Source organism: Chenopodium quinoa, unplaced genomic scaffold, assembly GCF_001683475.1.
Source record: "Chenopodium quinoa cultivar QQ74 unplaced genomic scaffold, ASM168347v1, whole genome shotgun sequence".
NCBI classification, from domain to species: Eukaryota; Viridiplantae; Streptophyta; class Magnoliopsida; order Caryophyllales; family Amaranthaceae; genus Chenopodium; species Chenopodium quinoa.
Genome location: NW_018743518.1, coordinates 1,360,178 through 1,429,676, shown reverse-complemented (window position 1 = coordinate 1,429,676; position 69,499 = coordinate 1,360,178). Strand labels below are relative to the sequence as shown.

Sequence of the window (69,499 nt, the reverse complement as noted above, 5' to 3'; positions counted from 1 at the left end):
TATTTTCAACTTTATCAAACACTCCTTAGTGGTTTTCTTTAATCTCTATACACACACCCAAAAATAATAAAAATAAAATAATCTCTAGAAATAGCTTGACTACCTTTACAAAATAAAAGCTTGATACAAGCAAAATTAGTTGTTTACATCCTTAACATTTGATTTTACTCACCTTACTATACATCTATATGCTTATATAATGTCTGTATAACTATTATACTACAAACATTTAGATGCGGAGATTTCTTTACCTTGCTCCCCCCCTACTCTTAGTAGGCTTTACATGTAAGTTCAAATCATTTTAACCTATACAAGGTCCCGAATCGATCTAACCTCTCCCTCTACTCCTACAAGGTTTAACATGTGAGTTCGAGTCATTATAACCTATACAAAATCCCAAATCGATCTAACCTATAAAAGATTTAGAAGAAATCCTTAAAATCAAAAACATAAAGGAAATTTTAAAAAAAATATATTTCCTCGAATAATCTAATAATAGGTCAAAATTAGATAGTTTGAACAAGTTAGTAGGTATTAGCATTACAATTTATTACTCGTAAGCACTATAGTGTTAGACCTAGTAAAGGTGAGATGAAGAGAGGTGAAAAGAAAATCATGGGGATTTGGCGTGTAAAAGGGAAAAGACTTTTAACAAAAACCCTTTTACAGTATATTCAGATTTGTAGAAATGTAGTGTCGCTTTTACTGGAAAATTACTATTCATTATTACCAAAGTTTAATTATTCAAGTGGTCCCCATTTCACCTAAACACGTGAGTAAGCACACCACTCAATACCACCTTGATCTGATCAGACGTGATCAATTAGATTGCGATGAGAGAAACCAAAGAAATAAAAAGATTTCAGATTCTTCCTCTTATTTTTCAGATGCCATCATCACTGCCCCACGCCCACTTCATGTATTATCAACCTCTAGCTTTTCACCCCACTTGTTTTTACCTTGCACGGTAAAGTTAAGATGTGTTCTTTTTATCTTATCGAACTTAATAAGTCCTGATTTTACCTTGTTAGCTCTAAAGCTTAATTTCCATCCCTAATACAAGTGATTCTTATTTTTCACCCCGGTATTAATTTCATGGAGATTAGGGCTTTCATTCGACTATTACACGTTCCCACATAGCAAACATGAGTTTTTTACTAATCGGATTACAACTCTCGATCTCCTCCACAATGCTAGACGACCATAGAATTTGTCATGGACAAATTAATGATAACTTCAATGGGAGACACTGAGAGAGTGAAAGGATTGAAATGGTAACCTCTTCAAATCTTCAATAATTCCTTTGGGCAAGAAAAATCAATAGACCATAGAATAGTTCAGTTCATGGATTATTTTGTTTGTTTTAATTTAAGTTTGGTAAATCTATCTCTAGAACCGGCCCAATCATCAAACAATTCGTGTACATGGCCCAAAAGGTACTTTCCACTAACTAAGCCCAATTGCCTACTGGCCCAAAATCATTTGCGTTTTTTATTGCCAAAATTGGCGTTCACTCAAAAATGTGTACTTGCTATGAAGTTGTACGGCAAAGGCTCTCTAATTCTTATATTGGGTCAGATTATCAGCCACATCCGGCACAATGTATCAGGTCAGGTAAGAGTATAAGTTAAAAGTACGCCCAACCCCGGTCGAATCAAGTCATGCAGCCTGATTCAAACCAGGTAAGCCCAATATTGCTCAGACTTACAAAGGAGTGTTAACACCACCAAATACGGCAATGATTTTCAAGTAATGCTCTCAGACTTTCCGGTGATGCTGTGATGTATTAATAAACCAGAGAAGGATATCAAGGACTTGCCTTTAACTTTACCTCAGAATATTCTCAGGTCCATTAAAAGCATAAACTACCGAGGTTCTCCACAAAACCAATGGAATCACTGATATCTGCTGCTAGCACCTGTGTAAGGTTGTCAAAAACAAGCTTCAACGAAAAGCAAACCACAGTCGAGAATTGAGAACATTAATATAATCATCCTGGCCTTTAAAAGTAAAGATCAAAAGAGCTGATTAAAGGTGGGGCAACGTAACCAAGGACATCCACACCTTTCAGTAAGTTTGTAGTCTCCCCAAACTACGGAACCTCAGTTTGACAGGAAAGATCGAGTAAAGGTAATTAGATCAGCATAAATGAATCAGGCAACTATTGGATTCGTTCAGACTAAAGAAGTCAATTGCTTGAAGTCTCGAATCTGAAATGTGAACCTGTTATACAGCTTTTAAACCCTCTGCACTGCACACATAAGGAGGCAGAAGCAAGGAAATTTTTGACTAGTGACATTTTGTATGATGCCCACTTCAATGTTCTTTCTAGTCTTCAAATCTCAGACTTTACTAACCTCAAAAAGATAGAATCCCAATCTAAAACTTTGATAGAAAACTCCACATAACAACTCCAATTCATTTCATGCCGTAAAAAGAAGAAAGAATTCATCTCAGAATCCCAATCTTGATCTTCAACAGTCAAATCCATAGAATCAATCCAAAGCCCTCCCTAAGGTGATCAGACAAACCAATTTTTTAGAGCTTTATGCCATGAAAATTGATGATTACTCCAGTACAAAAACCCCGAAGTAGATGATTTGGACACCTTGGTAATGGTATCTGACAAGCAAATTACAAGCCAAGTTCTGCTAAGTTTACTTTGATATCCAGGCATTCATAATTGATAAGGATGATAGCACTTATAGGAGCTGGAGAGGCATTTGCCCCAAAAATTAGCAACAGATGAAGACTGGCAGACCTCTATCAATTATTTCCTAAAAGAATGGCAGGCACGAAGGAGCTACAATTATGACTGTATGGTAATTGATGACTTTCTTAGTACAATATAGCTAGGAAGAAATACATGATAATGGTTCTAATGGGTAGAAACATTGAATATCACCATCCTGCACGAGAACACACTTGTTGGTCAACAAACATACATTATCATTAGCTTCATCCCACTACACATGCATGTACACTGGAGGAACATTCAACAAAGTTGGAAGTCTAGGAATCCATTAACCAGATTTGGTTGTATAAACTTTAAAGCGGAGTCACATAGGAAAAATTGTAGAAGCATGAAAGCAGATGTGAAAGTACAAGTAATACCATGCAGAAGTGTAATAGTCAATATCAACTATCCTAGGGCAAAGGATCAATTTGGAGGGATTCATAAATCATGAGAACATGCTATTTGTACCAGTATAAATCCTTATTCCATGTCAATTAAAGAGAATCTATATTCTATAAGCATTTAGAATGAGTTTGCATGTCAATGCAGTTTACCTGCTAACCAATTACATGTGATCTGCATCTTCTCATCTACAATAACATGACATTCTGAAATAGAGTAACCCAAGAAAATGCAGTGCATCAATACATTAACTATTAGCATGACATACATGTTCACTACAGATAAACAAGCAAAGAAAAACTAGAACATGTTTATGAGAACGAAATCCACATAAGATTGGACACATCACATGAAAGAATTTGAAAAGATTTGAAAACACAAATCATATAATCAGAAATATATGGTACAAAACCATTAGCAGAACACAGTTGAACATTATTATAAACCTAAGACATGTTATAAATGAGGAACCCTAGGCCCAAAAAATAAAAGTCCATCCTGAGGGGTTCAATATTAACTTATGACATCCTAGGATTTTATCCAAAATGCTGCAGAGGAGAAATACACACATTGACTTATGGCTTGTGCTTAATCTGAAATCGCTAACTTAATTAGAGATCACGCAAAGATAAAGATCACTAGATCTGGACATGAAACACCACAAGACTTACTTCCAAACCAATAGATGCATAACAGTAAATTTCACATTTTTGATGAGAAACTCACCATCTTTACAGTGATGTGAAGGAAAGGGACATAGAGGTTGAGATGTGATGATTTAAAAAGGTAATCTTAAAGAGTATTCCAGACATACATTTCATCCTAATTGGTACGGAGCGTTATACTATGAAGCCTCAGAGCACCACAGAAATTGTGAGGTCAAATTCATATTAAGCCTAAAATAACACATCAAGATCAGTATATGAAAAGACAGGGCCACAAGGTGCCTTTTCTGAGGCAAAACTGCAGCAGGCATAAAATGGCATTGTTTATATGGTGCCTTGAGGAACATGCACTCTTGTTATTTTTTTTATTTATTCAATAAGGGATGAAACCATCAACTAAGAAGAATTTCCTAATGATTCAATCAAAGATCGTTTGAATTTTTACTGCAGAGCCAGTTTCATAAGTTAATATCTCAATTTGACAACCAGTTTCTAAATTTCAATTGCTTGTTCATACTCACATTTCAATCTAATAACACATAGGACCTACAAAAAGTTTCACCTTCCAACATCCAACATCAACACTCAATCAATTGTCTCCACAGTTTTTCTGCAAAATGAAAGTCCTTAAAATGTTCATACCTCACATTTTTACCGAGTAACAGCTCCCTGAACCCTCTTTTCCTTCGTTTCTCCCCACTCCAGTTCAAGATTCTGTTTTTGCTCCAGTTGAATACTCATTGCTAGCCATACATAAGCAAGAGTTAAACTACCTAAAAGAGGGGGGGATAAACTCAAAAACAAGATACTCGATTTATGCTCGTTAGATTTACAGCTTCATTTTATGTTATGGTACAGACTATACATTCATAAAGGCTCAAAATCAGTTGAAAATGACAGCAAACCAGAGAGCAAATATTTGTAGGTACATAAAACAAATCTAGTCATGATTAATATAATTGGATTATTCTATTTCTATAAACTGGTGAGGGAAATCCATAAGCATGCATATATTAGACAATAGTCAGAAGCCAGAGAGCTAATGCTCCACTATCTAGGCAAAGGGGAAATTTAAATTGGCAATAACAATCTTCTGATCACCTTGATCTTAATACCACACTGGAAAGTTAACAAATACTACAGGGAAGAAGTCAGCAGAAGGAAGAAAGGTTGGTAAACTGAGGTCTCAAGAAAATCATACTAGCTTTCAATTATTAAGTTTCTGAATTTTGCAGCTATATCCTAATTTGTTACTTTTGACTTTTGAGTTCAAAGGGTATACGAGTACTTCATCATGTGCAATACACTAACAACGTTCAATACAGATTTCAGATCATTATAGTTTGTACTTTGTAATGTATGGTGTTGGGTTATGGATGGATAGGGTAAAGCAAGGTAGTAGTAAGCGGTGCCAATTTGGACATGTTACTGAAGAAATTAGATAGCAATCATAGCATCATAATTACAGTTCTGGCTATGGAAATAGGCCAACATGAGAAGACATTGTGGTATTAAATAGGTCGTGGGAGTAGCAGCAGTGTTTCACTCATGGTTTCTGTTAGCCAAATCATGGTCATTGTACAACGAATCACCACGCCATTGCTTAGAGAATGTCATACATAATTTACTCTTAACATTCTGTTGGAATTTTTAGCATTCCTGAAAGAACCGAATATATAAACACACTTACCTTCAGAGCTATGACTACTGTCATAACCAGCTGGTATACTCCAGTTTCCAGTAGACAAGTGAAGCAGCCACTTGAATGATCACGTTCAAATGAAGGATGAAGTATGACTTGCTCTCCCTATCTACCATGACAAGGTTAATAAAGTACTGCTACGGGCACCCTGAATTTCATTTTTCCACAAGGAATAAGAGTCAGAACACTAGAGCCGAACAACAACAATTTACGGTGTCTTTTCGAAGCTGTTTCCAGCACTGACCTGAAAAGAGATTGATATTTCATATTGCATGATATGATGATGCATTATTAGTTTCTCCACCATCCCTTTTCACTTTTCCCGACTCCTTGAAGGAGGGTGACTGGGTGAGCAGAGATTCATGGAAAACCAGCACAATTAAAAGCACAAAACTACAAAATGATGGTTTATATACAGAAGAGTTTCAAGCTTTACCCTGCTTATCCCATAAATGTACCAAAATTAACATCAGGAAATTATTCATGACAGCAGGATAATCTACAGAGGAGGATTCTAACAACAAAAGAAAACTAGACCTGATGATCAAATCCCTGAAAATTACATACTAGATAATGGCAGCCAGGAAAAAGCTTTAAAGAAATCCTAGCTGCTCTACATACATCAAGACTAGCTACCTGCATACAAAAACTGCAAAAAGGAACAATCAGGGGCATCTGAATTGGAGTAGAGGCTCGGTCTTGCTAAGAAGGTTTAGCCTTTTCATCCCCGCCAACATTTAGTATGGGCAATGTACTTAGAAACTCATCAAGTCCCTCAAAAAATGCAATATTTTCGATCCCATCCTCTTCCCCATTTACTGCACTTACTGTTGGGGCATGCTCTTCACCATCATTGTTGAATTCCACATTCAGATCTAACCTCCCCACATCCTTCTTACTTCTCCTAGTCTGCTTCCTGGGTATAGAAGCAGTAACTGTCTTGCCTGTATCGGATCTATCAGCAGCCAAACCGATAACAACTTGCCCCTCAGAACCATCTTCCAGATGATCACCACCAACAGACACTCCACCTCCACTAGCTACATTTTGTTTCACTTGATTTAACACAGCTCCTCTGCGCGGTCTACCTCGCCTTCGTACCCCACTTCTCCCTCTCCTCTTCTTATTCTTAGTCTTATTCTTATTCTTTTCCTGATTATAAGTTCTCCAATCACCATCAGATGAATCCAAATCACTAGGTTCAGAAAGCTCAAGAATATCATCATCGTCTATATAAACCCGAGGAGTATTCTTCGTCACCACATTCTTCGGTCCAACATTGGCATTGCCATCATTATTGTCAAACCACTGGAAATCCTTACCCCCATCTTCAACCGGGCAAGTAAACATTGGCGAAAAGGGCACCCAATTCGACGCCCCATTCAAGTTCCCAACTTGATTTTGCTTCTTCCAAGCTGTCATCGAAAACCCTAATGGGAAAAAACCCCAACAGCAGAATGAATTATCCTTTCCTTTCTCCTTCTCCTTCTCCTCCCCACCACCAACACCACCAGCATTATTAGCAGGACTAATCGGAGGGGGATTCGGAATCTGTACAGCATGAAACCCCTTCCTACAATTCTGACACCTAAGAGTACACTCCTGATACACTTTTGGATACTCAAATATGTAAAAACAGTAAGGGCAAGCTGTCCAAAAACTTTCTACATCTTCTACAACATCATCATCATCATCATCATCCTCTTCTACAACATGTTCATGATTATTCTCATTATTAGCAGCAGCAGCATTTGTACCAGCACCATTAATATTACTATCATTATTAGTATCATTAATACTATTATTAATAACATTAGTACTAGTAGGAGCATTTCCAGCATTACCATCAACAATAGGAATCGCCGTTGGTACCGATACTCTCGCTGCCGATACAGACGGCAGTGGCGGCGATACTCGTGCTGCCGAAACAGGTGGAAGTGGCGGCGATGGCGGCCGGAATGGTGGAACTTGACGAGGTGTAGTTTGCGTCGGAATAATCGGAGATGCAGTAGTTGTTACTCTCGCACCAATTCCAATCCCATTCATAACCCCTTTATTTCTCTCTCCTCCTCCGCCTCCTCCGCCTCCACCTCCACCTCCGCCTTTGGAAGGAATTGGGTCTCGCATCTGCCACTGTGGCAGAAGTTGCTGCGGCTGCTGCTGCTGTTGCTGCTGCGGCGGTTGAATCGGAAGCGGCATAAACTCTCTCTGATTAATTTGCTGCTGCTGATGTTGCTGCTGTTGCTGCCACATCGGCTGCTGCTGATGATGATGCTGTTGATGATGTTGTTGCGGCTGCTGCTGCTGCTGCTGTGGTGGCTGCTGCGGCGGCAGCGGTTGGGGTTGAAAAAACTGAAAAGTACTCAACTGACTCCCAGCACTATTCCCACCACCACCACCCGCAGCAACAGCAACAGCAGCAGCACTACCCGAACCAGAACCCCCAACCGCTGCCGCCGTCACAGCACTAACAACAGGCTCGCCCTGCTGCAAATAAAGCGCGAGCTCGTTATCAAACAGCCATTTCTTCGTAGGATCCGACAACACAGACCACGCGTCCATCACCATCTGCAACGCGTAATCCGCAAACGGAAACCTATTCCTCTCCGGATTCAAACACAGCACAAGCCGTCGGTAATGGTCGGCGATCAACTCAGGGTCTCTAACAAGCCTCGGCAACTGAAGTACCGCATACCAGTCCGGTTGCTGGTTGCTGTTCACGCGCTTCTCGCCGGCGAGTACAGTATCAACGACGGCCAATATCTGGTCGGAAACAGCGTTGTTAGGGTCAGCTTCACGCGCTCGAATCGCGAATGTCTTACTCCCTAAAAAGTCACGCGCCGTCAGTAACTTTGCGGCAATCCCTAACCACCGCTCCGCCTCCGCCCTCTGAGTATGCGGATCCATTTTTGTCTTTTTCCTGCAACACCAATTTTTTTATTTTCTCTCTCTTAAAAATAAAAGGCTTGACTTTCTCTCTCTAAATTTTTTTGATATTTTTATTTTTGGAATTTTTTTTGTTTTTCAAGTGGCTAAAGGTTGAAGAGGAAGAAGGGTTTAAGGGGGGCTATGGATTGGGAAAAATTACAGGGGTTTTCATCTTATTAGTTGAGGAAATGGTGGGTGAATAGGGGTATTATTGTCATTTTATTATTTGATTGTTGTTTTTTATGAGTAAAATTTATAAATTTAAGTGTTGTTTGGTACTGAACTACTGGTACTAGTTTAGTGGACTACTTCAGTGTTTATTGGTTTGGATCATTAACAGGAGTAGGAGTGTTATTTACAGTTTATTTTTCCTATAAAAAGCAAAAATAAGCTCTAATATTATCACATGTTTTTTGTACGGTTGACCATATGGTTTGACTACTTATAAAAAAATAAAATAATTCCTATAATATTTATGTTAATATTATAGTTTTAAATAAACTCTAATATGGAGTAATATAGATTTTAGTAATATAAGTAAGTTGAATTGAATAAAGAATTACAAAATATTAATAAAACATAAAGAGTGCTTAATATATTTTTCTCATCTTATATTCTAATCTTAGTAATATTTACTTCATTTTTTTTAACTAAACTTATTTTTTCTTAAAATAATTGGAAATAGAGTGAAGGATAAGAGTTTGACTTGATTTTCCTTTTCCATACCAATATCAAATCCATGGATATGATACTTTCTCATTAAGTAACGGAATGAAAATTATAAGTTTTGTTAGTTAATATATATAAGGCTTCGGAATGAGAGTCTTTATGCTTTATTAGGGAAAAAAAAAGGATCATATTGTTTTATTAGTTATTTTTTCAAGGAAAAAATCTATTTGTTATGATAAAAAAAAAAAATTTAGACTATTGTCATCCATAATTACTTCTCTATGAAGTATTTGATGTAATATTCCTAAAAAAAAAAAAGAAAAAAAATAGTATATGATGTAATAAACTCACAATTCTCCCATAGATTTTACAATCTACATGATTGATATTAGCAAAACATTTATGTAAGATTGTCTTACTATTAAGAGCACTTTTGTTATTGAGATCATGAACAAATTCATGTTTGTGGGTAAAAATGTAATTTATTGTGGAGTATTAATTTGTTAGAGCACCTTATTATTTCAATAAGATTTTGTTATTTTATAAGTTACTTTTACATTACCCTTTTAAAAAAGTTATCTTTTAGTGGATATGCATTAAACCCTAGATTCACCCAAAGTCGCTGCATCCGCCATCCGTTAGAAGATTCGGTTCAGCATATTGTGAAGGTCTAAAGTGACGACCCCCATTTTTTTTGGAGCTCTAGTGACCTCGTTGAGGTCCCCTAGAAGCATTCATGGTATTGTATAAATAGATCGCAACAATATATTCCAACTATTAACATTACAAACTAAAGATGATGAACGAAATTAAAAGGCCATCCTACTATAATATTTCTTTCTTTCTTTCTTTTTTTTTTTTTTTTTTTTTTTTTGCGTCATATATTGTCCCCCCCCCCCCCCCCCCTCTCGAAATATTTCATTTGAATAGAGGAGAAAATTTGATCATGCTAATTCTTTATATTAGCATATATAACTATATAAGTAGAGTTAGTATCATTGATTTATTGTTCTTATATGAACCTTTAGGTAACATTTTATTATTAGTGTGGGCTGTGCAGGCTTAACTGCATGCCTAATTACTTTACAGTGCAATAATACCAGGCAAAGAATTAAGGATTGGAAATTTGAGTAAACATTTTGGTTTTTGTAATTATTTTTTATTTTATATATTTTTGAGGCAAGTAAACATAATTTAATTACAATAATTTACATGTGAGTTATAGTGGACCAATATATAGATGGGATAAGTATATTTATAATTTTATACAATGGCGTGATTGATCATTGGTTTGAATCATTTAATCATGCATTTAGATTGACAAAGACATTAGTTGAACGGTTGAACCCTTTAATTCGACTTCCTGAGTTTAATTTTTTATAATCAACGAAGAAGTACGATCTTTATATGCATGATTGAAAATTGTTGTTGGCAGCTCTAAGGCCTCTAGCTATCAAGCCTCTCTTATTGTCACATAACAAATATCTTCAAAGAGGCAATTTCAATTATTTAACCGATGTGTTGTTTATGATATTACTAAGATTGATAAATTTTAATCCGATCTGAAATCAACCTGAAAAATCAATCCGGTATAATGCACTCTTGAGCATGAAATTAAATTAGGATCCAAACTCCAAAAATAATCGAACTTGAAAGATTGATTATTAGTATGTCAAACTTGCCTTAACTCGAAATTGATCCATTCGATTATGTGACCAAACTTTATTCTAAAGTATTTAATTCCCCCCACCCCACCCAAAATATTATGTAGTACTTCATATAATATAATTGACATAGCTTGACATTTTGCACTATCCATACAATAATTTTGACTATAGTTTTTATTAATGTATTAAAAATAAATCATATCGTATAAACTGTTGTAAGATATAAGTATTAATATGCATTTTCAAAATATTAAATCCTTTGTAACTTAGACTAATGTCTAATTATATATCTTATTTGTTAAACTATTGCATTGACAACGATGTACTGTAGTTCATAGCTAAAGAGTTGGAGAGGAGATGATAATAAATCAAGAGACAAATAAAGAGTTGGAGAGGATGTAATAGAAGTTAGAAACTATAGGCTATTCTTATATTTGGGCTGAAAACCATCGGCCCAAAACTAATATCAGTGTAAATGGCCCAAATTAAGTACAATTAGATACTGAAATTAGTGAAATACACATGAAATTATGAAACATGTACAAACTACTCCGTACAAAATTACAAAGCAGTGAAAGACTGAAAGTACAATATAAATTCGATGGTCAAAAAAAGAAAAAAATAAAAATAAAAATAAATTCGTGTTAGATTTTGTAAATCTGTTTTAACTTTTAAGTACTCGTATCAGTCGTATGACGTATTTAAAAACGTGGGGAACAATCGAGGGTATATTGGTAATTTGGTATGGTATAGGTGTACTACAACGTGCCAGTCTTTGGAGGCTCTACCATGCCCCATTTTATTGTACGGCTTTCTACTGTACCAAAAGTTATAGATAGAGAAATTTATAAGGTTGGTGATAATTATGTTTGGATTTATAACAAAAAAAAAACGTAATTTAAAGTATATAGTTGAGGACTCAAAGTTTTCTTGACAAAAAAAGAAAAAAAAAAAAAAAGAGTTAATGTGCAAGTAGTGATAGAATTACTTAGTGGAACAACTAAAAGAAACGAGGAAAGTATAAAATGCATGGAGATATAATTATCAAATTACTTGTAAAATGGTTGATTTGAATTTGAACTTGTAATAAGTGATTATATAAGTATCACTTTTTCGAGTGATGATTATATTGAAAGTCAATCTTTTTTAACTAATAAGTTTTGTTTTTATTTTTCATACATAAAACTGAAATCATACTTAGAATACACTATTTTAACTTTAGAGTTTAGACACCAGGTAAAGTAACACTTGAGGCAAGAAGGACAAGCTTGCCGCAAGTAATGTGTAATTTTGTTCAACAACAGAGCTAACTAGAGAGAGAAACAATGATAGATCCCACTTAATAACTAAAACAATTTACCCCAATTAAACAACAAATTTTCATCGTATGTTGAACAAATGTAAAAATTTGGTATAGAATGGTATGTAAAATTTATGAATCTAAAAATTTGATTCACAAAAGAATGATGACCGAAAAGAAAAACAAAAAATTATGATAGAGTACACCATAAATCAGGATACAACCCGTTATTTGGACTTACCAATAGGTATTCTCCTTGTCATCTTTCATCCCTTGGCCCTTTCTTCCTCTAGGTCACTAGTAGTGTTTCGGGGTTTTCTGATGTCCTGCGGGAGAGTTACAATTCTGAGACTGGAACCGGACGCCTGTACCTGCAAAACAAATGGATGCTCCGGACGATTGAAGATCCGCCTCCGACGGTCAAATTAGTACTTGATTAAGGAGTAATTAATGCGGAAATAAAAGTAATTGGGTCTCTCTAGGTGAGAGTGTTAAATGTGCGTAATCTCCCTTAATGAGATTAATGGGCATATTTATATGCCTTGGGATGCGTGCCAGTACTAGGTTTAGGTTAAACCGAAGGCTGACTGGGCCTCCCACAATGATTGGGCCTTGTTGGCCGGTTTTCCCATTTGGCATGGGTGGACACGTGTCACATTGCAATTGGTCCAAGGAGGACGAATCTCTTGATGACACGTGGCAGGCTCCTATTGGCCTACATGAAGGACACGTGGCGAAACCTGGCTGGCCCACGTGTCGGATGCTAATTGGTGGATAAAAATCCCCTAATCATTTGCCCCTCACAGGTGGCACGTGACTGGTCACGTGTTACCTGTGACAGGTGTCGCACCGTGACAGGCGACGGCCTGCTACAGGTGTCACTCGGTGAAAGGCCGAGAGATTCTCCCGCCCAAATTTTGAATTTTGGAAGTGACCCTTCGCCTTCTCACTTTGCCTATATAAGGGTGTGTTGACTTCAGTCATTTTCACACTTGAGAACTTTTTAGAGAGAACATTCGGACCCCTGAACTTGCTCTGACATTCCGGACTCTTTCTGCCTACCGCCTGCTCTGACAAGCCGGCTACTCAGGATTTTCAGAACTCCGTCAACTTCACTCGTTCAGGTAACCGTCGGTTCTCTTACTCTTAATTTTCTCTTTATTTTATTCTTTTTTGAAATGGCACCACGGAAGCACACGACACGACCTAGGTTAGTGATCAGCCGGTCACCGGGGACGGCTGAATCTAGAACTAGGAGTGCCGCCTGCCCTTTTCCGGACCCATCTTTGCCCTTTATACAAAGTCCGACTGTCTCTGTGTCTATGCAGAACATGATGGCCAGAACAAAAAGAACTGCTAGGATCTCGAACTCAGACGGCTCCTCCCACAGGGTGCCGATTAGTGAAACATCTGACCAGGCGCCAGATGTGGAAGTGAACCAAGGCGGCTTGACAGCCGACAGTTCTGAGGGAGGGGTCAAGGTGACCCCTTCCCATTTTACAGTTGACATGTCTACATTCTCTCCTACTCCTTTTGAAGGATAGAAGGCGGGCCCCTCTGGGAGAGGGGAGGAGTCGTCCTCTTCGAACTCGTCAGAGGACGAATCCGAGTCTAGTTCTTCTGGTCATGCTTCTCTGGACACGGAAGAGAAAAACAACCGCCTACAAGAGGCGAGGCTTTCTCACGCAGTTGAGAAGGGGGACAATTGGGCGGAGCCATCCGCCTCTTACCGAGAGCAAAATACCCCTTACTACTGCACTGTCCCACGGGGCCGGATCACGGCCATGCAAGAGAGAGTGGGGAGCTTTATTGCGAACCACACAATGGGCCCCGGCTTTTTAGTTTTCGTGCCGGATCCAGAAGACACAGTCGTCTAGCCGGCTGGTACTAGTTATGATAGCGCCTGCATTGGCTGCTACGAGGCGGCCATCAGGGCTGGGCTGCGCTTCCCACTACATCCGGCTGTTCAGTGGATCTTGGATGGGTATGAGTTGGGGTTATAGCAGTTAGCCCCAAACTCCTGGGTCAACGTACTCGACTATGTGGCCGGGTGCGAACTGCACGGGGTGGAGCCAAACTTCGAGGCTTTCGCCCACATGAACTACCTCAGCCGGACCCCTAAGGCAGGCGGTACCGGCTGGTATCAATTGACGAGCCACAGAGGCTACCTCATGACAAGAGGTAAAGCAAACAAGTGGAAGGATTGGCGAAGCACCTTCCTTATCATTGAAAGTTCAGACACAGAGCTGAACAAGCGCTTCAACAGGTGGAACAGGAATCCGCCTCTTCTTGCAGGCGGTCGCAGCATGCCGCATGTTCCCCCCAAAGCCAAGAAAGAGATCCTGGATAAAGGACTCTTTAAATTAGAGTCGAGGGTCGACTCTACTACAGGGGTACGAGAGCAAGTACCCCTGCACTGCGTCCCGAGCTTCAAATGGCTCTATGACGAGTACTTTCTGGTCGCCTGTGGCCTTAGCAGTCGGTGTTCAAGAGGTAGAAGGCCTGTCGAATACTCTTTTTTGCCATGAGTTACTGTTTATCTTTTTATTAACTTGGTATCTTGTCTTTGTAGCGGACGCCATGAGCAAGATCACCGCTTCCAAGACTGCGGCGGCCATGTTGTGAGCCTCTATTATGCAATAATCCTCAACCGACTCCCTCAACAAGGGGGCGCCCTTGGTGAGCTTCGAACCTTTCACTCTCTTTTTGGAGTTGGGTTTATGCATATACTGACCGAGTGTTTTTTTTTTTTTTTTTTTTTCAGACGGGCACTCCAAGAACCTCTTCTTCCCAACAGCCGGACTCCAAGACCCGGAGGACGACTGTTGCGAGCTCTCCTGGTACTGCCAGGAAACATGCGGCGACTGAGAAACAGCCGTCCACTCCTTCTAAAACTCCAATCAGGCCGCCTAGAAGTATGAAGCTGTCCTTGTGAATTTAGACTTGCTCCCTTCTTTACTAGGTCTAACCCGTTTGTTTATGCTTGATGCAGCCGGCCCTCAGGAGCCAGACTTGGTCGAGGTGGCCAAGTCTATGATCAAAGCCGTCCCTCCGGCTGAGGGGGAGGCGGTCAGGGGTGTCGGCACCCTTGACCTAGACGGGATTGCAGGGATCCTTGCTGAGGTATACTTAGCATATTTTTGGTTATTTAAATTCCAGGACGCCTGTTTTTTGTTTGAAAACTGACGCCAGTTCCCTTTTACTTAGGCCCTGCTCCGAGTGAACGGCCTTCGCAAGCCGCTTGACAGGAAGAACAAAGAGGTAAAGGCTGCAAAAGCTATGGCCGCCTCTGACTGTGATAAGGCAATGTTTCAAATTGCCCAAAATGAGATTTTGACAACTGATATTCTTTATTATCAGGCGCAGGCTACTTCTGCTATCCGGGCTCAGTTAGAGGCGGCCCAGAAGAAAAATAATGAGCTGGAGGCGACCATCAACAATCTCAAGGCCGAGCTGAGACCTCTTCGCCAAAAAATGTCCTCATACGACACCTTGGAGAAATCCTTGGCACACGTTAAGGAACGCCTGGTGACCCAGGAGAAGAGTCTTACTCAGGAGCTCTCGGCAAAGGCCGAGCAAGAAAAGAAGGAGTTGGTCCGAGAGATGATGGAAGACTCTGCTCAGATCCAGCGCCTGACCTGGGGCCGCCTCTTCCCCAATGCCGACTTTTCCTCATGGGAAAAAACGTACCGCCAGTGTTCTGATAGATATAATCAAGAGATCCTGGCGGCTGCTGAGGACGAGGCGTTGGAGGAGGAGGAGCCGGTAGTGGCGCTTGTGCCGCTTGGGGTGGATGCATCGAAGAAGGATGCAGCTGAAGCCGAGTCCAGCAAAAAGAGTGCTGACCAGGCGGCAACTGCTATTATTGAAGATCTGCCCCCTTCTTAAGCTTTATGTGTTCTTTTTACGGCCTGCGTGCCGTTTGTTTCTGTTTACCCGGCCAGGGGGCCGGGGTTTTGAATATTTTGCCGGTCTTAATGACCGGCTTCTTTTTGTATCTTTTACCCGGCCAAGGGGCCGGGGGTATGAATATTTATGCCGGTCCTTCTGGCCGGCTGTTAATATAACTCAGGCGACCATTATTTCAGGTCGCCTTTTTGCCAAAATGTTTCGAATTTGTTTCGTTTCGAATTTGTTTCGACTTTGCTAAGTATCGAAACTCTGATATCCAATTGCATACTATACCGACTGTTTTGCATGGTCGATAGTTGTGGACAGGTACGAGGTAGTTAGTCACGCCACCTATGCCCCTGGACGACTCGTTGTCTGTTTCCAGGCTAAGCGATCAGTCGGCCACTTTAAAGACTGGATCCCCTTCAACCAAGTAGGAAGGTGGTTTCCTACCCGCCTTGTTTTTTTTTAGAGACTCTTAGTCGGTCCAGGCCGACTGTTCCCCGCCACATTTAATCTAGTGTGAACAGGCGTTGTATGAACACCTTTTTAGTTTCATACTAAATTTTTAAGGAGTGACCAAGTAAACATGATTGTTACCTAGTCGCCGAGTGACTGAGTAGTAGAGGTTTCAAGCGGTGGGTACCAGTTAATCCCCTTTATTCGCCAATGTTTGTTGGCTATTAACTCATAAGATACCGACTGTTCTTATCCCAAGTAGTTCAGTCGGTTGGTTGACACGGATGGTTACTGCGAACACTTGTTTGACTTGATTAGTCAGTTAAGTGAGAGGTATCCTTGTCCGGGAAACAGCTACGTGGTTGTCTTGGTTAGACAGTCGTATAGGTGTCGTGTAATGATTTTATAGAACAATGTTCCACCCAAAAGGGAGCTGCTCTCTGCGACGAATTTCATCCGGATGGATGCCGTCGGACGCCTGCTATAATGTTGGGACAGGTCGAATTAAACTTATATTTGGATCAGTTGGCTTGGCGCCTGGTCTGATCATTTCAGCCATGAGCCTTTGATAGTTCTTGGTGAACTGTGTTATGGGAGAGTAGCCGGTTGTGTGGAACAAGCGGCGTGCCCCTCTTAAGTAAGAATGAAAATTAAACATGGAGAGTAGCCGACTGTTTGTCAGTAGGCATGCCCCTCTTAGTACAAAATTGAATGAAACAGCAAACTTTTATTAAGTAGCCCTCGACTATTTACATCATTCAAAAGAAATATTTCTTAAGATTATCTACATTCCAGGTTCGAGGCAACGGTTGGCCGTCTGGTGTTTCCAGACGGTAGGTACCGTCCCTAACCTCTTCATAGATTCGGTAAGGTCCTTCCCAGTTGGGAGTTAATTTGCCAGACTCATTAGCCCTACCAACTGCTTCCATTTTTCTAAGTACAAAGTCCCCCACTTTGAGTGGACGCCTGTGTACTTTTTTGTTGTATGATCTGGTCATTCTCAGGCGGTAAATTTCATGACGCAAGACAGCATTGCCCCTCCTTTCTGGGAGTGAGTCTAATGCCAGGCGCATGGCTTCCCAGTTTGCCTCTTCGTCATATAGCATTACTCGAAGAGTCGGCTTGTAGTGTTCAATTGGAAGAACAGCTTCCGCACCATAAGTTAGGAGGAATGGAGTTTCTCCAGTCGCCCCTTTTTCAGTCGTCCTAATGGCCCAGAGAACATGTGGTAATTCATCCGCCCATAGGCCGCCTGCTCGTTCAATCTTTTTCTTGAGACCGTCTGAGATGGTTTTATTAAAGGCTTCTACCTGGCCGTTTGCTTGTGGATGGCCGACTGATGCAAAGTGGTGTGCAATTCCTTAGTCACCCAACCAGCTTTTGAGAACAGGCGTCTCAAATTGGGGACCATTATCAAAAACCATAGACATGGGAACCCCGAACCGAGTGATGACATTTTTCCAGATGAATGAAACTACATCCTTCGTCTTGATTCCCTTTACAGCCCCCGCCTCCACCCATTTAGTGAAGTAGTCGACTGCAATAAGTATGTACCTCCTTCCGCCTGTAGCAGGCGTATAGGGACCCATAATATTCATGCCCCACTTAGCAAACGGTAGTGGGCTATGAATGGTAGTGAGGTCAGTAGCCGGACGGTGAATTAGTTTGCCAAACCTTTGGCACTTGTCACATTTTTTCACCATCTCCATTGCATCTGCTTCTAAAGTAGGCCAAAAGTAGCCCTGCCGCCTTGTCCGTTGAGCAAGCGACCTACCGCCTATATAGGAAGCGCAGTAACCAGAGTGAAGATCGTCTAGTATCTCTCGTCCCTTTTATGGAGTAACACACTTTAAGTAGGGTTGAAGGTACCCTCTTTTGTGAAGTTCTCCCCTTATCATTTCAAAACTGGCTGCCCGTTTTTTTCAGCGCAACCGCCTGGTGATGATCATCCGGCAGGGTACCGTCTGTCAGATATGCCCTGATTGGATCCATCCAGGTTGAGCTTCTGTCTAGGATTCCAATAGGGTCTTCCTCGATGCTTCTCTTATCCATTACTTCCCAAAAAACAGTTCGATGAGTATCACAAGAGGCGGATGATGCTAATTTTGAAAGTGCATCCGCCTGGTTGTTTTCTGATCTCGGCACTTGAGTCAGATGAAAATCTTCAAGGGATCCGACTGCTTGTCGTACCGCCTGTAAATACTTGATCATGGCCGGATGGGTTGCTTCGTATTCGCCACTATACTGACTCACTATCAATTGTGAATCGGAACAGGCGTCTATCTTTCGTGCCCCTGCCGCCTTGCACATGCGGATTCCGGCTAGTAAAGCTTCATATTCTGCCTCATTGTTTGAGGCCTGAAAACTGAAGCGTAGAGCATACTCGTACCTATCGCCCTCTGGCGACTGACATATGACGCCTGCTCCACAACCATTTGAAGTAGAGCTTTCGTCCATATATACCTTCCAGACTTGGTCTGGATCTCGAGAATCAGGGGGACGAGTCATCTCAACAATAAAGTTAGCAAAGGCTTGCCCCTTCACTGCTTTTTCTAGGCTCGAAATTAACTTCGAGGCTCTGTATTTCTATGGCCCATTTGATCATCCGGCCTGACGACTCCATGGTGGTCAGTGGCCGCTTGATAGGTTGATTTGTATACACGACGACTGCATGTGCCAAAAAGTAGGGCTTCAATTTTTTAACAGCCATGAAGAGTGCAAGACCAAATTTCTCCACTAAGGGATACCTCAACTCGGCATTTTTCAGTACATGACTGACAAAGTAGACCGGGAGCTGACAGCCGTCTCTTTCAGCAAGAAGAACAGCGCTTAACGCATGATCAGAGACGACCAGGTACATGTAAAGTACTTCTTTGGGCAAAGGGCTGACCAGCCTCGGCAAGGAATGCAAGTGAACTTTCAATTTCTGGAAGGCCGCCTCAGCATCCGGCCCCCATTCAAACCTTGCCTTCTTCTTAATGGCCTGGAAGAAGTATAAGCATTTGTCGCCTGATCGGCGTAGAAATCTTCCCAAGGCCGCCAGACAACCTGTTAACTTCTGAACCTCTCGGACGGTACGAGGCGACTGCAGGTCGATGACCGCTTGCACCTTCTCAGGGTTCGCCTCTATTCCTCTCTGATTGATAAGGAATCCGAGAAATTTCCCAGACTCAACTCCAAATACACATTTCTTGGGATTGAGCATGACATGGTGCCGCCTGAGTGTGGCGAAAGTTTCTCGGAGGTCCGACAGATGATCTATCTGAAGCTTAGACTTGACAATCATATCATCAATGTATGCCTCGACGTTTCTCCCAATCTGATCAAAGAACACAGTGTTTATCATTCGCTGGAAGGTGGCCGGGGCATTCTTGAGACCAAACGGCATGACCGTGTAACAGTATAACCCTTGATCAGTGACGAAGGTCGTCTTCTCCTGATCTTTCTTCCATAAAGGAATTTGATGGAAACCAGAGTAGGCGTCCATAAAGCTCATCAAAGCATGGCCGGCTGTTGAGTCGACCAGGTTATCAATTTTAGGCAGAGGGTAACTGTCTTTGGGGCACGCCTTGTTTAAGTCTGTGTAGTCTACACACATTCGCCAGGTGCCATTCGGCTTTTTAACAAGCACCACATTTGCAACCCAGTCTGGGAAGTAACATTGCCGAATGAACCCTGCATCAAGTAATTTTTTAACTTCGGCGGCTGCCGCCTGACTTCTTTCTTCGCCATGGTTCCGCTTCTTCTGCCTTACCGGCTTCTTTTTCGAATCCACAGCCAGTTTATGTACCGCCAGGTCAGGACTAATGCCTGGCATTTCGTGGACTTCGAATGCAAAGATGTCCTTGTATTCTTTCAATAGTTTGTGAAAGTCGTCACCTAGGACTCTCAGAGCAGTCGTCCCAACTTTGACTGTTCGGTCAGGACGCGAGTCTTCTAAGATCAGGTCCGTATGCTCACCAGCCGGCTGAGGGAGGAATTCATCCGACCGCTCCTCTGCCAATGATTGCTATTTTCTGTCTTTTCTTGCGGCCCCCGTCTGGGCTGCCTTTCTCTTCTTGTCGCCTGCTTCTTGAACAGGCGCACTCTCCTTGACATTGTCAAGGTCTGTTTTTCCACCACTTGACCCAGCGGCCATAACAGTGGGCTTGATATCCGAGAGATAGCACTCTCGGGCCATCCTCTGATCTCCCCTTAGGGACCCGACTGTTCCATCATCCCTCTCAAACTTGAGCAACATAAGAGATGGGATTATAACAGCCTTGGAATTATTCAGGGTTGGTCGTCCCAGAATCATGTTGTAGGCCGAGAGTTCTTCTACTACCAGGAACCGGACTACCATGTGTCGTCCTTCCCCTTTTTCACCCAGGCGGATGGGTAAATCCACTCGTCCCACTGGGTGGACTCCTCCTCCTCCAAACCCTACTAAAGGATGGGATGCCGGATGTATGCAATCAGTCTGATATTTGAGTTTTGACAGACATTTGCTACTGATAAGATATGAGGAGCTTCCGGTATCTATAAGGATTCGGCCAACTCTCTGGTTGGCCACTTTACATTTAATAACGATAGGGTCGTCATGCGGCCCCCTTACCCCTCCTAGATCTTCTTCAGTGATGACAATCTCAGGAAATGAATATTTGGAGGGCCGTTCTTGGTGAACGGAATTTACGTCTAGCCGCCTGATATTGTCTTTGTTGCCCCTAATAGTGGGGCCGCCTCCTGAGAAGCCGCCTGCAATGGTGTAGACGACTGCATCATCTGTATCAGAGCTGTCGGCCTGTTGACTCTTTTTGGCCGACTGCTTTTTCGAGGAAGTGTTCCCCGTAGATTTCTTGACATAAGAGTCAAGATCGCCTTGCTCAGCCAGGCAGTCCAGATACCGCATGAGACTGATGCATTCGTTGGTGTGATGACCAACATCTTCATGATAATCACAGAATTTTTCTTGGTTCCGGTTGCTTGCAGAACCCTTCATGGGGGCCGGCTTCTCAATTGAGATCCGTCCCTTGATTTCCTTTAGGATAGCTTGGCTATCCTTGTGAAACGCATACTTTGGGGAGTATGGTTTGAATTCTTTCCTCTTCTTCTGGGCCGGCTGTTTAGAGGAATCAGCCGCCCAGACCTCTTTTCTCTTCTTCTCATCTTTGTTCGACGACTGTTTCTGTCGTCCTTCTCTTTTGTCGAACCTTTTCCCGTCCGACTGTTTTCCCGTACTACAAAGATCAGTCGCCTGTATATAGGCTTCCGCTTCAATCAAGGCCTCTTGAAGAGTCGCCACCCTCTTTCGAACCAAATCAAATTTGAATGTCGACCGTCTTTGAGGCCTCTGAAAAGTCAGTATAGGCTACCTCATCCGGTAACCCTTGAATCTGTATTCTCATCAGGTTAAACCGCCTGATGTAAGAACGAAGCCCCTCCTTCTCACCCTGCTGAATCGTTCCTAAATCAAGGGTCGTCTTCTTCGCAGGTATGTTCATGGCAAAGTTGGAGGTGAATAAGTAAGCAAGCGTCCTGAAGTTATTCACACAACCAGTCGGCAGGTTGCCGAACCATTGTTGTGCGATTCCTTTGAGAGTCGCTGGAAAACACTTGCACCAAGTGGGATCATCCAACCCTTGAAGGTACATCAGGTTGGTGAATGCCATCAAATGGTCTTCTGGGTTAGTAGTGCCGTCATAGGCGCCTACTAATACATTTTTCACTTTGGCCGGCTGAGCGGCTTCAGTAATTTCCTTGGAGAAGGCCGACGGCTGTTCCCCAAGTCTAAGCAACCGTAGCTGCCAGTCCATAGGTTGGACATTCTTTGTTGCATGCCCTCCAAACAGAGGTGGCTGCAAAAAATATTGTTGTTGCGGTACAAATGGTAAGTTTGGTACCGCCTGGTCACTATGAAAGCCGGACTGACGGGAGGTACCGCCTGACTGACTCTCATGATGCGACTGAGTATACCTCATTGAGGTATTGCGTAGACTGTCTTGGAAGTCTGAAGTAGAGGCCGACTCTGACAATCGGTCATTCTTCTTCTGCTCTAGCAATAGCCGAGCATCTGTGTATGTTTTCTTCGACCCGTCCGCCTGAATATGACGAACAGGTTTCCTCTTTCCTGGAGTAGGAAAGCGGTACTTTGTGAAATCAAGGACAAGCGGCTCCCACTTCCTAGAGTTAGGATGAGGGGTCGCCTCTCGCCCTTGAACAGGCTTCCTCTTCCCTGAAGAGGAAGGTTTCTTAGCCGACTGCTCCTTAGCCAGAGCAGGCGGCTTCTTGTTGAGAAACTCTTGAATCTCTCCCTTGAAGCCCCTCATGAAGGTCATGAGTTCGTTTCTTGTAATGGGAGCAGACCCATCAGCCGGCTGCTGCTGAACAGGCGGTGCGCCGGCTGGATCACTGAGTCCAGTTTGAAGATCTTCCCGTTCTCTCCTTTCGGTATGACGGGTGCGTCGGGCCCTTAGGGTCCCGTCTGAAGCTGTGTGAGCTTCAACTTCAAATTCTTCCTCAGTATCATGGTCCGACTGAACTTGAGGGTCGTCCAGGGGACGCCTCTCTTAAGGAGTCGGTACAGACGTGGATGCCATCTCAGAAGTACTCTCCCCACAGACGGCGCCAAAATGTTTCGGGGTTTTCTGATGTCCTGCGGGAGAGTTACAATTCTGAGACTGGAACCGGACGCCTGTACCTGCAAAACAAACGGATGCTCCGGACGATTGGAGATCCGCCTCCGACGGTCAAGTTAGTACTTGATTAAGGAGTAATTAATGCGGAAATAAAAGTAATTGGGTCTCTCTAGGTGAGAGTGTTAAATGTGCGTAATCTCCCTTAATGAGGATTAATGGGCATATTTATATGCCTTGGGATGCGTGCCAGTACTAGGTTTAGGTTAAACCTAAGGCTGACTGGGTCTCCCACAATGATTGGGCCTTGTTGGCCGGTTTTCCCATTTGACATGGGTGGACACGTGTCACATTGCAATTGGTCCAAGGAGGACGAATCTCTTGATGACACGTGGCAGACTCCTATTGGCCTACATGAAGGACACGTGGTGAAACCTGGATGGCCCACGTGTCGGATGTTGATTGGTGGATAAAAATCCCCTAATCAAGTAGTATATTGACTCAACGAGGCAATGATGCTATACGTGTAGCTGTGGCTCCATTAGATTGTTCAAGGGCCAATTAAAAACATAAATAATTATCTTTTTGCCCTAATTATCAGACCACTTTGCCCAATCCTATCATATAATTATACCAATGTCACATTCATTGGCCCCATTATTACCTTTTTGCTTTTGATTATGCTCCTCTCATATTTCTTCATTCCTTTCCTTCTAGGGTTAGCTCTTCTTCTTGGTTTTCTTTTTTATATGGCAAGATCTAGATTTTGCAAAGATAGCTACCTAGCTCTTTGTTGTGGTACTTAGCTTATCCTAAACGCAGTTTTTATATACTTTCCCTTTTTTTCCTTATTTTTTTTTTCCAAACCCGTTAACTAACTTAATTTTTTTCTTTTCCATGTTTATAATTATGAATTAATTAATCATAGGAGCCGATTAAAAAAAAACATGGTGAGATCAAGAATACAGATCAAGAAGATAGAAAATATAGCAGCAAGGCAAGTAACATTTTCAAAGAGGAGAAAAGGTTTTATTAAGAAAGCTCAAGAACTTTCAACTCTTTGTGATGCTGAAATTGCTCTCATTGTCTTCTCTTCTTCTGACAAACTCTATGAATTCTCCACTTCAAGGTTTAATTTTTCTCTCTCTCTCCTTCCTTTTATAGTAATTTTTTTTTTAAAATTTTTATTTTATGATTTGCATTTTCATCTATATTTTTGTCTGAAATTGAATTTTTATGTTTATATTCTTAATAAAAATTAAAATAAGAAAAAGATCATGAAATGGAGTAGTTGAAGAGGAAAGTAAAAGTTCAAAAAACTTCAGGAAAATCTGGGAAAAATCAGAATTTATGATTTGAACTAATGTGTATACAGTAGGATATCTAGAAATGAAGCTAGCTAATCTAAGTTTATTTATTTATTTTTTAATTTAATAAATCCGTACAAGCTAGCCTATTTTTCTACAGTACAAAATCTGAGGATGGATTTGAATCTTCACCTATTACAATTGATGAATTAAGGAGAGAAAAAGGAAAAAAGATCAGATTTTTATTTTTTTTTTCTTTTGATAACTATGATGTAATTATGGCTGTAAATTTTTTTTATTAAAGATTACATTCACTTCATCTTATTTTAGAAACTTATTTCTTGTTGTTGAAATCATATTAGTATATATATATATATATATATATATATATATATATATATATATATATATATATATATATATATATATATATACGGGGAGGTTCCGCTGAAAACAGAGCTTATGGTGAAAACTAAAAACAAGCAATCTTAGCCATTGAATGTTCACTAGATCATCTGATGGTGTGAAACAACCTAGAGGTCACTATATACAAAAATAAGGTCATTATATCAAGTTATATTAATTTTGATGACACTTACACCGAGGTCACTATATATAGAAATAAGGTAACTATATCAATTTTTACAATATTTACTTTGAGATCACTATATACAAAAATAGGGTAATTATATCAATTTTGACTACATTTACATAAAGGTCACTATATGCAAAAATAAGGTAACTACATCAATTTACAGAGGCCACTATATATAAAAATAACGAAGGTCACTATATATAAAAATTAGGTAATTATATCAATTTTGACAACATTGACCACATTGATATAGAAGTCACTATTTACAAAAATAAGGTAACTATCATCAGATAACTTCTCTTTCTCCTCCTTGTCATCCTACTGCTCCTTATCATAAGATAACTTCCTGCTCATTAAAATTTACACTAAGAAAATAATTAGCTATTATTAATTTTGACTAAATCACACTATGAACTACCAAAAATCAATTAACAACTAGAGCAATCAATGTGAGTAATCAATTAACTAAAATTGATCCAATGCGACAAACTTTAGATTAAACTTTAGATCCACCTGCTGCCTATATATAGCTTCATGGTACTGAATGATGAGCTTCTCTTCTTGTTCTGTGAATTCTTCATGCTTAAGGTCAGGCCTCAGGTAGTTAGTACACCTAAGCCTGTAACTCTTACCACGTCTATTAAGTCCTATAAAAACAACTAATTCATTAATATGCATAAACCCTTGATAATTAGTAAAAGAGAACAACAAAAACCTAAGCAAAAAACAAAGCATATTATTTAGATCTTAAAACACAGCATGAGCTGATAATGACATATAACGACATTAGCCATTTACTGCATAACACAGGGTGTTGTTACTCACAGTAAGATTTTTACTCGCCTCTATCATGTACCCCTCTCACAGCTCCTAAGGGGAACTGTTGGAATCACAATAAATTAATGTTGATTAAATCACTTTTCATAATATGGTGATCCCATAAACATGGTGATTCTATAAACAAACTGAACAAGAGAATTTTGGATCCAATCTTAAATCAATCTACTGTAATACCAAACTATGTACAGTAAATCAACTCACTTCAATTAATTGTCACAACATCACCAAAGGGTTAAAAAAAACAACACTCCAATTAAGCGCGAGTTTGTAATTATCAACCAAATTTACAAAATCAACATTAACAAATCATACATTTTCTGACCTAAATCAAACATTTAGAATTTCTAAAAAAATAGTCATCACTGAAACTCAAATCTCTCATATACAGAGACAAATCAACATTAAAACAATCAAAACTCTAGATTAAAAAATCAAAGATCTAAAAATCGAAAAACAAATCAATGATTCAGACAAAAAAAAAATCATTAATTTCAATTGAACAAAAGTAAAATCCAAAAACAAAACAATTGGACAATAATTCATCACTTAATTAAACAAACAGAACCTCATATATGAAGAAATTATAGTAATTAAACAAATTATAGAACAAATTGTTGTAATTACAGTGTCAGAGGAGAGAGAAAGCGAAAGAGAGAGAATACCAAAGAGAAGATGAGCTGCGAGAGTGGCCATGGTGAAGGAGGCGAGAAGGACGAGGAGCGAGAAAGCGAAGAAGCGGAGGACGAAGACGTCGACGATGGAGGTAACAACGGGAAGAAATCGGTGAGAAAGGCGGCTGATGCTGGTGTTGCTGTGGTAGAGGTGGTGGTGGCGCCGCCGTTGATTCGCCATGGGCGCCAGAAAAAAGCTTCAACAACACTGAAAAAATCATGAAAGCTATAGATCTTCTTCTACTTAGATCTCTGTCTCATCTTTCGGCGCTTCCTCTTCAATCTCCTCATACGCTTCTTCTTCCACTGCAAAAATCAATCAAATCAACAAGTTGAACTTCAAATTAGTTAACAATGGTGGAAAAACTCGACTGAACCGAACAAATCAATGAAATTAAGGAAAAAACTAAAATTAATCGATTAGTAAAACAGGAAATCGAACTAAATTGAACAAAATCGAACAGAAAATCGCAAAATCAAACAAAATCGAACAAAATTGATGAAAATTTCAGAAACCTTAAAACCTCAAATCATGCAAAATATAGCGAAATTAACACAAAGAACTCACCTGATAATAGATCGTAGAGCTGAAAAATTGCTGAAAATCAAAGTAATTGAAGCTGAATTTGAAAAAAGTAGCGTGAAAATTGGGGAAAAAAATGTCGAGAAATTAGGAGAGAGAAAGTAAGAGAGTGGAGGAAGAAGAAAATAACGGAGGAGAGAGAAATTGTTTTCGTGGGAGGAGAGAGAAAATTAGTATATAAACGTTAGACGTCATCCGCTAGATTATAATCTACGGCTAGGATGAATCGTTTTCAGTTTTCACCCTAACATTTGTTTTCACATGATCCATACTCTCTATATATATATATATATATATATATATATATATATATATATATATATATATATATATATATATATATATACCAAAAAGAATCATGTAAGTAAGACTAGAAACATTCAGACCGGAAAGATTGATTTTGATCCAACCAAACCAAAACCGTTTAGGCGTTTTACACTAGATCTTGAAAGATTTGATTAGGCTATAAGTAATACATTGTTTAAGGTGAAAAAAGCCGAGCTAAATAGGGATGAATATTTATAGATAAGTTTAAATAGATTAAATAAGGTATAGTCAAATTTTAGAGGTTAAAAAAAAGTATAAATAAGATCAGATAAGTCAAATCAGCGAAGATAATACTTCACATCTTTGTACAGACCGGAGTAGTCAAAATGTGCACAAGCACAACCATTTCTGTTTGTAGAAACATAAATGAATACAGTACTCGATACTGACTCCGGTGTATAGCTTTAACGATTTTGATCTTTGTTCCGAAAATAAGGGTGACTCGAGTAATTCAAAGGTATATGAGACACACAGAAAAACTTCCTGATGATGAGCAGCTTGATCCTTATCCTGTGTTTTTGGAGGATGATTGTGCTGTTGTAAGCAAGGAAGTTGAAGTCAAAAGGCAAGAGTTAAGGTATTTCTTCCTATATTTTGCTCTTAGTGTCTTAGATCAACATTGCACATTTGTGTTTAACGTTTGTTTATTGACAGACAGTTGAAAGGAGAAGATCTAGAAGGGTTAGGTTTTGAAGAACTTGTTAAGGTTGAGAGACAAATTGAGAAAGCTTTTACTCGTGTTCGTCGAATGAAGGTTGGTAAGCTAGCTAGTGAATTTCTCCCTTCACTGCACAATACAGTACATGATTTCTGGTGATCAATTGTTTTTTCTTCGGTGATATATTTAAATACGCTATAAAGTCTAACAATATCCAACTCGCTAGCTTGTATACAAAGTAGAGCAATTCGATTAAAGTTGATTATTTGTGACTTTGTAAAGCCTAAAAAAAAGAGACTTGAATAAACTTCTTGACTAATTGTTTGTGTTGTTTTCTTAACACTTTAGCATAGTTAATTGATTTAGCAGTTTAACATTTTTAATAAGTATGGAATAGTTGATTAGCTTAAGCTTAAGTGTATAGACTAAAGAAAGACTAAGAATAAATAATTGCATTTTTTTTTTTCCGAATTATTTCATTTTTTCATTCCAATTGTTGCGCGTTTTATTAATAATGATGGCAATTTGTTTTTCTATGATAATTAAGCTTGTTATTCCTTATATATTATTGTTATTGATTATAGGATGACAAGTGTTTAGGGTAAAAATTACTCGTGACAAATGGACCAATCCGGACCTGCCACGTGTCCACCACGTGGGCCAATCAGCGTCCGCCATTTGTCACCCTAAGAGGTCCAACATGGACTAATCAGGCCACGCCACGTGGCCTCCCATATGCCAAATAGGCAAAATGGCCACCAAGGCCCAAAGTCCGAGAGAAGCCCAATTTGCCCTGGTTAACCTAAACCTAAAATTGGCACGCTTCTCAAGACTATAAATACTTAATTAATCCTCATTAAAGGGGATTCAGCAGAATGACTCTCACCTAGAGAAAACCAAAACACATTGATCACTCCTCCCCTAGAGGAACCAGATCTCCCACCTTTACTTTCCGCAATTATCACTCCTCAAACAAGTACTAACTTGACCGTTGGAGGCGGAGCTCCCACCACAAGGAGTCTCCGTTGTTTTGCAGGTACAGGCGCAAGGATACCAGTCCCGGAATTGTAACTCCCCCGCAGGACATCAGAAAACCCCGAAACATTTTGGCGCCGTCTGTGGGGAGAGTACTTTCGAGATGGCATCACAGTCTGTACCGATTCTAAGTGACAAGCGTCCCATGGACGACCCCCTAGTTCAGTCGGACCAGGACACCGACAATGAAATCGATGTCGAGACTCACACGACCCCCGACGGGTCCCTTAGAGTTCGACGTACCCGTCCCACCGCCTGAGCATCAACAGGCGATCGAGGGGTCTGCTCCTGTTACCAGGAACGAACTCATGTCTTTCATGAGAGGTTTCAAGGGAGAAATCCAGGAGCTAATCAAAAAGAGAACGCCTGTTCCCGCAAAGGAACAGTCGGCCAGAACGTCCTCCCACCCCGGGAGAACTAGACTTGTTAAGGATCGTGTGGCGACCCCCTAGCCAAAGCCTGGGGTAAGGCAGTCGCCAGTGATCGACTAAACAAAGTATCACTTCCCTTCACAAGGGAAGAGAAAGCCCATCCGTTATGTTCAACCGGACGAGTCAAAGAGAACATTCTCTGATGCTCGAATGTTGCTGGAGCAGAAGAAGAATGACCGACTATCAGAGTCGGCCTCTACGTCTGATTTTCAAGACAGTCTCCACCATACCTCCATGAGGTATTCAAAATCTAACCATGAGAGTCAGACAGGCGGCACTCACCCTCACAAAAGTGTGCTAACACTCACAGGGTACAACCGACATAGTTCTTGCCCATGCTAAATTAATAGACCAGGCGGCAATATAAGCAGTCGGCCAGGTCTAACCAACCCCGATTAAAGTTACATGCGCCTAGCATGACACTCAATGGTTACAGCCGGTAGAAGACCAGCCTCCGAGCATCCGGCCAGGCGGCCAAGTACTGCATGCGTCATACGAACAAATGTTGGGAGTCGGATGGTCAAGCTTGTAGGCTGGTATAATTATTAAATCATTATTATGATTTTACAAAAAAAAATAAAAAAAATAAAAGAAGGTATGCAAAGTTAGGCCGCCTAATACCACCTTGTATATGTATACAACGTAGGTAAACATGGAATCAAGCGCTGACTACTTCATATCATTACGTGAGAAGCACATTGCTAGCCACACGTCACTTAGACCAACTAGGTGGCAAAGTCCCATGTGATCATAACAAGGAGGCGGCTCTTCAAGTGACAAGGCACAATACCAAGGGTATATAAACCAAGGCATGTGTCGTATAACATGGAGACCAAACAAGACTTACATGATCATAACCGTCGCCCACTAAACACTCAGCTTTTGAAACGATTCGCAAATGCTAGGTGGAGTAATGGCCCTTATGCTTCTTGAACAAACCGACACCCAGGCTTCGTTCTTCAAAGCTAGTAGGCGGAAATCGGCTCCAACTCAGCCACAAAGCAGTCGGCCTACTAGCTCTAAAATAGCCGGAACTCTTTAATGAGGGCCATAGACGCTAGCATACAATCGACTCTCAAAACGTTGTGAGCATTACACCCTTGAAGCCGAAAATGGATACTTAAGGCACCTCTCATAGTTCTCAAACTAATCAAAGTATCATCCAACATCACCTTTGCCAAACTTTTCTTGACATAGCACAAGCAATCGGCGTCAAGATGGTATTTTTAACCAGCCGGCCAATATATGTTGTTGCTATGGTTGAATATGCGCATGCTACTACTGCTCTTCATACTTGCATAGGTAGTGGAAAGCTTGCCTAAACATGCAAATTTGGTGAACACGATGCCAGCTACTAACACGAATAGTTTCGATGCAAGTGTGGTATGAGCAGGCGGCAAGTGGGAGAACAACAGGTGCTCATGTAAAGAAACAAGAACACCCCATGAGCAGTCGGTTGGTGCAACGCATCCGGCCATGCTAACGATGAAATGCAAACAAACGGCAATCTATGCAGCTGCTAAACATTCGGTCCTTCACTATTAAACCTGAACGTTACGGAACAGCCATCTCCAATTCAGTCCCAGCTAGAGGCACTAAAACAGCCGGCCTTCACAATGGTTTTGTTAAATGCATCCAGTCGCTAAAAACAGCCGGCCTAGTATCAGCCAACTAGGCGGCAGTAATGATTAAATCAGGTGGCCCTTGCAACCAAAGCAATGATTAAACGGCTAGTCATGTAAAAACAAGCGGCACCCTATTGAGGATTGTCAATTGTTTCCGTTGCAATTACCGTGAGGAAGCTCTTACCCAAGGTGAATCTTAATTACTGAGTAAATTCTGGAAGAAGTCGTTTGTGAGCTTCTAACCAGGCGGACTTCTCCTCATGCCAAGCATCTGTTTGATATAGGCGGCATCAAAGGCTGCAAGCAATACATCCGGCCAGCTCCATATATGCTCACCCAACATTTATAATGCCATATGTATTTCAATTCAAATGAAACTTTTTCCAGCTTGCATCATATGCGGGTCAACTAGTGGATCTTGGTCTGGCTGAAACAAAACCGAAAACCAGCCGTAAAAAACAAGAGTTAGGTGCATGAATAGCAGCCGGCCATCTCTACGCAACATTAGTTAGCTCTTGATAAAACATCCGGCACTCTCAGCATTTGAGAGCAGGCGACATTATAGAGTTAGTCGGCATTCGGTCAGCCAAACAGTCGGTGCTCGTCGAGGGTAGCCTTGAAAAACCGGCTATATGTATTTAAAGCAAGAATGCTGTGAATAATTACACAATCACAAGTGCTCCTCAAGATTACAGCCGGCCATACCCAAAAAAACCATTGTGCTCGGTTTACTTGAGGTTCAAAAACGGCCCCGGCATGCGAGCATCTATGATCTTTGCTATTGTGATAAGACCAACCTGCTCTATATGATGTTTTATCATGGTATAACCGCATGGTTTTTGCTCAAAAATATAATGCCAAGTATACTTGATACAAATGAGTTTGGTTCCAGCTTGATCTTCCAAAAGTAAACAGCCAACATACTCGCACATATAAACCTCAAACCTCAAGGCCTGCCGAGAGGAGTAGCGCTTGGCTCGTAGTAATATAATCGGCCATGAGAGTGAATGCTTAAACTTGTTCATGTGCTAATTCTCTTATTGTGAAAGCTGGGCATTGGCGTCTCGCCCAAGAAAGCAGGCGGCTAAATGGCAGCCGGCCTAGTCCCAGCCACGAAGTAGCAGGTGGTAGCCACGATCAACTTTAACCATGCGTCCGACACTTCGATGTTGGGCATGAGTTACATTGCCGAGTGTGTGAGCATGTAGCCTTGAACTTATGCCTTGATTATAAGCGAGAGCTTGATGACTCCTACCTCAAATGCACACAAGCATTAAAATCAAGACACTCGAATGGTTCATAACAGTCGGCACCTCATAACAAAACCAGTCGGCCCCTTAAACCATTAAAAATAGCAAGGCGGAGTAGGAGCGCCTATGTTTGAACAACCGGCTCCCAAGCTTCGTTCCAAGAATAATATGGGCCACACCCATATCTCATTTTGTATATACATGACCGCTAGCATGTCCAAGAAATCACAAAAGCCCACTTGGTATCCGAGCCTTCTTCACCAAGCGCCTCATGTTGATAGCAAAATCAAGGAGGCGGCTCTTGGGTAAAACAGCAAGTTTAAGTAATAGCTTCGAACTTGAGCATGAAAACAAGCGGCTACCTGAACAATCGCATGAACAATTCGGTCATTTAAAGCCGAACCTTAAAATGCGAGATATTTAGCTTGATATTTCGGAAACATTTAATCACAAGGCGTTCATGGGTATCGAGCATCGTGGTCTCAAAGTTGAGGATTGGAGGTCTTGCCTAAGGAAAACAAGCGGCATACCGAATGGAATTATTTATCGTGGGTTTGCAGCCTTGTTTTAGGCTACCATCATCACTATTATGATTGGAAAAAAAATAAAAATGCTGCCTAACAGTATGGCTAATTGTCATTCTCATGCATGAGAATAAGACAAAAACATAAGATCCTCTCAAAAAATATTGCCTAAGTCTATCAAGCAAGAGAGGCGGCATGAATAGTAGTCGGCCCCCTATACGACGAAGTCTCGTAGCTATGAAAGCAGTCGACCCTCATTAATTTCACTAAGGGGCTAAAGACCGGCGGCAAATGTGTAGGCCGAGCAGCGAGGTCGCAAACCACATTAACAAGTTTAGCACGACCACCTGTCCCCATTCGAAGAAAGTAGAGTCATCAATCCTCCATGGAAGGGAGCTAAGTGATCTATCTACTCTAACACTTGAAATTATTTCAATACTTGATACTAATTCAGAGGGGCATGCCGCCTGTACCTTTACAGTCGGCTACTCTCCATTGATTATATCACTATATCATCAGAGGGGCATGCCGCTGTACCTTTACAGTCGGCTACTCTCCATTGAGTATAGCAGCGGTACCTCTATAGTCGGCTACTCTCTGCTTTGATTATTTTACTCTATCACTAGAGGGGCATGCCGTCTGGACATATAGTCGGCTACTCTTAGAAGAGGGCCGACTGGTTCCAAAGCACACAGCCACCCCCCTTATACTTAGCTAAAAAAGATTAGGGCCAGGCCAACCATGTGCCTAAACAAGCGGCTGCCCTCTTCTTACTTAGCACCTACGTTCGCCAAGAACTAACCAAGGCCACAGGCCCGATGATCAGCCCAGGCGCCAAGCCAACTGATCCAATTTTTAAACTAATACGACCTGTCCCAACATCATAGCAGGCGTCCGACGGCATCCCTCCGGATGAAATTCGTCGCAGAGAGCAGCTCCCTTTTGGGTGGAACATTGCTCTATAAACTAATTACACAGCACCTATACGACTGTCCCCAAGGGCAACCACGTAGCCGTTTTTGAGACAAGGATAACTCTATCACTAACCAAACCAGTGGTAGGAGTTGACATCTGAGTCGGATGACCCCCTGTATTACTTGGGATAAATTCAGGGGGTACCTCTTGAGTTAATAGCCAACAAACATTGGCGAATCAAAAGGTTCAGCCGGCCTCCGCCGCCTGGTACCTTTACTACTCAAGCAGGAGTGACGGCGACTGAGTAACACCAAAGTCAACTCATAGGCACTCCCTCAAACTTGGTATGGAACCTAACAGGTTTGAGTAGACCGCCTGTTTTTTGGCAAACAGGGGCACTCAAACCCCTATTCCTACTAGGTAACCACTCCTTGGGTTAATAGCCAACAAACATTGGCGAATCAAGGGGATCAGCCGGCCTCCGCCGCCTGGTACCTCTACTACTCAAGCTAGAGTGTGACGGAGACTGAGTAACTCCCATGTTAACTCATAGTCACTCTCTCAAACTTAGTATGGAGCCTAAAAGGTATGAGTCGCCCGCCTGTTTTTAGCAAACAGGGGCTCTCAACCACTACTCCTGCTAGGTTAACAACCTTTGAGTTAATAGCCAAGAAAAACTTGGCGAATCAAGGGGACTATCCGGCCCCCGCCGCCTGGTTTCCCTACCACTCAAACAAAATAGGCAGTGATTGACTAACCGCAAGGTTAACCAGTCGCCCTCCTTAGTACGGAACCTAAAAGGTATGAGGAGTCCGCCTGTTTTTTGGTAAACAGAGGTACTCGACCACTATTCTTACTAGGTTGGCTATACTTAAAGCTGTCGTCTGTAACCCAATAGGCGTAGCTACTTTGGTTGGACGTCCTGTCTGACGCCTGCTTCTATGCAGCCACCAAAGCAGACGACCAGCCATCCCCCAACGAAATAAACTAAGTACCAAACTTAGTATATTGAATCAAAAGAGGCCAATGGTCGAATAATGCTAAACGCTTACCCCTTATGCAATAGTTGACAGTCCACCTGATCAGGGGCTATCTGCATAGTGGGGCAAAGAATCGGCATCTGTCTAGTTCGGCGGCACTCATTATTATGATTGATTAACTTTGAAAATGTCATACCGCCCAAGGTATCAAAATTTTCTAAGTTAATCAAGTCCATCTCCCATTAGAACTAGGCAAGATGCCGACCTAGCAAAGCTTCGAGGGTCTAACTTTCGAAAGGAGCAATCCCTCCTGGAAAGAGAAATTACTCCTTCCGAGGGGCAAATGTTTAGGGTAAAAATTACCCATGACAAATGGACCAATCCGGACCTGCCACGTGTCCACCACGTGGGCCAATCAGCGTCCGCCATTTGTCACCCTAAGAGGTCCAACATGGACTAATCAGGCCACGCCACGTGGCCTCCCATATGCCAAATAGGCAAAATGGCCACCAAGGCCCAAAGTCCGAGAGAAGCCCAATTTGCCCTGGTTAACCTAAACCTAAAATTGGCACGCTTCTCAAGACTATAAATACTTAATTAATCCTCATTAAAGGGGATTCAGCAGAATGACTCTCACCTAGAGAAAACCAAAACACATTGATCACTCCTCCCCTAGAGGAACCAGATCTCCCACCTTTACTTTCCGCATTTATCACTCCTCAAACAAGTACTAACTTGACCGTTGGAGGCGGAGCTCCCACCACAAGGAGTCTCCGTTGTTTTGCAGGTACAGGCGCAAGGATACCAGTCCTGGAATTGTAACTCCCCCGCAGGACATCAGAAAACCCCGAAACAACAAGCTTCAGAGAGTGATCACAGATCTTAAACGAAAGGTGATCTCCTCCTTTCTATGTTATACTTACACCTATTTATTTTATACATTACAACTATGCACGTATTTTTAAGGCCTTATTTGGTTACAAATGCAAATGAATAAGATAATTATTACCCCCGTTTCATATTAGTTGCAACTTTGGGGTATTATTTTTGAGATATAAAATATTCCAAAGTTACAACTAATATGAAACGAAGGTAGTAGACCAGTCTAAAACAAAAAGAAGATATTATGAGAATATGAGTACATGTTTTGTGGAATTTGGTAGTTTTTGCCCGTTGGGAGTTGTGGCTAAGAGTAAATTGCATTTTATATGGAGTAAATTGGTGTATGTACTTGGAAAGTTCATATATGGTTCTTATTGTTTTAAGCTAAGTCCCCCACTTTGTCCAAAACTATGGATATTGCTTACCTTGGGGTAGGTAAGTTACCCATACTCCTATAGGTTTCATCCGGTACACACTTTACGTCCTTAAAAATATGCACCAATTACAATTAACACGAATTTTTACATTTTGCTGAGTCATAGAAGGCAAATTACATAAATAATTGCAGATTGCTGTTTATATATTTTGATTAGTAGATTTATTAAAAATGTGTACGTCTTTAGTGGAATATGTTTAAACTTTATTCTACGACTAATTTAATTTCAAAGAAAAAACTCCAGGAAAAGACATTGATTGAGAACAACAAGGATTTGAATCAGAAGGTAATGTTGTGAATATGTTCAACTACTTTCACTTCAAAATTGTTTGTTTGTCAAATAATCAGATTTATCAAGGCTCATATTAAAATTAATATGTGCAGATTAAGAATGCCATCGAAGGTAAATTGGGTTCGGAGCAACAATTAGCACAATTTCCTGAGCATAATCACATTCCGAATAGTGTTTCTTTTGACACTAATCTCAGACTAGGGTTTATTTAATACCCTTGAATTCATCACTTAATTAGTTGCATGTATTTTTTTCAACCCCTTTAATGGAATAAAATAAGGGTGAGGTGTATGTATATTTATACCAATAAAATGCGTTCTCTCTATTGTAAACTTTGACCATAATTTTGTTTAGTTTTGCGTGTTAAGTGTTTGGTACTATGTAGAAAGAGAGGGCAACAATAATAATGCAAGTGACATTTGATCTTTGGTTTTGAGTTTCTACTAAACTTCAACCACAGTTGTGAACTGAAGCTGCATCATAGATTCATAGATGTAATAGTGATTAGGAGTTAGGACATACACAATTTTTCATATAGCAGATCAGATTAGTATGGTCTCATTTTGAAACCTTGCATTGCACCTTGCATGACATGAAGAAATTATGTAAATGTGATGACAATATACATTATAAATAGTACTTCCATCACAAGAATTTTGCTAAAAAAGATTTATTTTTCATTTGGGTGCAAATTTTAACTATTACTAGGAGTAAAATAAACATTCTCTTGGTAATTAATAAACAGTCTCTTCGTACATATAATTTTTTTTTTTAAATAATAATAATAATATATAATAACATATGAAGTATAAAGCATTAGAAGTTTTTTTTTTTGTCAAATTTCTTTTTTTGAATTAAGTGATGATATCTTTAATGAAAAAAAAATGCATTAAATATATTAATGATAGTAAACATATTAATAAGGGTAAAAATATAAATACACATTTTTATACACATTTTTGTACATATTTTTAAGAGTATAGTTGGTAGCACAGAGTTATCTTATACTTTTTATAAGGTAGGGATGGTTGCTTGTTGGATTAATTACTCATACATATCAATCCCATATGAACTCAAAATCACAACAACTAGAGCTGAGGTCCTTGTCTAATTTTTACTCCGTATATACATTTTTCAATCTTCACAACGTACTATAATTACTCTCGTATCTAACATCTATTATCATGACTAACAAATAATTTTACAATTACGTTTTGCCGAACATGACTACTCCAGGTCCGTAGCACCTAGAATACGTGATACACAAACATTCAAAGGGATAGGTCATCTTTGGTATTCAAATTAGAGGTGGTAAATTTAAAAGATAAGAGTAAAATAAGGGTGGTAAAACGGCTGATTTGATGCCAAAATTCAAAGGGATAGGTCATCCTTGGTATTTGAGAATTTTCCTCAGCTTTTCATGATGTAACGCTTTTTTCGTTACACCCCTCGTTTTTCTTCTATTTTCCTACACCATTTCTTTCTTTGTTTTTTGGATTACATCAATTAATCCAAATTACTAATTCTTAATTCTTTTTTCTTTAACAAGTCAACAACATAATAACACTTTTAATCCTATCTTTAATTGATTCTCTGAGTTTAATTAATAATTAATTGAAAGTGAGAAAAAAGCTGAATTGGTAATCATGGATGAAGAGTACGATGTAATTGTTCTTGGTACTGGCCTTAAGGAATGCATTCTCAGTGGTCTTCTTTCCGTTGATGGCCTTAAAGTAATTCTCTTATCTCCTTTCAACTTCAATTTAGTTTCGATGTTACATAGTTGTGTTATTATTTGTTAATGGACCAACTCAGCTAATACTCTATCGTTATTATTGATTTGCATTTTTATGTAATTGAAGGGTACAATGTAATTGTTTCCGGGAGTTCTTTGTAGTTTTACAGGGTAATGATGTAAGCGGATTTGAAATTCTTAATGTATAATAATATTATTTAAGGGCCTTTCAATTTTTAAAAGACAAAAAGGGGTATGATTTAGTGTATATAACATTATTGAAGGCGGAACATTTTTAAAGGTATTGTGGTGACGTTAATGTTATTATTGATTAACTCAAAAGTTTTTTAAAATTATCAACTTTGTGACTTTATGACATGGTGTTACCTTATAAAGCCATTAAAATTATCTTTTTTGGATGACAAATCAGAATATATATGATCAAGCAATACAAAAACTTTAACATAAGTTTAAATAAAATCATGAACATTTTAAAATTAAATTCTTTATTTGGACTACTTGAAACAGGTCTTACATATGGACAGGAATGACTATTATGGAGGAGCTTCAACTTCTCTCAATCTCAATCAGGTATGTTTCCCATACACCTTAACAATATCCCCTAATCGCGTGATTATACATAATACACATATAACAGGTTGTACCATGTACGTGTTACAATCTCAGTCATTATTCACTCATTTGTTCACAACTTCACATGGAGCTCCCTAAAATGATAAAATGAGTAAAAATTAGTTCTAGTAGTACCATTATGAAGTCGAATATAATGAAGTCAACATTTTCTTTACAAAATGCAATTTCCCTATAACATTTATATTTAGGCAATATTAATTCTTTACTGCTTCTGAAATAGCTTTGGAAGCGCTTTAGGGGTGATGACAAGCCTCCGGAAAGCTTAGGTCCAAGCAAAGAGTACAATGTTGACATGATACCTAAGGTACGTACGTACCATCATTTTGATTAAACACGCACACCAATTTCGATCATCTACCTAAGAAAATTCCTCGTAACATGTAAACATGTAACATGTTCGTAATCTTTGTTACTTTGTATATGTATTTATTAGCGCGCTCATTTTACATGTAGTTCATGATGGCGAATGAAGTTTTGGTTCGTATACTCATCCACACCGATGTTACTAAATATCTTAATTTTAAGGCAGTGGATGGTAGCTTTGTGTACAATAAGGGCAAGGTACATTATGCAAAAATTTTCCTGATGTTGTGTTACTTAAAAGGAAAATGTCGAAATTCTAACTTAAATGGTTCTTGCAGATTTACAAGGTGCCTGCTACAGATGTTGAGGCTCTGAAATCTCCTTTGATGGGGCTTTTCGAGAAAAGGCGTGCTAGAAAGTTCTTCATTTATGTGCAAGATTATGAAGATAATGATCCTAAGTCTCACGAAGGGTTGGACTTGACCAAGATTACTGCAAGAGATCTTATTTCGTAATATTTCATCCATCACTTTGGTTGTTTAATTCTGTTCTTTTGAAAGTTGTAACTATTAGTCTAAGGAAATGTTAATTAATACTCGTAGTTCTAATGTTAATAGTATTGTCTGCGAATAAGATCAAATTTAATCGCCTTATTTGCCTAATTTTTTTCCTTACTTGTTTGGTGTAGAAAATATGGCTTAGAGGATGATACAATTGATTTCATTGGTCATGCCTTGGCACTTTATCTGGATGATAGTTACTTGGATCAACCTGCCATAGATTTCGTGAAGAGAATGAAGGTGACACTCGTGTCCCTTTTCGAGCACTAATTTACTCATTTTGTATGTATGACCTAATTTTTCATGTATAAGCAACATAATAATGGATTTACATTTGCATAGAACTTTTTTTGTTCTTCAGAATAATCTGTTCAAGTTGTCATTAAAAAGCTCATTCTGCTCATGGAAGCTTACTTCTTTCCTTAGCAAGGTTAATATGTATGTATAGTATTTGTGTCATGCGTGTGTTCATCTGACTTTACAGTTTACACGGTCTAAGAACTGATGCTACCGTTAAAAAATTTGCTTGGTTATGCTGAATGTTGTATGCTATCTTATTAGACTTATTGATGTTTATGCAATATGAATGTTTGTTTTGAATTTCTGTGTTCAGATACTTAATTGTAATGTTTCTGACTTTGAGTGACTAATGTAAATTTGCTGCTAATTATATTGGACTTTTGTTACGAAAGTTATATGCAGAGTCTTTGGCTCGATTTCAAGGAGGATCTCCTTACATTTATCCACTGTATGGACTTGGAGAATTGCCTCAGGTAAATAAGCCCTTTTTTTTTCATGCCATGATATTTTGTATGAATTCTCCCACTTGACACAGCTCTGATGTTCTCTGCTTTCCCTGACAGGGATTTGCGCGTTTGAGCGCAGTTTATGGTGGAACCTACATGCTCAACAAGCCAGATTGTTCGGTATATATTGTGCTACAACATTTGTTCTTTAAGTAACATCATTTCGTGGAAAAATTGTGTGTATCTAGTCTTCATGAAAGATAATATACAATACAGTAACTAAGTATGACTCGCTTTGGATGACAGGTAGTCTTTGATGATAGTGGGAAAGCTATTGGAGTTTCCTCTGAAGGAGAAACTGCTAAATGCAAGAAAGTTGTTTGTGATCCATCATATCTACCTGATAAGGCAAACTCTCAAACTTTACTGATGCTATTATGTTGATTTTCTTAGGTGCAAATATTCTGATCATTCTTAAGTGTTCACTTGATGAAAATTTCTATATGCATTCTGTTTTTGAATGCAACAGGTCCGTAAGGTTGGAACAGTAACGCGTGCTATATGTATAATGAGTCACCCAATTCCAGAAACCAAAGATTCACACTCAGTGCAGGTGATCCTACCACAGAAGCAACTTGGTCGAAAATCAGACATGTATGTGAAATCTGAAAACTTTTTGCTAGCCAGTTCCCTGTGTTGCAAAGGCAGTTTGTAGTACTTCTATGTTCTATCCTAGAAAATTTTCATAACCAGGGCCGTATGTTGTGTGCTATGACTGTTATCTCATAGAGTTATGATATACGAGTAATTTCTACCCAAGTTCAAGTCACAACTAAAATGAGTGCTGACAAGAGCCAATAAGTTCTATAATAAGGAAAAACAAGTTTGTACTAGGGCTAAGAAATTCAGACAAGGGTTTATAAAACGAAAACAATGGAGCCTAATTGTCTTGTGTAGATAAGTATTTGGCAATCCATTCTAATATTAACTGGTATTTTTTCAGGTATGTATTCTGTTGCTCCTACACTCACAATGTTGCTGCTAATGGGAAACACATTGCATTTGTTACAACTGAAGCGGAGACTGATAACCCAGAGGCTGAGCTAAAGCCTGGCATCGATCTTCTTGGACCGGTAGATGAGATATTCTTCGATACATATGACAGATATGAGCCTACAAACCAGCCGGAATCTGATAGCTGCTTCATATCTACTGTAAGTTCTAAACCTGACAGACGACCTGTATAATACTATAACAGCATTCTTATTGTTTAGAGTAAGAAATTTTAATTAGTTATACGTAATTAAGCAATACATATACTGATTGAACTTCCTGCAGAGTTATGATGCAACAACACACTTCGAGTCTACTGTGAAGGATGTGATCGCGCTGTACAGCAAAATTACTGGAAAGGTGAATGTTCTACCAAATTCATTGTCATTGTTAACCACTGTGTTTATTCCTTGTTCATGTGGTCTGTAACATGTCTCAGGAACTTGACCTCACTGTGGACCTCAATGCTGCAAGTGCTACTCCTGAAGAATGAGTGTTTTCTCAAGTAATATTGGCTATTTGTGGTGTTTAAAAGCTAGCATAAAGTACTCAAAGATGGCTTTGCCTACCATTTTTTTTCAGTTGTCCTTCCTCCTTTTGCTAGATAAAGTGTGTTAATTTTTTTTTTGATGTATCTGTATAAAACTTAAGCTTTGCTAAATTAATGTACTGCAACTTTATTATGTACTACATTTTTGTAAGCATAAATTAGATCATACAAGCGAGTGCATGATATGCATCCCATTCACTAAAGAGCATATCATTCAAAATAAAGTAACACTTATTTAGAAATAGAAGAAATACCACTACCTTATCTTACGTGTTGTTTCATGTTCTTTTGATCAAAATGTTAATACAACCTTTTATCACAACTTTGTATTCTTTTATTCATATTAGTTTTTTTTCGAACTATTTGCAATTTTACTTTGAACTACGTGCCATTGTCGGGTCGCCGATGCTTGCTCATATACACACCAGTACAATATTGTCCGCTTTGGGCCAAGCCTGCACGGTTTTGTTTTTGGGCTCCTTCCCAAAAGGTCTTGTAATAGTGTATTGAGCATCACTTTATAAATAACTCCTTCCCTTGCTATTTCTTTCATGTGGGACTTAGGGATAAAATTCCTAACAATCCTTCCCTCAGACCAAGGACCACATCACCACTCATGGCCTTCCCTCAAACGATAAACCCGATCTGTTACTCGCCTCCTTTTCAGTACCGCCGATGCACTATCGGAACCTGCCGCCTTAATTACCATCAGAACCATGGTTCGTTAACCACCTGACTATGCCTACTCGCTCCAACCACGAGTTACAGGGCAACCCCACCGGTTATAGGATTACCGCAAACCATCAGACCATGCCCATTCACTCCAACCACGAGTTACAGGGCAACCCCACCGATTACAAGACATCCCCTGGTCCCACTAGCTTGAACACCATCAAGAGGACTTTCGACACAAAGGGCACAGATCACCAAACTTCGAGGACACACGAGGAACACCCCACATACTCCACGGCAGCCACCCACCCCGGACCGAACTGCCCGGCTCTGATACCATTTGTCGGGCCGCCGATGCTTGCTCATACACACACTAGTACAATATTGTCTACTTTGGGCCAAGCCTGCACGATTTTGTTTTTGGGCTCCTTCTCAAAGGTCTTGTACTAGTGTATTGCATCACTTTATAAATAGCTCCTTCCCTTGCTATTTCTTCCATGTGGGATTTGGGATGAAATTCTCAGCAACTATTTTGAGAGTATAATGTGCATCATGCTTTCGAGTGTAAGATTTAAGTGTTGTTCTCAATTTAAAAGAACTAATGTCATTAAGTTGTTAACTGAATATTTTCCAAGAAATTTTTACTCAAATATAGCTCATGTCAAATATAGCTCATGGGGCCACTAGGTACGATTTAATTGTATTGACTCAATTTTGAGTAAGTTAGGTCCATTCTTTATACAAGCTTAAATTAAAAAATCGACTAGAAAACCTTTTTGCCATAATACCCTCTTTCAATACATTGTGGTTGTCACTTGCAAACTTATAATATGAGTATGTGTAACTAAACGTGTCCAAATTTGAGAGTGAAGGATAGAGCTTCCTTTCTGATTTCAGGCGATCCTGAAATCGATTCTCATCACCCGTGCCCGTGTGTCTCTCTAAACAACAACAACAACAACAAAAACAATAACAAAAACAAAAAAAAAAAAAAACCAAATTTCTAATTATCTCTATTTTTTTTATGGGATCTTAATTCCGCAATTAGAAATAATTACCCACCTTTTATAAGGAGTATATAAAGTTAAAAAATTTCGATCACACAAGATAACTCAATAAAAAAATCCATAACAAATAAAGCCGAAAAAGTCATCTAACAAACATTTATCCATCCAATACACTATACAGATTAACATTTGACGACCTACCATTTTGGAGGTTGAGCGTATGAAGTAAGCCCAGAAAATTGGGGAAGAAGAGAGAGACTCAGAGATAGCCATGGGAGATGAAAGGGTCAAAACAGAAGTTCTTCAAACCATAAATTTGTTCCAAGTTCTTCCCAAATTGGTTGTCTTTGATCTCGATTATACTATCTGGCCTTTCTACTGGTATACTTTCTTCACTTTTTTTGTTTTATAATTTATTCTCTTATGATTTTCATCGCAAAATCAAATTATGGGATTACAAATAACTCAAATTAAGGATTTTGTTCTATAATTTCTCAATTTTAGTTATAATTCTTTCTCTATGCATTGATTCCCTCATTTTATTTTTAATTTGAGTTCTTATTATCATATTATTGGAAATCTAGGGAATGTTGGTGATATCTTGCAAATTGTTAAATTCCTGACAATCTGATATTGTTGCTTCATTTTTTTCCAAATTTTTATTGTTTCATAGGTTTGTTTCATTTTAGAGAAATATAATCTGAGAAGTTGAATGTTACTCTGATAGGAAAGTGATGAACTTTTTGTATGATAACATTATTATTTATATTTATTAGTAAAAGACGGGTTAAATTTGATATAGGAACCTAGCAGTCCTGCACGGAGTCAGAATGGTGCAATAATTTCTTAGCGGAGGTAGTATATGTATTAAAATTTGCATATTGGAGTGTGGCCTGGCCTAGGCTAATGTTGTCATTGCTAATGGCACCTTGATTGGCTCGATATCTTACTACACGTACTAAATTAACGCTGTTCACCCCTAATACCCTAATCAAAGTATGTAAATGAGTACTTGGTGTCCCTTTGTTTATACTCCTCCATAACAACTATACAACTCAACTTTCCTAGGATGCAAACCCTTCAGATTAAGGAATGCTAAAACTGATCACATTTAAACGTGTTTTGGTCGAAAACGAAATATAGGAAGGTTCTTGTGGAGTTGTGGGTCAGTTGGTTCATGTGACTAGTAAGATTAGTTAATAGTTCTACTGGTTCCTGCAACTTTTAAGACTGTTTATGTCATGCCTAGCCGTTTTATAACTTGCTATTTTTTTTTATTATTCTTTTTTTTTTTGGGGGGGGGGGGCGGGGGCGTAGAGTGTGAAAGTTTAATGTGGTTAGCAATTGAAACGGTAAAGGATAACCTAGCTTTCGAATCATGAAATGACAATGATGTTAGAAGCTCCAGCTAAGGTTTGTAATTCTCCATTGGCTTCTCAATAAATTGTTTCCTAGTGGGTGACACTAACAGACAGAAGGAAAGAGAGATTGGGGAAAGGGGGGCAAAGAAATAAGCATTCTCCATTTCTTTTGACTAAAGAATGTAATATTGAAGATAATTTTGTTAGGGCAATTGGCAACTTGGAATTCGATAAGCTATAAATAAATTCTATTCCTGGTTTGGAGAGGTCTCTTACAGTACTATCAAGTAATTGCTTGATTTGTATTTTCGCCTTGTATGGTATTGGTTAAACCTTAATTCTAGAAATATATGCATGACATTTTTCTGTCCTAGTTTTTGCCTCTTGGTTTGTTTTCACCTTTGATATTTGATATGTAAAATATAAGAAGTAACTACATTCAAGAATGAAAGATAGCCATTGTGCAAACTTTTTCATTTTCGTGCAATAGAAAAAATATCTCACTAAGACACTAAATAATACGAAGTATTTCAGTGAGGCGTTAGTTTCCTTTGCATAATGCCCTTCTGCTTCTCTTTCAGACCTGTATCTTTTTTCTCATTTTAGCATTCTATATCTCTTGTCAGATCAGAATAGTACAGCATATACAGGGTTTTATCTTGGGGGTGGAGGATAAAGATGACTATGTATCAATGTAAATTTCTTTTAATGTCCTAGTTTTGTGATTATGTGCATGCTCGGTGTTGAAATTTTAAAAATTAGATAGACATTTAGTAATTTTTTTCTAACTTTTATCACAGTGAATGCCACTCCAAAAGAGAAATGCCATCATTGTATCCTCATGTAAAAGGTATATTGTATGCGCTGAAGGACAAGGGTATTGATGTTGCTATTGCTTCTAGATCACCAACTCCTGACATAGCCAAGACATTTCTTGACAAGTTAGGCATCCAGTCAATGTTTGTTGCTCAGGTGAGAATGACGTAAGATTTTTGTCCACTTCCGTCTTCAATATTATGTTCATTGTATACTTGTCTGATTCAAATGGTCGAAGATAAATTGCTAGGAGCTTATGTGCTCTTTCTCACAACTAATTTAATAGAATTCTCCTCTGTTAACCTAGGAAATTTTTTCCAGTTGGACACACAAGACAGAACACTTTCAGAGAATTCATAGGAGGACAAAAATTCCCTACACTGACATGCTTTTCTTTGATGATGAAGATAGGAACATTAAAGCGGTAAAGTTTTTGCCTCATCTCATTCTTTTACTCACTTCTTTGTACATTATATGATCAAAGTTATTTTGTAATTCAGGTTTCTTCATGTTCCCTATCCTCATAGCTATTAGTTTATTGTTGAATCCAGATTAATAATATGGGTGCGACAAGCATATTAGTTGAGAATGGGGTTAATCAGCAAGCATTTCGACAAGGTTTGGTGGAGTTTTCTCAAAAATCAAAGGCATCTGAAAAAGCAGGATCGTCTGGAAAGAACAAGAAGAAGTGACATTGTCTGTTCTAAGTGAGCTAAATCCAACCCTCAGATTTAATAGAAGGGGAAGGCAGATAAGAGAATTGGGGCTGTCATTTTGCATCAACTTACAGCATTGACATCTTGACGATATTGATTTGTGACTTGATATTGCTATAAAGTACTGGTATTATTTTTTGTTTCAAAGGGATGCGATTATATTATTTGACCAGAAGAAAACAACTATGCTACTATACTGCAAAGTCCGCTACTATTTGTAAAATGCGAGCAATGATTTCAAATGGATAGAGCGTCTGTGACAAAGCCTTGCAATTTTTCCAGAGCTCTTGTAGTTGTTTATGTTGTGGCTTGCTTTAATTACTAGCAAATTTGATTTAGCGACAAGTACAGATGCATTCATTTAATTGTAAAATTCTCGTTCAAATATTGATAGAAGTGAAAAACAACATATTCTTGTTACCATTAAGTGTCTGACAACAACTATCCAATAACTTGTTATACAGATAAGGCATTGAAAGAATGACTTAAAAATTGCGTATCAGAAGCTACTAATGGTTAATCTCACGTAGTGGTGATCTATCACGGGTTGCTTCGACTTCCTTCTTCATGTCTATAAGCACAGGGTCAGAAATTCTATTTGATATTACATCAAGGTCATCAACTGATGTCAAAATACCATCTAAATCAGAGGTCTGCAACAATTTTCTCAACATTCCCTCAAGCTTTACATCTTCTGAACAAAAATAGCCAACTTGCTCGCAGATTTCTTCAGAGTACATGAGCAGGTTATCCCTTTCAGAAGACAGCCTTTTGACGTTAGTTGTAGCAACCTCTTTCTCTTGTTTGAGTTCTTCCATGAGTTCTTTCCACTTATCCTGCTCCTCCTTTAACTTGTTTGACAATTTCTCGGAGTCCAGCTTCTTAAACTCTAACTGAGCTTCAAGCTCTTTAGCTGATTGTTTTGAGTGAAGTAAAGACTCCTCTTGAAGCAAAATCCTTCCATGCAGAGTACTGACCTCTTTTTTCAGTCCTTCAATTGCATCATTCTTCATTTTCACTTCTGTCTTCATGTGGGATTCAGACTTCTCTAAAGCATCTTGAAGTGCAACAATCTTAACCATGTTTTCTATACCTTGTGAGAAGGTACAGAGATCCAATTCCATGAAATCCTGTTGTAAAGATGAAGCAAAACTCTGGATACACCTTATCTGCTCATCCTTTTCTTCTGTGATGGTCCTAAACAATTCTTTCTTTTCAAGTTCATACTCGTTCTTTGCTTGTAGCCTGGCAGATTCAGCTGCTATTGATTCCCTTCTCACGGATTGTTCCTCCAATGCTTCAATCTCTTTTTGAAGGTACTTAACTGCAGCATCCCTTTCTGCTGTGATGGTCTTACACAGTGCTTCCTTTTCAAGTTCGTACTTGTACTCTGCTTCTAGCCTGGCAGATTTAGCTGCTTCTGATTCCCTTCTCATGGATTGTTCTTCCACTGCTTCTATCTCTTTTTGAAGGTTTTCAACTATGGCATCCCTTTCTTTTAGGATTTTGACATAGTGCTCGCCTTTCTTGTAAGCTTCTACCACCTCCAATTTCATTGCCTCTGTAGCTGCTTCTTTTTGCATCAACTTTTGATCAAGAGAATCAATCTTTTGCTGGAGATCCATAATTTTCTGCTCTTCTTCTTTCAATTTGCTTTGAAAAGCACTGTTCTCTTTTTTAAGACATTGTTCTGTCTCAACTTGTTCGAGAAGGGACTTCTCCATTTGCTTGAAGGCCTCCTGGCTTTGTTCAAGGCAAGTTCTAAAGCTTTCTGCTTTAGATTTCCATAATTGCAGTTCCATCTCTGTTTGTGTAGCCTCACTTATCTTTGCTGCCAATTCAGAATTCGACTTTTCTAGAGCAGTGGAAAGATTTTTGAGAGCAACCTCCATCTGGCTAACTTGTTCTTTCAAGTAAAGTTGGCAGTTTGATGACTCTTCAAGTTTCTTTTTGTGCTCTGCAAGACCGCATTCCAAAAAGTTACTACGCTCTTCCAATAGCTTTATTGATTCCAGCTTTTCTGCCATCAAAGCAATCTCCTCATGCGCCTGCACCCCACGAGCTTTGGCTTTTGCAGAAGAGCAGTCTCCCATCTCTAAACGCTGAGCAGAAACTGCAATCTTCTCTCCTTTTTCCCTGTTGAATGCTTTAATCTGATCCTCTGACTTGAAGAGCTTAGAGTAAGCATCAGAAAGTTCTGACTTCATCATCAAGAGCAGAATGGATGTTTCTTCACCTGAAACCTCCATTGCAGAGTGACAATCATTCAATTGCATCTTCAGTTGCTCTAGCTGTTCACCTTGCCTCTTTAGCTCAAATTCATAACGTTTTGTATCTTCGATCAGCTTCTCCATCTTATATGTCCATTCAGCTTCTTTTTCCTTCAAAGCCAAAGAACAATTGCCGTGCACCTGCTCCAAATCTTTCAGCTTGTTGCGAATCTTATTGAGAGATGGGTCCACTTTTCTCTTGTTAATTTGAGCTTCCTGTAGCTCTTTTAAAGATCCAAGGAGCTCCTTGTTCTCTTGCTCAAGGTGAGTAGTCCTGTACTCCATCTCCTTCAATAGTATCTCTTTTGTCCCAAGAGAGTTCCTCAAAACTGCTATATCTTCATCACGTTTTGTGCTGAGGCTTTCAAACTTTTCTTTTACATCCTCATACTCTGATAAAACATTTTCAAAGCGCTGTTTTGATTCTGACAATTGAATGTCCAATGCCTTCCTTCGGCTTTCTTCATGTGCCAGAGCTTGGTTGCACATCCTTAGCTGGGTTTCAAGGCTTTCGGTGATCCTAGTTTGAGAATCCAATTTGAACTGCAATGCTGTCATCTCATCCAACATATTCGATTTTTCAGATGCCCACTCCTTCTTGCTTGACTGGAACAGGTCTTGAAGTCGCCTGTGAGCTTCTTCAAGATGTTGGAACTGCTCTTTCTTCCATTTCAGTTGATCTTGGACACTCATGCTTTGCTCCTCCAATTTTGATATAACTTCCTCTCGGTGCATCAATTCTCTTCCTGCTTTGGCTTTTTCTTCTGCTTCAGAGAGCTTCCGGTGTGATTCTGATAGAAGGGCTTTCAAACCTTCAATCTCTTTACTGCAAGCACAAAGCTTCTTCTCCAATTCATCATTTCTTCCTGTTGCTTCCTCTAAAGCTGACACCAATTTTCTGTTTTCCCCTTCCAACTTTTGCACTTTCTCACCAGAATCCATCCGAATTTTGTCATTCACAGAACTGACTTGCTTAAGTGATGATTCCACTTCATGCAATTTGGATTTGACCTCTCCATAAAGCTGTCTCAACTCAGCCAACTCCTCTGATTTGTCATTCAGTTCCTTTGCTTGCTTATCAATCTGCAACTTTGCTTCTTGACTTTTCGCTTGTTGGTCTGAGTGAGCTCTCCTTAGACTCTCAGAAAGTTCAGCTTTGACTCGATATTCTTCCTTCAGCCTCTCTAATTCTGCTTTTGATTCTTCCAATTCCTTGTACACTCCATCCATTTAGCTTTGATTAAATTGAACTGCTCCAATTTCCGCTTCAGTAATGTACTAATGATAATGATTAACCTGAGTTGATTAACAAATAACCACATTATATGTCTGGCAAAGTAAGAGAGAAGGGTATTATTATTTTGTTTTTTGAATCAAAAAACAACTAACGAGCTGCTGCTAGACAAGGGAATACTAAATCAAGATATCATAGACAAACAAACAGACAAGCAAAGAAGCTACTGCCAGTTGCTAGGCAAGTGAGCAGTACAACAAAATAATCATGAATTGATTTTGCTAGCATATATGTGCGCTCATTTGTGTGCGTAAGTGCACCACACTGACAGAAATGCACTCACAAACACGAAAGGAACGAAGAAAGAAATCGAGGAACAATTAAAAAGACCTAACAACATGAGGTAAATGAGCCTCATCTCATTGATAATGGCTTGTATAAACTAATCTTGGTTACAAAATTCATTTGAAAATTGTATGCAAAGTAGGGTATCTAAGAGAAACAAACAATGCTACTTGATGTTCAGCTAAAAAAAAGGTGAGGTTCTAAGGGGACCAAGAAAATTGAAAAACACAAACATACAACTACAATTCGCAGTAGAGGTAAGTCTTTGGGTAGTACTCTGTATTTAGGACTTCAGATCAAATTCCGTCTATAGTATTGTCGCATTACATGATAGACTGACAGTACAAATGCTATATATATCTTGTGATCCTATCCCTGGTATAAATTTGTCAATTGGCCAAACATCATTCAACATGAAGAAATGAAGAATCATTCCCTTCGGATAAATTTTTTTAAAAAAGAAGAATAAATAAAAAAAAATTGGCTAATATTTCTTTAATTATGTGCACTACAAAGGACTAAACTTTCAAAGATTTCATCATTCATCGTCGTAAAAATCCACTATCAACTTCCCCACATTTTTATGAAAAATCAAACCCTTACTCTTTTATTAGATCCCCCAAAATTAAAAACCCTAGATTTAATCAGCATAATATAAATTTGTGACCTTTAAAAATCATTTATAAACAACAAATCCAAAACAAGAATTTACTAATTATAAAGCACAAAGTGAAGATGAAATACAGGAATAAATCAAATTAAACTCAATAAATAAACAATGCAGTAAGAAGATTAGGGTTTTTTGTGAGCATAATTACAGAGAAATTAAAAGAAAAAACGCAAGAGATATAAAGAGAACCTGGGAGAAGCAAAGCGTAGTGGTGAATCTGGGTGACCACACAGAGAGATTTGAGTTTGAGGAGAAAGAGAGAGAGCGGGAGCGTTTGTTTTAAATTTTGAGTACGGCTATAACTTCCAAATAATGTATTTTAAACCCAAAAAAAAGAAAAAAAAAAAAAAAAAAAAAAAAAAAAAAAAAAAAGGTGAGAGAAAGAAGAGAAATTTTTAAATTTATAATTTATGAGTGTTTTAAAAAAAAATAATTACTCTGTATAATTTATGAGGATATTTGACGACTTGATTATACTCTCTATTTTATTTAATACGGAGTATTTTATTTACGTAGTAAGTAGAAATGTGACTCGTAACCTAATATGAAGTATTAAAATGGATGATTTGTTCAATATTAAAACACATATATTGATGGTTATACGGAGTACATTTAATTACAATGGGTATATACTTCATATATAGTTCATTGCATCATTGTTTTGGATAAGTTATCCAATATTTTTAAACAGTAGCATTATCTGATTTTGATTACACTGAATTTGAGTACACACCAGGTGGTAATGTGTATCCAAGGGATTTTTGCTAATTTCTACGGAGTAGTTTACTACTTGTATGGAGTATTATTTTTTCTTATGGTCTTTAAAATGAACACACCCATTCCTTGGAAAGACGAGGCATGTCCTTAATTGAATGAAGATCACCAGAAATTGTCATGTTGAAAGTAGACTTTGTCTTTGTAAATATATCGAACATAAGTAGCTTGGGTCTAATGGGATGAAAATATGAGATACAATAGCTGAGGCTCATAATTTAGTCACAATGGCAAGAAAGGCCTCACTAAACTGTGAGTCTACGAGTACTGTTATTTTGGTTGTCAAAAAAATGTACTCCGTATGATGGAAATTGTCACAATAAGCCTTGTGCACTAGTGCGAAAATGAAGATCACCAGAAATTATCAAAAAGATTGGCCCAAACTTCATCACAGTTGTGCACTTGTGCGAAAATGCAAATATACTACGAGTAAAATGGAGAAGTAACGTACTTTTCCAGTTTTAAGAAGTACTACATACATTGGTTACAGATTCTTTCAATCAGCTACACTCTTTATCCACAAAATTCGAGAATGTAAAAAAAAGAAAAAATACGACTATATAAGGCCTCAAAAAAAAAAAAAAAAAAAAAAAAAAAAAAAAGAAGAGAGAGGTTCTACTAAGTGCTAAAGCTTCAAGGCTTGTCTTCCTGTACAATTGTTTTGATTAAAATGGTCAGTTACAAGCTTGTCTTCCTCGATATTCCGGAGAAAATCCAGAATTCCAGATAAGGAACTGTGACAAACCAACATATGAATTCTCTATCAAATGTGTTCTTCTTCAATTAACAAAGCTTCAAGCTCCTGCCGCTTCTTCTCCAGCTCCTGCAACGGGGGAAAAGTCAGTGTAACAGACTTAACAGTATCAAGATTCTCACTCAACAATTTATTCTAGGGACTAAATCAAATTGAAAGAAAATAAACAACCCATCTCAAAATCCCGAAAAGAAGGGAGTAGACAGAAAAAGTTGACTTGACAACAATCACATCAATCATAGACTAAGCTGGCCCAATGGTATTTGTAACAGATACCAACATTCGGTCATTCAGTAAGCATTCACTTCGCACTTATCCAAAAAATTATGTTTGGCTATGTTAAACTTGGAAATTATTCAATATATCTCCTTTAAGAATCTAAATATGCTGTTCAGAGTAACTCAAATGTCAATTCTAAATCATAACCCAATTCTAAAACTTAAAACAGCTTAGCACTGAGGACAAAGAGTACAATTAGATAAAAGCTCTGATTGAATGTGATCTAGGCTCGATTACCAAATATAAATAAATCTAATTACAAAAAAATGACTAGAGTACTACTAGTCAACATGGAGACCACTTTACTACTAGTAGAAATTTAAGAGCCTATCAATCCTGTCACAACAGCTCTAAACTCTCATCTGCCATTCTCAATGAAAGCATCCTTGGAGATATTATTGAGCAAGGGACTCGGTATGTTGCAAGACATTTCTCCATCTAGCATAATTCTTAGGCAACTCAGACCTCACTGCTAGCTATAATTCTATGAACAAATGACCATTGACCATTAGAGATGTAACATTGACTGTGACCCACTCCTGGTCCTGAAAATCCATGCTCCTCTAGGAAACTACTATTCCTCCAAATACAGTACAATTTATATGCACTGCTAACGTTTATAAGCTTTTTGGCAATAATGTAGAAAGATTGATAAATGAGAGTTAAAAGGCAAATTACAATTTATAACAGCACAATCTTGAATTTCACCTATCATAGTTGGTGCTTTTCAATTATAATGCAAGAACGGGTGACCGACAAAACTGATAAAACTAGCCAAATAAACATCAATTTCAGCCAATAACAAGAAAGATCATATAGGAGTTACAGCTGTGGAAATTGTTATTATCCTTTGGGGCTAGCCCCTGTGGAAGTCATGGTGATTGGGCTTGAAGCTTGATAAGTGAAGGAAGGACCTAAAGGCGGTTCTTAGAAAGTTTAATGATAATGTGTTATAGTTTTACTGGATTATGAGTTTAATCTTTCATAATAATGTACTCCGTATACTCAACATACTTAATTTGTAGTAAATGTTAGCTTCAGAAGAATTTAAGTGAGGAAATTGAATTGGTTAAAACTTCAACGTCAATGATTTGCCAAAAAGTTGTATGCTCCTCTTTTTATGTTTTCGTTCATTGATATTGGTTAAAACTTCAATGTCAATGATTTGCCAAAAAGTGGTATGCTCCTCTTTTATGTTTTCTTTCATTTGATGTTGGTTAAATCTTCAACATCAATGATGTGCCAAAAACTTGGTTGATTATATGCTTAATTTAATTGAATTGAAATTTCTATCATGCTCCTTAGACTTTTATCTTCCTTTTTCAGCCTTTGCAAGGAAAATTATGCATCCCTATTATGAAAGACAAAAGGTGGATGGATTTTAATTAATTGGTGTGATTAATGAAGAAGTTGATGTTAGTTAGCTACCTCTAGCTACATTGTGAGTACTGTTTTCACAGATAAGGAGCCATGATATATAGCAAATTAGAGAAGCAATACCTAAGGTAATCATAATCAAAACCTTCAAACGAATCAACCAATCCAATTAACCATATAAATCTAAAATTATAGAAACTAGACAGCGGGCATTTAAATTACCTGTAGATCCTTAACTGCTTGATCCCTTGAAATTTCTTTCTGTTCTAGGGAGCGCTTCAGAATACCTATGCAAAGGATTCCCTGAAATATTGTTCATTTGAAGCAACATGAAATAAATTGTCATTGAACAATCCTTGAATAAACAAAATCCTTGTATCTAAATATATAAGTAAATAAAAGTTTAATATTGACGCTATTGATTAGCTAAAGGTCCTCATCGTGCACTTTTTGTACAGTTCTAAAGAGTCCAAACTCTGTCAACATACTATAATGAAGTCTCTCATCAACACATTTATCAAATTAATTGCCATGGTAATTACACCAATAGATAATAATTATTTCGTTCAAGTATAAAAACAATCTTGTGACCAAGCACAATATTCTCCAAACATACCCTTACACACATAATAGCAATTACATTATGAAAAGGGGAAAACTCATCTTGATCTTACCGATACAAGATAAACAGCACCGCATGAAAGAAGCAGATAGCTTGCTATACTCTGAAGTAGAACTATATCACGTTGCTTGCCAATAAAGTCAGAGAATGCCCTAGTCATAACAGCAACACTATACAAAACAATCAATGAGGCCAGGGATGTTAAGTTCATATTCATTGTTAGTGGTAAATAATGCATTAAAACAGCTTCTAGTGTGCCTACACCAGCATGTTAGTAGAGTGACACAGACAGTAGTAGAGTTCCAGAAATTAAAAAGGCTTTCTGAAACTAGTGAATGAAACTTGAATTCCTACGTAAGTCATAGCGTATACTCTGACAAATAAGTCGATTTCATGCTGCCTTTGTATTCATAGTCCTTGTCAATCTTATGTTGATGAAAACAAAATGCTAAAATTTCTATAAGTTTAGAATAGATGAATTCGATAGTCTAGGTTGTTAGTATACATACAAGATTTGTAACATGCTTCTGCCAGGCCAATACTCCAACACCTGCAGCAAACACCAGAAATTAGCTTTCAAGTCTAAACAAACACACACAAAAAGTATGCGACCAAATATATGACAACTGTAGACAACCAAGACAGCCATTTAAGTATTGCAAACACAAGCAGGATAATTTGGCTGTGCAATACAAGTTGACTGCTGACTTGCTGAGTACCAAACACATCAGCAAAATTGCTCACACATGCTAAAATATTTGGGAACTGGAAAGGAAAGGAGAAAAATGGAAAGTAGAGCATGCGTAAGTGCGTGACAATGTAATTGTAGAAGGCAGTCGCTCCACAATTTACGCTACTTCATATCAACTATTGCACTATGTCTATGATGAATGCACAAACAACGCGCATCCCCCCCCCCCTAAACAAATTTGAAGCAAATAATTTTTTTATAGATTTGACTTGCTTGCTATATCTTCATTGAACTTGTATTGATGATAATTATAACTTAATACCTCCAAGAAGACAGCTACATAACCTTTAATAATATACTTGTATATACCCAACACTCGTTTGTACCTAGCTTGGTGAGCTATTAGATATACTTACAAGTATTACATTGAGCTCAATTCTTGCCAATCCAAAACCCGGAAACTTATCATAAAGAAGTAAAAAGATAAGCTCAAATTCAATTATAATTGAAACAATTCGATAAAGCAATTAAAATCCATTAAAACAAAGAAATTTATCCAACTAGAATCCAATAAAAACAGGAATCATACCTTCCAGAATTTGAAGATGAGACTCCACTCAGTCTCAGCCAAAACCACCAAAATCGCTAGCACAACCGCATAACATCGAAAAATCCCATCAAAAACCTAAAAAAAATTGAAATCATATCAAAAACCCTAAATCAACCAACAATACACCAAAATCCGACAAATAAAAAGCATAATTAAATACATCAGCTCCATGCTTGAAGGATCGAACAGCAGAGAGAATATTGACGGCAATACAGAGAATAGCAGATATGGCGGTAATAAGGCTGAAACATCTGCAAACGATCAAAAATGGCGCGTTTCTGCGCCTCAAAGGTGCGTCGGAATTTGAGCTCGTGGTGCGAGTCGGTGGCGCAGAAGGTGAGTCAGAGGGCGAGTTGCGGGATTGCGAGGTTTCACCTCCTTTGTTCTTCATTTTCTCTCTCCTCTTAATTTCTTTCTATTTTTGGTAAGTTTTTTCGACGTTATGTGTGTTCATATTGGCTGATTTGGGATGTTCGTTTCTTCATCATTCTTCCAACAGGAAAAAAAAAAGTGGGAAATCTATGATTGTGGACCGTTCGTTTTCTTTTCATTTTCATGTATGGTTGGTTGTCTTAAATAATTACTCGTCAAAAAAAAAAAATTAATGCCCACCAAATAGATAAAATTAAAAAATTTTAAATTGAAGTGTAGAGAACCACGAACCTACTTGGGCCTTTAGGGAGTGGGGAAGGTAATAAAGGAAACCATGCCTAAAAAAAAAAAAAAATAAATAAAATTAATAAAGGAATTCATTTCACCCGACTCGATCTAACCTCATCAAATCCATTTTTAAAATAATTTGATTTAGATTATTAATTTATACGCGCATAACAATTTAGTATAACTCAAGTAAATGGTGTATGATCCGGACGATGTCCCGGGCCATTATATGCATTATATATTTATATGTATATAATAATTTTAAAGTTGTTAATTTCATCAAGACATATAATGTAATGCTATATACAAAATGGTGGTTGTTGAGCTAGATTTTCCTTTGCTTAGGAGTTAGAATAAAAATTTAGCTTTGTTTACAAATGAACACCTAAAAAGAAATACATGATTGAACAATTATTTATTGAATCGTTTACAACTATGAGTCATAGTGATGTACTCCAATATTATATATTTCCAAATTAAACCTAAATCTGTGATTTGACTCTTTAATATATCTCTACCCTCCCAACAAATTATTTGATGTACTAATAGTACCCACAAAATAAGACTAATAATGACAATAATAAGCATTTAGCTACATAGTATATATATATAGTGAAGTTTATACACTAACCTTGAGAGCTTTATATGAATATTTTACATCCAATTAGCTATTGAGCTAATCAATGAATCTGAGACTAAAATATACTCAATAGCTAATTCATACATATTATTACGCAACTATTAAAGCCAAAATGCTTGTAAAAGAAGTGTAAAACCAATATACGCTAAAGTTTATTTGCATTGATAAACGTATAAAAACATGAAAAAAAATAAAAAAATAAAACTCACCTAAAAAACTTGTTCCAAGAGGGTCAGTGAATCGTTTCCAACAATTATACTTAGGGTTTAATTATTTATAGAGATGAAACTAATTACTCATTAATTACTCACCCATTCATTATTCAGTTGTAGAATTCCAATTGATTGACAATTGATCATCGGTTACAATATTTACAAACGACTCCAATTCAAGCAATTCAATAACAATATAATTGTTCAATTATTAATTAAGACCAATAATTAAGACTATCATAAATAATGCCGATTACAAACTTTGAATTGGGAGGATATTTTTATTATTTTACTAATGATTGATACATCATTAACATATAATCGCTTATGTGGCAAGTTTATAAGTTGAAGAGAAATGATGTGGTGAATGAAACAAAAAAAGTTACACTTGACTGAATGCCACTCTTTGCCTTGGAGTTTTAATACTCATATAGATTAGACTCAACCTAATCCCATCTGATGCTATTGAACCCGACCAGACAGACACATTCCCACAATCAAGTACCTCTTAGTGAGGGTTTGATCCCATAAACTCGCGGTTATGATATGCAAGATATTCTACTAGAGCAAGTCTTGCTTGTTAACCACTAACCTACTTAAGTTATGTTTAGATATACGTACTTATTTAAGCAAATACGAGTAATTGCTTGTTTTCATAAATAATCGAATTGTGTTATTTTAAATTTTTTTAAATTATATTTACTTATCGTTAAATATATCTTGGACCAACTATTTTAATTATATCCACTTATCACTAAAATTCATAATTCAAAAATAATAGGGAAATTCTACATGGTGGCCTCATGGTTTTGAGTTTTCTACATGGAAGACGAACTTTTTTCCAACTCTCTTAAGTGGCACCAAGGTTTAGAAAAATCTACATAGTGACCTTTTTCAGGTTTATGGCTAACCTTTTTAGTTAAAATGGTTAACCTTTTATTTTTTTATTAAAAAATTATTTAAATTATATTTTAAAATAATAAAAAAAAATTTAAAAAACAAAAAACCACCCCAACCCAGCCAACCACCCCATGAACCTCCTCTACCTCCACATCCATCACGAACTCCCCGAAAACCACCTCAACCCTGCCAGCCACACCAGAAACAGCTCCTCTCCCCAGCACCACCCTCAAAACCGCCTTCCCTCCCACCCCCATACTTGAAACAAACCCACAAATCCCGACCCATCATCTTCGAATCCGCCGCGAAACCACCGCCCTCCCTTTCTATCACCGTGAAATCGTGCGCCGATCCACCCTCAAAACCCAATGAAACCCTAGCCTATGGGAAAAGAGAGAGCTTGCGTGAAGGAAAAGAGGTGCTAGCATCTGAATTTAGGGTTTCGCGGTGGTTTCGTTGGACTTTGTAGTTGTTTTGGGGATCGGGGTGGCGGTTTTAGGGGTCGGGGCTAGGTTAGGTGGGGTTGTGGAAGGCCGGCCGGCCAGTGTTGGTGGTTTCGGTGGTCAGGGGGTTGGGCTGAAGGTGGTTTCGGTGGTCGGGGGTGGCCGGATTCCTGCAAGGATAGGTGACTGGGAATTTTTTTTTTAAATTTTATTATTTTAAAATATAATTTAAATAATTTTTTCATAAAAAATAAAATAAAAGGTTAACCATTTTAACTAAAAAGGTTAGCCATAAACCTAAAAAAGGTCACTATGTAGATTTTTCTAAACCTTGCTGCCACTGAAAAGAGTTGGAAAAAAGTTCGTCTTCCACGCAGAAAACTCAAAACCATGAGGCCACCATGTAGAATTTCCCAAAATAATATATACAAGTATACCAAACAAATTTTGGTTGACTTAAGAAATGTTCTTACCTCATATTCTAAGGGTATAAGATTTAAATCTTGTTAAGTGAGAGTGTTTTGGATGGAAGGATTCTCATACCCCCCGGTATTCACAAGTGTTTGGCATGCAAATACTTCTTAACCTTCCTCCTTACTCCTTAGCACCGGCCTCGCAATACCTATGTGTCGTCAAGGTCCGTCTTCTTAACATTAAAAATAAAAAAATAAAAAATCAACAATATGGTGCTTTTGGGGTAAGTGGCGAAATCAAATTTGCTCAAAGAATAACACTATGTTTGGTTCACCCTATTTAAGTACCTTGTTACTTATTTCAGATTAGACCTTATTGTTTTATACGTGTTTTTTTATTTATAAAAAAATGTTTGATTTCGTGGTTAAAAAAAAAAAAAAAGGTTACCTAATAGCTTTAAAATATGAACATTACGTACTTGTAAAATACATAAATACATATTTTGTATTTAATAGGGTCAAAATCAGTATAATAGATCAAAATTTAGTCAAATCAGACAAATTAATTACATAAAAAAAAATAAAATTAAAATATATCACAAAAAATGAACTAAAAGCATAGCCTAAATGGATCGTGTGATTCACTGATTCTTCTACTAGTTGTTACTCTTACTAAGACGGAATACTTGAAGAAGTCGCACTCTAATACCCTCAGAAACCCTAATTTTCAGTTTCAAAATCAAGACGACGCAGATCATATGAATCACTTTTTCCCCAATTTTTCATAAATTAAATTCGATTGAAGGAGAGAGAAGAAGAAATGTTGAGGAGGGTTTGGAGCAGCAGCAATGGAGGAGGAGAAATCGGGGGTGGTAGCTCAATGATGATGCAATGTGTGAGATATATGTCGAAGAAACGAGCTGCAAATCTGAGGAAGATAAACCCTAAAGTTCCCTACTCTGAAGCTACCTCCATTGCTCAAAATCTCTTCAATTTGATCCAGAATCGTGGCCCTGTTACTATTGGCAGTGCTTGGACCAATGCACAGGTTCATTCTTCTTTTTATCGCGCTTTAAATTCCCTTTTTTAATATGTATTGATGTTATTTGCTAGTTTGTTAGATAATTTTTGATGAATTGTCTTTAATTAGTTGTTTAATGTGTGCTGCACTTGTGATTTTTTGTGGGTGTTTGAAGCTATAATTATTGGATAATCTTGGTATGAATTGAAATGTTGGATTGTACCTGAGTATACTTTGTTTATGAATTATAATGCTGTTAATTTGTAATCAAGCAATGATTGTCCAATTGTTATGTCATTTAGAACGAGGGTTAAAGGGTTTGATATGGGTGTAAGTTTGAGTGTGGATCAAGAATTCAAGTGTCTTGTGTTTGAATTTATAGATTAAATAGGATGATGTTTGGTAAAAGGTGTCTAAAATAGTTTACATGGGTGCTAGGAAGTTGAATGTTGATGGATTGGGATTTAGGAAACTAAGTGTGATTAAAAGCTTCCCAACTAGTTTAAAAGGCTACTTTAGATTGTTAGATTATAACATGGCATCTATGATGGCACATCCACGAGGAATATTTGATGTGGATTAGTGTCATATCTAATGTATTTTGTGCCAATGTGTCTGTTGGGAGCTCCCTGATTTGTCAATATGACATCAATCAAAACTTCAAAAGGCGTGACTTTTAATCTTATCTGCCTTGCCCTGTTGCAAACCTATCAATATAATATTTATGAACCAATTTGCATCTAAACCTTGGTCTACCTGTTCTTGTAGCAAACTCAATGAATTGTAGTTCTCCCCTTTCCCAGATAGAGTAGGTACAGTGCTCCTTGGCTTTAGCTATTATGCTTTGTGGTGACTGGTGAGTGACATACATAGAGAATGGATAAGCGTATTAACCAATACTTCCATATGAAATTGTCATAAGGGGAGCACTTTACTAGAAATGTACAATCTTTGGGAATCATCATTCAGATTCCCTCTTACTCTCAAAAGCCCTTGGAATCAACTATTTGTGAAGCTCTTCCAAGATCGTCTCATTTTCCTTTCAATGTTATCATGTCATAGTTTTAAGGAAAAGAAAATTGATAGTAATATACTCGTAATATTTCATTTACTAGAGGAAATACAGTAGTGAAAGTGGAGTAACCCTGTTTAAAAAGCAAGACATTTAGAGTGGAGCATAGGAAGAAGCATTTCAACGAAGTATAATCTAACAAGTATCCACCTATTCTTTTTCATCTTTTTATTTTAGGAATGGGAGCCAGACAGCCTATATTTAAATCATGCACTATCTTGCCTCACTTTGTCTCTACTTCCAGGATTTTGGACCTAGAAATGATAATAAGAAGTCAAGCCTATAAGCTTAATCCCTATAATCTGTCAAGCTTTAAGGCATCTTTCATCTTACAACAAATAAATCACAGGTTCTTGGTATAGTTTGTTTCCAATAAAAATATCTTGAGGGGTTTAAAGGTATGGAGATCTCTGCATTGTAGTCTAGTTCTTCCCAGTTACCTCATGTTTAGACCAATTTTCAGGAAACAATTTTGTGATCACTATTTAATCCAAAACTTTTCGTAGTTATAATTTTTACCTACAGTTTAGTACAAAATGTGACGTTATCTACTAGGTGACCATGAGATTTTACTAAACTTAAAGTACATGGAACTTAGGTTACAAATTTCAGGCTATAATTCCTGTGACCTTTTGGGATTCCAAGGCATAATAGATCTTTCCCTGGTTGGCTGTCATAACCTTTGTTCTAGATAGGCTTGGCAGAAGCATGCATGCTTATAATTGGATTGAAGGTGCAAGGATTTGAAGCAAAATTTTGTTGTTTCCAGCTCTATAATTTTACTCATTTTTTTGATACTGATGCTCGTTCACTTGTTTGTGTTCATGAATTCTATTTGATTCCTCTATGCTTCTTCTTTGTTCATTTCTGTCTCACCCATTTTCTCCCTCTCCCTCCCCATATTTGCAATGGTATTTTTTTCTCTATTGGATCAATATCATTTCTCAAATAAATGATGAGGATTATGATGAAATGTAGGGGTAAAAAACTATAGCAGTTGTGTATATATTCCTGAAACTGCTTGTGTCTCATGCTTTATAAGCTATCAGCTTGTAACTTTAGGCGCCAGAAAGCAATGAATGATGGACCTGATTAGTGCTTATGCTATTCGGTCTCCATGTCTTGGTGGTGAATGTAGAATCTTAAGTAGATTATGTTGACTGTTGACTATAAATAAACAGTGTCTTCTATAGTAAAATTGTAGTAGTGGTATCATGAATAGCCAGGGAGTAAGTGTGCTCTGTACTGGCTCCATATTTCTAATGGTAAATTTGCTCCTGTAGGAAGCTGGCATCAGTGGAATAGCCAGCAAAACACACATGAAGATACTACTGAAATGGATGAGAGGCAAGAGGATGCTGAAGCAGGTTTGCCAGCAGATTGGTTCAAACAAGAAGTTTCTGCTATGCACACCTCAAGATTCTGAAGCTGTGCAAGCAGCCTCGACACCTAGAGTGAAGTTGCGAACCGAAAAATCTGCAAAATTGAGGAAAAAACGCAAGTGATATGCCCTGTCGCAGCGTACCTATAACTCATAAAATAATCTAGTCTCATGATTAGGTTTTCCCTTTGATAAATCATGTTATGGCTGTTTTCCTCGTTGATCAAACTTAGATGAATTAGAATGACGCTTCTCTTCTTTCTCTTTCTGAAAATATTACTTCAGAGTGGCAGCTGCAATCGATGTTTTAGCAGGCATGTGATTTAGAACTCATCAAAGCTCCTGTTTGAGAGTGTACTTTCTGGTTTTTATGCTCCACTATACGATATTGTTGATTTGGAGAGTTAACAGAGCTTTAATAACCATAAGGGGGTTGACACTATCATTAAAGAGGACTTAAGAGTAACTAGGTAACTAGGTTTCATCAATATGTGATAATCAACTCAATTTGCTATGCTGAAGCAAACTTATTTATGATATTTTTGATTTTTATTTATTTTTCCAATAATAAGCGCGATGTTAACAATTAATATTAAATCATGTAACACATCACAATATTACATACCTGAAACCCATTTCACTTCTGAATAAACATTTCTTTTAGACCCTGTTTGATTGAATGTATTTTACAGGCTTTATTGTCTCGACATTGCTTTGATAAAGCTCTCTTTTGAGAGAGGTCAAACAATCTTGCATTGTAGATAATAAAGTCACTTAAAATTGATACCCTTGTAAAGTTGACGACTTGTATTCACAAAGTACGTCGTGTTTGGATATTTGTAGGTGTAGATAAACAAAACTTTTACATCCCTCGCTTTATTTCCATTTATTTCTCGATAAATAATGGATAAAATAAGTTTAGGATAACAAATTTAGATTATTGAATTTAAAATTGGTTCAAATAATATATTCCATAACAAGGTTAAAAACTATCTAAACATAGTTCACATCTAAAAATAAGTTTTAATCAAGTCGTAAGTTCACTTGTTGTTCATATAGGACCTTAGGCATTGCATACAAATTAGCAAAATACAACGTATTTATTAATTTATACTACATACGTGTATATATAATCCAATTATTTATTTGCGTAACTACCAAAAGATTCTTAGTGTGATGATCCAATAAGTTAAAAAAATATTAAAAAATTAAAAATAAAGGTGAGTGCAAAGGAGAAAGTTCCCTTAACTAAACAAAATTGATCAATCATCATCTAATCCTGATCCCAATCACATCCAGAAGAAAAAAAAATGGAAGAAAAAAGCATAATTGAAAACGGAGAGAGAGAAATTGATCAACAACAAAACCAAACAAAGGTGGTTTCTTCTACACCAAACGGTTCAATTTCTGGGTTCGAATCTCTTCATCACCTCCTTAGTTCCTCTCTCCCTGCTCCCATCTTCCAGGTTCCCTTTTCAATTTCTTATTTTCATTCATTTAAATTACTGTCAAAACCCGCAAATTCTTGTATCAGACGGTCTAATAGACACACGGGTCAGATTTTTTTAATGATCTGACCCGTGAAAAAGAACTTTATGGAACGGAGGAAGTAGCTGCATAAAACTAAGTAAATTAAAACAAAATACTACTCCGTACTTAACAAGATTGAAACTTTATTTGTTGACTTTGACAAGGATTTGTACACTTATTAAGAATCATCAAATATCAATGAATGATCAATTATGTTGGAGTATTAATGTTTAAAAGGTTATGAATTAATAAAGAAAATCAATGTTCATTGACTTGTTCAATAGTTGTAATTTGGTATATTATATGATTCATATAAATTGAATTATTTTGTGCAATTGTGATGTGTTGATGGTCAAAATGACAGGAAGTAAGCAGGTTGATTCATGGGTTGAATTGTGGAAGATCACTTGATCCTATAACACTTCCAGCTGCAGCTACCAATTTGTCCAATGACCACGATTTCGATCTCCAGGTTCGGGTTTTGGCTACTTTCTTTTGTCTCCACTGTTAATTAGATGAATGTATGCTATTACAATTTGTTGAATTTGTAGCACTTGTGAAAAATGTAAAAGAAAAAATTCACATTATAATGTTGTGGATCATGAAATTCTTGGATTGGTGAAGAATATGATAAGCTTTTATTTGTATAATCGAAGTACAAACTTAATATGTTCTTACATTAGCTTCATGTTTGAAGTTTTGCCGTCTATGACAGTGTTCTTCTAGACAATACAGTATGATAGATGTATAAAAAATGTAATCCTTGCTAATTTTTAGCACATTTATGGGTAAGTTTATCAAAACTTTGACCACGACGTGTCAAATGATTAGTGGATTTTAGGGTGGTGGAGTAATCTAATGATCCTTTATTGGCATCTTATTGTTCCTATAATGTGGAAAATTAAATTGGCGATGAATCGATGATGGCACCCTTAGCTTAAAAGACAAAACTGTCCGTTATTATGTTTGTTATTTCCGTAATTCCGTTGCACCTTGTGTATTGTGTATTGCCTTTGTCAATTTGTCATCCTCTATTCCCAGTTCAGTCTGCTGAGCCCTTGTGGCTTGTATGTTGTAAAGGCTAAATTGAATTACGACTAGATGTGGTTACTTTGTGCTTGAAAAGTAACTTTTTTTTTTCTTTGCCCACATAATTTCACAGGCATACTGCTTTCAAGCTCAAAAGGAGTCTTTAAGAGAGCCTCGAATTGTACGAGTAGGTCTTATCCAGAATTCTATTGCCCTGCCCACAACAGAACCTTTTATAGACCAAAGAAGAGCCATCTTTCAGAAATTGAAGCCCATCATTGAGGCTGCAGGCGCTTCGGGAGTCAATATATTATGCCTTCAGGTACGATATACTTTAAATTTTTGCACAGTTGGTATGAAGTGTTGTATACTAATGGATTGACAATTAAGTTTGATGTAATTTACATGCAATGCTTCATATGCCCTGCCTAGTTTGGTATGAAGTGTTGTATACTAATGGATTGACAATATAGTTTGATTGTAATTTCTTATGAAACATGTTAAGTACGTAACTCGTGCATGTTTTACAGGAAGCGTGGACAATGCCATTTGCCTTTTGTACCCGCGAGAAAAGTTGGTGTGAATTTGCAGAGCCTGTCAATGGGGAGTCGACACAATTTCTGCAAGATCTTGCTAGGAAGTACAACATGGTCATTGTAAGTCCAATTCTAGAGAGGGATGTTGTACATGGAGAGACTATATGGAACACCGCTGTTGTAATTGGAAATCAGGGTAACATTATAGGCGTGCACAGAAAGGTAATTCAGCATGTTGTTGCTGGTCTGATCAATTTTCGTTATCAACTTCTCTCAGCACGGTCATAATCATGTTTGTGTTTGGCAGAACCATATTCCTAGGGTTGGGGACTTCAACGAGAGCACATATTATATGGAAGGAAACACTGGACACCCTGTTTTTGAGACAGCATTTGGCAAAATTGCCATTAACATATGTTATGGTAGGCATCATCCTTTAAACTGGATGGCTTTTGGCTTGAATGGAGCAGAGATAGTATTTAACCCGTCTGCTACTGTTGGTGAGCTCAGTGAACCTATGTGGCCAATTGAGGTATCTATCTAGTATCATCCCTATCTTACTTTTTTTTCTTCAGCAATTCCTTAGTAACTAGTTCAACAGTATCGTCTCATTTTGAACAAATGATGCATTGCTCTAGTGCTCTAGACCAAGGTTATTGACCTGTATACGTTAGGGTTCTCCGACCATCATATATGTACATGCATCACACCTCCTAGCAACAACGCCCCCCCCCCCCCCCCCTTCCTCCTCAGGATAAATTAACCCACAAAAAGAACTATATTGTCATTTCCAGATAGCAAGGAAATTAACCCCAAACCGAGGGAGGCACTTTTAGGTGGTCTCAGATTATTGAAAAACAGTCCAATCCTTTTATAATTAGTACATTGTAAGTGTTTGATAGTACTTTAAATACCTGTGGTCTTACTTAAATTTGGTGATTTGTTTTGGATGGTTTTGGTGGTAAATTCTTGTGGTGTTAGCATCACCTAGGATGATTCAGCCAGTGTGCCACCCCTCAGATTGAAAGCTGCATTTACAAAGTTGACAGCGATTCCTTCACATCCTAAAACAGATTTTGAGAGACCATTTACAGGCTCTGGCAACTTCAATTCAGTAACATATTCCACTGTGTGATTTATCATGGTTTATGATAATTTTTTTTACAGGCACGTAATGCTGCAATAGCAAACAATTATTTTGTTGGCTCAATAAATCGTGTTGGCACTGAGACCTTCCCAAATCCATTCACCTCTGGAGATGGAAAGCCGCAGCACAAGGATTTTGGTCATTTCTATGGTTCTAGTCACTTTTCTGCTCCAGATGCTTCTTGCAGTCCGTCCCTCTCTCGTTTCAGAGATGGTTTGATGGTTGCAGATATGGATTTAAACCTCTGTAGGCAGATCAAAGATAAGTGGGGATTCAGAATGACCGCAAGGTATGAGCTTTATGCTGAGATGCTAGCTCGTTATATAAAGCCAGATTTTCAGCCTCAGATAGTCTCTGATCCATTGTTGGATAAGAAGAATCCAGCTTAACTCTTTCAGTCTCGGACATAGAGTACTCCTTCCATTTCATATTAAAAGTAAATGGTGCAGATGTTAAAATACAAATCTACAAAGTTTGCACGTTTGTAATGGCACGGACAGTAAAAGGCAAATTTGTAATTAAAGAATTTAGTCTGCAAGTTTATAATTTCAAAGCATTTCTAGTGAATCAATAATATGTGTTTAGATATATACTATCTCTGTTTCACAATAGATGGAACGTTTTGACCTTATTTTTGTACTTTTTCCGTTTTTTACATTCTCCTAGGCAATTTTTGGGTAGGAGAGACATAGAGAGGAAAAAAAGAAGGGACTCATGTGGGTAGGAGAGAGATAGAGAGATATAAATGTCAACAATAAAAAATGTTACAACTAAAAAGAAACGGACTATATATCATGAATACATAACATAGTTTCAAAAAATATGTGCTTTTAAATAAAAAGGTTCAACCAAACGACTTAAACATTTGTTGTAATGGTTGTTCATTTAAGATTGACTTTGCTAAATTTATTTACAATTCTATGCCACAATTTTATGACTTTCCTTATTCCAGGTCATAGCTCGTAAAAGTCAACAATACATAATACTCTACATTTTTTATACTCCCTTCGCCCGGGATTCTCTGCACCAAAGGACATGTTTGCAGTCATTGCAGACTCCTAGGCAAAACTTCTTAAGCAAGATTATTGAAAAGTAAGAGGAGAGAGAAGGAATAATTAAACCAAATTAAATTAAAACACACAATTAAACAATGAAGAACAACCACCACTTACGAACACCGAACCACCGTGCCACCCCAAGAACCAGCAACACCCCACGAACCACCACCACCAAACCCCCGAAACCCACCACCAACACCCCCGAAACCCACCACCAAACCCACAAAACCCACCACCAACACCCCCGAAACCACCTACAAACCCCCGAAACCCACCACCAAACCACCGAAACCCACCTCCAAACCCACGAAACCCTCCCCCAAACCAACGAAACCCACCACCAAACCCACGAAACCCACCGCCAAACCCACGAAATCCAGATCTGGAATTGCCGCGACGGTGGCTGGGGTAAGGTGGTGGAGAATTGCGCGACGAATTACGGTCTAGGATGGTCGGAGTTTAGCAACAACAGGGGCGACAAAGGTGGTGCTTTGTTTTTGGGCTCGTCTGGGCTGGTGTTATGGGCGACTAAGGTGGTGCTAGTGTTATGGGCGAAGAAGGTGGTGTTGGTGCTCAGGGTTCGTGGTGGTATGGGCGACGAAGCACCGTGCTCTGGGTTCGTGGTGGTAGGGGCGGCGAAGGTGGTTGTGATAAGATGGTAATTAGTTGGTAATTGAGTGTAATTAAGAGAATGTAAACAAAGTTAAAAAATGTAAGTAAGGGTAAATGTGACATTTTACTACTAAAAATTTACCAAAAAAGGAAATAAAAAATTTGTTGCAGATAATAGAGAGCATCCATTTTAGGTAAATGTTGCAGATAATTGCGGGCGGAGGGAGTAACAAAGATTGTTTTTTTTTTTTAAATAAAAATAAAATAAAATTATTAGTCGTTGTCATTTTCATGTACTCCCTCTGTCCCACAATATAGTTCATGTTTTCCTATTTTGGAGATTCAAAATGTTGTTCTTGTTTCTATTTTTGAATAGTATGTAAAGAGGGTCTAACCCTCATTTTTTTTTACTTTATTCATTAAATTTCCTAATTTACCCTTAAATTATCCACTTGCATTGTACATTTTTCCACTTTCGCTCTAACTTTTGTCTATAATAGTACTTTGCACTTTTTTTCCTTTTAAATTATCCACTTGCCTTGTACTTTTGTTTAACTTTTGTTTTTTTCCACTTTTTAATGTACTTCTTTTACTTCTACTCCCATTTCTTAAATACCGTGAAAAAAATACCATAGGAATTATATTATGGGACGGAAGGAGTATG

The 69,499-nt window shown here is 38.2% G+C and overlaps 8 protein-coding genes and 1 long non-coding RNA gene across 9 annotated transcripts; 6 read left to right on the top strand and 3 right to left on the bottom strand.

Moving 5' to 3' along the window:
- Positions 1-5,885: 5,885 nt before the first annotated feature.
- Positions 5,886-8,561, bottom strand: LOC110740085. Its single transcript, XM_021920579.1, has one exon. The coding sequence runs from the start codon at positions 8,411-8,413 to the stop codon at positions 6,209-6,211; it is 2,205 nt and encodes a 734-aa protein (XP_021776271.1). The 5' UTR covers positions 8,414-8,561; the 3' UTR covers positions 5,886-6,208.
- A 15,141-nt stretch (positions 8,562-23,702) lies between these two features.
- Positions 23,703-28,243, top strand: LOC110740083 (MADS-box protein AGL24-like). Its single transcript, XM_021920578.1, has 4 exons — positions 23,703-23,829; positions 23,960-24,160; positions 27,791-27,931; positions 28,009-28,243. Exons 2-4 carry the CDS (start codon positions 23,979-23,981, stop codon positions 28,169-28,171), a joined length of 486 nt encoding a protein of 161 aa, XP_021776270.1. The 5' UTR covers positions 23,703-23,829; positions 23,960-23,978; the 3' UTR covers positions 28,172-28,243.
- A 7,384-nt stretch (positions 28,244-35,627) lies between these two features.
- Positions 35,628-36,771, top strand: LOC110740084. Its single transcript, XR_002514982.1, has 3 exons — positions 35,628-35,665; positions 36,335-36,376; positions 36,475-36,771. It is a non-coding gene; the product is annotated as an uncharacterized LOC110740084 (long non-coding RNA).
- Positions 36,772-37,951: 1,180 nt separating this feature from the next.
- On the top strand, positions 37,952-42,291 carry LOC110739942 (guanosine nucleotide diphosphate dissociation inhibitor At5g09550-like). The gene is made up of 13 exons (XM_021920418.1): positions 37,952-38,115; positions 38,646-38,708; positions 38,992-39,075; positions 39,225-39,332; positions 39,413-39,585; positions 39,763-39,874; positions 40,327-40,407; positions 40,498-40,560; positions 40,687-40,788; positions 40,910-41,034; positions 41,384-41,594; positions 41,719-41,793; positions 41,873-42,291. The coding sequence occupies exons 1-13, from the start codon at positions 38,029-38,031 to the stop codon at positions 41,924-41,926; spliced, it is 1,338 nt and encodes a 445-aa protein (XP_021776110.1). The 5' UTR covers positions 37,952-38,028; the 3' UTR covers positions 41,927-42,291.
- A 1,316-nt stretch (positions 42,292-43,607) lies between these two features.
- LOC110740082 (magnesium-dependent phosphatase 1-like) lies at positions 43,608-46,855 on the top strand. Its single transcript, XM_021920577.1, has 4 exons — positions 43,608-44,043; positions 45,824-45,995; positions 46,147-46,263; positions 46,391-46,855. Exons 1-4 carry the CDS (start codon positions 43,934-43,936, stop codon positions 46,529-46,531), a joined length of 540 nt encoding a protein of 179 aa, XP_021776269.1. The 5' UTR covers positions 43,608-43,933; the 3' UTR covers positions 46,532-46,855.
- A 184-nt stretch (positions 46,856-47,039) lies between these two features.
- Positions 47,040-51,407, bottom strand: LOC110740081 (uncharacterized protein At4g38062-like). The gene is made up of 2 exons (XM_021920576.1): positions 51,264-51,407; positions 47,040-50,121 (listed from the first exon to the last, which is right to left on the bottom strand). The coding sequence occupies exon 2, from the start codon at positions 50,053-50,055 to the stop codon at positions 47,065-47,067; it is 2,991 nt and encodes a 996-aa protein (XP_021776268.1). The 5' UTR covers positions 50,056-50,121; positions 51,264-51,407; the 3' UTR covers positions 47,040-47,064.
- Positions 51,408-52,209: 802 nt separating this feature from the next.
- LOC110740080 lies at positions 52,210-56,962 on the bottom strand. Its single transcript, XM_021920574.1, has 6 exons — positions 56,342-56,962; positions 56,161-56,256; positions 55,390-55,430; positions 54,933-55,050; positions 54,481-54,561; positions 52,210-52,671 (listed from the first exon to the last, which is right to left on the bottom strand). The coding sequence occupies exons 1-6, from the start codon at positions 56,570-56,572 to the stop codon at positions 52,612-52,614; spliced, it is 627 nt and encodes a 208-aa protein (XP_021776266.1). The 5' UTR covers positions 56,573-56,962; the 3' UTR covers positions 52,210-52,611.
- A 2,974-nt stretch (positions 56,963-59,936) lies between these two features.
- On the top strand, positions 59,937-63,477 carry LOC110740079. Its single transcript, XM_021920573.1, has 2 exons — positions 59,937-60,497; positions 62,826-63,477. The coding sequence occupies exons 1-2, from the start codon at positions 60,270-60,272 to the stop codon at positions 63,045-63,047; spliced, it is 450 nt and encodes a 149-aa protein (XP_021776265.1). The 5' UTR covers positions 59,937-60,269; the 3' UTR covers positions 63,048-63,477.
- A 574-nt stretch (positions 63,478-64,051) lies between these two features.
- LOC110740078 (beta-ureidopropionase-like) lies at positions 64,052-67,796 on the top strand. The gene is made up of 6 exons (XM_021920572.1): positions 64,052-64,389; positions 64,818-64,925; positions 65,616-65,804; positions 66,013-66,240; positions 66,326-66,550; positions 67,186-67,796. The coding sequence occupies exons 1-6, from the start codon at positions 64,234-64,236 to the stop codon at positions 67,552-67,554; spliced, it is 1,275 nt and encodes a 424-aa protein (XP_021776264.1). The 5' UTR covers positions 64,052-64,233; the 3' UTR covers positions 67,555-67,796.
- The last annotated feature ends 1,703 nt before the right edge of the window (positions 67,797-69,499 follow it).

What these genes read in the sequence shown, in the direction of transcription:
- LOC110740081 (XM_021920576.1), bottom strand. Translation starts at nt 50,055, where the DNA reads ATGGATGGAGTGTACAAGGAATTGGAAGAATCAAAAGCAGAATTAGAG.
- LOC110740078 (XM_021920572.1), top strand. Translation starts at nt 64,234, where the DNA reads ATGGAAGAAAAAAGCATAATTGAAAACGGAGAGAGAGAAATTGATCAA. An exon ending in TCCCTGCTCCCATCTTCCAG is followed by an intron (nt 64,390 to 64,817) that starts GTTCCCTTTTCA and finishes TCAAAATGACAG; the next exon opens with GAAGTAAGCAGGTTGATTCA. An exon ending in AACCTATGTGGCCAATTGAG is followed by an intron (nt 66,551 to 67,185) that starts GTATCTATCTAG and finishes TTTTTTTTACAG; the next exon opens with GCACGTAATGCTGCAATAGC.
- LOC110740085 (XM_021920579.1), bottom strand. Translation starts at nt 8,413, where the DNA reads ATGGATCCGCATACTCAGAGGGCGGAGGCGGAGCGGTGGTTAGGGATT.
- LOC110740083 (XM_021920578.1), top strand. Translation starts at nt 23,979, where the DNA reads ATGGTGAGATCAAGAATACAGATCAAGAAGATAGAAAATATAGCAGCA. An exon ending in TATGAATTCTCCACTTCAAG is followed by an intron (nt 24,161 to 27,790) that starts GTTTAATTTTTC and finishes TCCGAAAATAAG; the next exon opens with GGTGACTCGAGTAATTCAAA. An exon ending in GTCAAAAGGCAAGAGTTAAG is followed by an intron (nt 27,932 to 28,008) that starts GTATTTCTTCCT and finishes GTTTATTGACAG; the next exon opens with ACAGTTGAAAGGAGAAGATC.
- LOC110739942 (XM_021920418.1), top strand. Translation starts at nt 38,029, where the DNA reads ATGGATGAAGAGTACGATGTAATTGTTCTTGGTACTGGCCTTAAGGAA. An exon ending in CTTGGTCGAAAATCAGACAT is followed by an intron (nt 41,035 to 41,383) that starts GTATGTGAAATC and finishes GTATTTTTTCAG; the next exon opens with GTATGTATTCTGTTGCTCCT. An exon ending in ATAGCTGCTTCATATCTACT is followed by an intron (nt 41,595 to 41,718) that starts GTAAGTTCTAAA and finishes AACTTCCTGCAG; the next exon opens with AGTTATGATGCAACAACACA.
- LOC110740080 (XM_021920574.1), bottom strand. Translation starts at nt 56,572, where the DNA reads ATGAAGAACAAAGGAGGTGAAACCTCGCAATCCCGCAACTCGCCCTCT. An exon ending in TCATCTTCAAATTCTGGAAG is followed by an intron (nt 55,431 to 56,160) that starts GTATGATTCCTG and finishes TGTTTGCTGCAG; the next exon opens with GTGTTGGAGTATTGGCCTGG. An exon ending in AAGCAGTTAAGGATCTACAG is followed by an intron (nt 52,672 to 54,480) that starts GTAATTTAAATG and finishes CCCCCGTTGCAG; the next exon opens with GAGCTGGAGAAGAAGCGGCA.
- LOC110740082 (XM_021920577.1), top strand. Translation starts at nt 43,934, where the DNA reads ATGGGAGATGAAAGGGTCAAAACAGAAGTTCTTCAAACCATAAATTTG. An exon ending in ACTATCTGGCCTTTCTACTG is followed by an intron (nt 44,044 to 45,823) that starts GTATACTTTCTT and finishes CTTTTATCACAG; the next exon opens with TGAATGCCACTCCAAAAGAG. An exon ending in AGTCAATGTTTGTTGCTCAG is followed by an intron (nt 45,996 to 46,146) that starts GTGAGAATGACG and finishes CTGTTAACCTAG; the next exon opens with GAAATTTTTTCCAGTTGGAC.
- LOC110740079 (XM_021920573.1), top strand. Translation starts at nt 60,270, where the DNA reads ATGTTGAGGAGGGTTTGGAGCAGCAGCAATGGAGGAGGAGAAATCGGG. An exon ending in GTGCTTGGACCAATGCACAG is followed by an intron (nt 60,498 to 62,825) that starts GTTCATTCTTCT and finishes TTGCTCCTGTAG; the next exon opens with GAAGCTGGCATCAGTGGAAT.